Source organism: Athene cunicularia (assembly GCF_003259725.1).
Source record: "Athene cunicularia isolate RWA chromosome 1 unlocalized genomic scaffold, athCun1 chr1_part1, whole genome shotgun sequence".
NCBI lineage: Eukaryota > Metazoa > Chordata > Aves > Strigiformes > Strigidae > Athene > Athene cunicularia.
Window position 1 is genome coordinate 72,699,824 of NW_020799091.1, and position 72,089 is coordinate 72,771,912.

A 72,089-nucleotide genomic window follows, 5' to 3' on the forward strand; every position below is an offset into this window, starting at 1 on the left:
TACTTAGGTATCTGTTTATTTTAGAAAGAAAAAGCAAAGCACTAAAAACTTATTTAAATGTGCATTGGGTGTAGGTGGCCAGATGTGGTAATAGGTGTGGCCAGGACTGCAGGGGTAGGCCCTGTGAGAAGATACAAGGGGTGTCCTGTATCCTATTCCAGCCAGCTCCAACAGACCCACAGGAGAAAACAACTGAGACCAACAACCAAGGTGGTGCTATGTCTGAGAAAACATATTTAAGAAATGGGAAAAATGCTGGGTAAAAAGAGGAGGAGGGAGAAAAAAGAATGAGAAAAAGCAGAGGAAACACCAGGTTTGGAAGAGGAGGAGGAGCTGGAGATGCACCATCACCAGGTGTTATATTAGAGATGCTCATACACTAGGTTACTAGAAGATGTTCCAGTAGCTCCCCAAACTGAGGTGCCATAGAAACAAACAAGGTCTCCTTCAAGAACTTACTACCTGCACTGCACCCGTTTGTGTCCTGTTGAAATAGTATCCCATTGCTGACACTGCAAAGTGCATATTGGAGAGACTGAGGCAATCTCACGGGGTCAACAGTTCAGTGTGTGATGCTTTACAGCTGAAAACAGAGTTGCTGTAACAGAGACTACCCCATATGGGTGGAAAGGGTGCTAATAACTATTCAATAATTAATATGTACTATGTATGTACTATATATGTACTATGGAATTAATATGTACTGTAACTTTTTTAAAAATCTCAAAATCTCCAATTGAAAAATAGAGGGTAAATAATTCTTAAAAACTGCCAGTCAGAGAGGGACCTGGGGGTGCTGATTGACAGCCGGCTGAAGAGGAGTCAGCAGTGTGCCCAGGGGGCCAAGAAGGCCAATGGCATCCTGGCTTGTGTCAGCAATAGCGTGGCCAGCAGGGACAGGGAAGGGATCTGACCCCTGTACTCGGCACTGGTGAGGCCGCACCTCCATTTCTGGGTTCAGTTTTGGGCCCCTCACTCCAAACAGGACATTGAATGACTCGAGCGTGTCCAGAGAAGGGCAACGAAGCTGGTGCAGGGTCTGGAGCACAGGTTGTACGGGGAGCGGCTGAGGGAACTGGGGGTGTTCAGTCTGGAGAAGAGGAGGCTGAGGGGAGACCTCATCGCCCTCTACAGCTCCCTGAAAGGAGGTTGCAGAGAGCTGGGGATGAGTCTCTTTAACCAAGGAATAAGTGATATGACAAGAGGTAATGGCCTCAAGTTGCACCAGGGAAGGTTTAGACTGGATATTAGGAAGCATTTCTTTACAGAACGGGTTGTTAGGAGTTGGAATGGGCTGCCCAGGGAGGTGGTGGAGTCCCCATCCCTGGAGGTGTTTAAGAGTCGTGTTGACATAGCGCTGAGGGATATGGTGTAGTTGGGAACTGTCAGTGTGAGGTTAATGGTTGGACTGGATGATCTTCAAGGTCCTTTCCAACCTAGTTGATTCTGTGATTCTGTAAAAACAGTTGAAAGAAAAAAAGAAAAGTAGAACTATCTTGGATAGTATCTTACAAACTTGAACAATGGATCAATGAATGAGGTACTTCTTAGAATAAAATTGCTCTGAAGCAAAACCTTACTAGGAAGTAATGATTAGAACATGACAAGCCCATGTTTACTAAGAAATAAAGAAAGGCAGAGGAAGAACACCATTGATTTACTTCCTTAATATATTCTCACACAATACTCAGCGTAATCTAGACTGGAAATGACTGAAGAACCTGACCACAATTCTCTGTGAGTCAGAAAACAATAGTGAATGCATGGTAAAGAAATTAAAGTACTTATGCTACTGCTGTATAGTCACAATTTCAGACTGACCCGTATCACCTTTCTGGGAATGATCAGATGATTATCATTGCAACTTAAAAAACAAAGGATTTCTGAAATAAAGAAATATATTTTCAGTGGAGATATTTATATCTGCACAAATCAGGCTCAGCTACCGTTACTGTCAATGAAAGGAAATACACTCTGACAAAACAACATTACCCTATTCATTTTACCCAGAAAGTATCCATTTGTCTTCACAGAGTCTGAAGTGACCACAGAGCCATGTAACTATAGATGACTACAATACACAGTTTTAATCTATACTTCCAAAATTAATCCCATCCTTGAAGTCTTGTTTAACATTCAGTGTGCAGAGCTATAATGTATAAAGTGAATGTAAACAAAAGCATAATTTAGTCTGGTCAATTAACCTCCCTGCAAATTCAGCATTGACCTGCTACTTATCAGTACATAAGCTCTGTCAACAGAACTTATGTTTTGACAAAAAGGTTTAAGAGCTTTAATTCTGGCAAAAACTAAATAAAATAAAATAAAATAAAATAAAATAAAATAAAATAAAATAAAATAAAATAAAATAAAATAAAATAAAATAAAATAAAATAAAATAAAATAAAATAAAATAAAATAAAATAAAATAAAATAAAGCTATGACCAGGATTTAAAAATGTCTGTAGCTAAAAGCTAAATCTAAACTATCTCAATTTTTCTACTTTAAAAAAAAATGCTGTACATGGAGAAAAAAAGGTAAGGTGAAATGTTAACACCACAATAAACACTCTGGTTGGTTGGAGACTAGATTTAGATTTCAAATTGTCTTCATAGTAGATTAGGTAGTTAATTTTCTCCATAGTAGCTGATATAGTGCTGTGTTTTGGATTTAGGATGAGATAATGTTGATAGCACACTAATATTTTAATTATTGCTAAACAGTGTTTACACTAAGTCAAGGATGTTTCAGCTTTTCACATCACCCCCCGAGCAAGTAGACTGGGTGTCACAAGAATCTGGGAGGGATACAGTTGGGACAGCTGACCCAAACTGCCAAAAGGATATTCCATACTATATGACATTATTCTCAGTATATAAACTAGGGGGAAAGCTGGCCAGGGGTTGCTGTTTGGGGGCTGGACATCAGTTGGCAGGTGGTGAGCAATTGCATTGTACATCTCTTGGTTTCTATATTCTGATTTTGTTGATGTTGTTATTATTTATTAGTATTATCCCCCTCCCTTTTCTGTCCTATTAAACTATCTCAACCCACAGATTTTACTTTTAAGTCCCAATTCTTTCCTCCATTCCACTGGGGCAGGGGGAATGAGTGAGGGTCTGTGTGGTGTTTAGCTGCCTGCTGGGTTAAACTGTGACAAAGAGCCTGTATTTGGTACAAAGTTTCACTCCACAGTATAAATTTGTGTTTGACCTGGAGATAATCTGTTCCTACCCTGACAACTGCAGATCTATAGCATCAGATGTCTCCATATTTGTCTATTTTGGTTCACAGTCTGAAATAATAGCTCAGAATCATAAGCTTTGGAGAGCATTTTCTGCAATCATATTTTATAGTGTCACAGAATCACAAAATGGTTTGGGTTGTAAGGGACCTTTAAAGAGCATCTAGACCAACCCCCTGCCATGGGCAGGAACAACTTCCACTAGATCATGTTGCTTAAAGCCCCATCCAGCCTGGTCTTGAACATTTCCAGTGAAGGGGCATCCACAAATTCTGCTGGAAGGAACTGAGCAACCTGCTCCAGTGTCCCACCACCATCATAATAAAAATTTCTTCCTTAAATTCAATATAAATCTGCCTTCTTTCAGTTTAAAACCATTGCCCCTTGTCCTGTCATTACAAGCCCTGGTAAGAAGTCTCTCCCCACCTTTCTTATAAGCCCTCTTTATGTATTGAAAGGTCACAAGATCTCCTCAGAGTCTGACTCTCTCAGAGTCTCCTCTTCTCCAGGCTGAACAACCCCAACTCTCTCAGCCTTTCTTCAGAGGAGGGGTGTTCCAGGCCTCTGATAATTTTTGTGGCACTCCTCTGGACCTGCTCCAACAAGTCTATGTCTTGTATCAGGAGCCTCAGAGTTGAACACAGAACTCCAGGTGGGGTCTTATCAGAGCAGAGTAGAGGAGCAGAATCACGTACCCCAACCTGCTGGCCACACTTCTTTTCATGCAGACCAGGATACAGCTGGCTTTCTGGGCTACAAGTGCACATTGCTGGATCATGCCCAATTTTTCATCCACCAATATCCTTAAGTCCTTCTCCACAGGACTACTCTCTGTCCATTCATCCTCAAGTCTGTATTGATACTGGGGATTGCCCCAACCCAGGTGCAAGACCTTAAACTTGGTCTTGATGAACTTCATGAGGTTTACATAGGCCCACTCCTCAAGCCCGTCAAGGTCCTTCTGGATGGCATCCCCTCCCTCTAGTGAATCAGCTGCACCACACAGCTTGCTGTTATCTGCAAACTTGCTGAGGGTGCTCTCAGTCCCACTATCTATGCCATTGATGAAGATATTAAATAGTACTGGTCCCAGTACAGACACTTAAGGGCCACCACCCATTACTGATTTCCACTTGGACATTGAGCAATTGACTGTAATTCTTTGGATGTGCCCATCCAGACAGTTCCATAGCCATGTAACAGTCCATCTGTCAAACTGATATCTCTCCAGTCTAGGGGTAAGAATGTTGTGGGAGACCATATCAGAGGCCTTACAGAAGGGTTTTACATAGGGCTGAGTTTGGAATGCACGGGCAGAAATACCCAGCAGAGATAAACCTGTATCTTAGAGCTTAATGCATGCAGTAGCCCAATGAAGTTACTTTTACAGAAAAATGTGCACCTTTTCCTTCTGAAATTTGGGTATTGTCAGTATTTGGGGGAAGAGAAGAATTAGAAGATAACAGACACAAACTAAAGGACAAAGTGGCTAAGTAAGGGATGACTAAGTTCTGTCAAGAAGCAAAATTTAGCCCTCTGAAAATTAAACGTGCCTTTCATCTTGTTTGCAGGCTGTACCTTGCTGCTTTCCAGGCTGAGTAACCAGTTTTTCTGTTACTTGGGAAGATTCTCGAAATGGCCACATGATGGTAGCCTAGTATCAGAGACAAGCAAGCCAAATCACGAAAGTAAAGGAAATACGGTGAAAAATTACAACTTCTAAACTGAAATCAGAACAAACGTTGGGACCAGTCACTGACACACAGTGAGGAGCTGAGCTATATTTCAGCTTCCAAGTAGTGTAATATCCACGCTAGGGCTATCTCGTGTCACTACTGGATAGTACCACACCAAGATACACCAGGTGTCTGGAGCTTTCTACTGTTATGGACAAATTTATGCTTAGCAAACTTCTGCTTACACTTCTCTTACCATGTAAGGTCAGCATATCATTATCTGTTGTTGCCTGCAATTTTCCCTCTTCTTTTAAAATGCAAAACAGAAAGAGTAAAAGGTCTAAACAATTCCCCTTGCTCTCAGCTCAGCAATTCCTGATACTTGCTACAGTCTCAGAGTGTCTTATTCATTAGAAAAACAAATAGCTTTGACTGTATGTCACAAATAAAAAAAAAAAAAATAAAAAAAAAGATTTTGGACAAAACCAGCCGATTCTGTAGTTTGAGGAGACCTGGTGGAATTTGCAGATTTCAACAAAATTCGGCCAATAGATGCTTAGTCCTGTTTCTTGGGAGGGTATAAACTCTGCTTGTGAAATTTGAAGCATAGTTTGGTCATGCAGAACGGTGAAGACAGAGTTTGTGTTCTAGAGAAAATGTCACTGGCCCTGAAATCTTCTTGGGGCTCTAGCAATTCTACTATACAGATGTGTATATTTGTTGATGCAAATAAAATAATTATTAAAAAGTCAAAAGGCAAAACCAAGTTCTAAGCCATATCAAAGTTGCTAAAATAAATTGCTTTCTGCTTCTGATACCTCACATAAAAGGTGATAAATTTAAAATAGATTAAGCCACATAAACAAACAAACAAACAAAAAAGTGAAATATTATCTTTTGATTAACAACTTCTTGACTATAACAGCAATGTTCTTTCTTAGCAGTAGATATGAAGCAGACTAAATGCAAATGCTTGAATTTATATGTTTTGAATTAAAGGTTACAAAGCTAGTCATATAAAGCTTGTACAACTAGTCTGGTTTTAAGAAGAATTTAGATTGACCCAAAAAGTCTGTGGTAAAATGTGCTGGTCTAATAAATGTTGGTTTTAGACTACTCTAGCATGTAATTCTCTTCCCTTTTATTAATCAAACCAAATCATCTTTCAGACTGCACAGCATCTAAGGGGATCTTTATCTTCAAGTTGGCTGGTTTAGTGAAAACATCCATGTTTAGGTCAAACACTGATTATGAGACTCTGATTGACAAGTCTGGGATGCATACGTAGTACCCCAAATCTTCTTCAGAGGTCATCTTGGTAATTTTGTGAATTTTCATGAAGTGATACATTCCATACAGTTAAACTGCCTATACTGAAATTGATAATATATTGTTTACTCTATATAAATATTGAAGTTTTAGCTTTTCCAATCTGTATGAAAAATTTCATAATTAAGGAAATTCACCTGACAATAAATTAAGGTATTTATACCAGCCCACTTTTCTGTATCCTAATTCACTGTAAGTTACATCATGACCCATCTTCTCCTGTGCTGGGACTTAGGGTTGCAAGAATAATTCCGTTCTAAGAATCTGCGGGCTCCAGTTCCAAGAATTACAGAAGCTGATTAAATACAAAAGTCTAGACACTATCTTTATCCTTTAGCAGGACTCTTTCAATTCCTCTACAGAGCAGCAATCAGAACAACTCATATTTTCTTCTCTCCCATTTCCTGTTTCATGAAGACAATAATTGTACCAGATAAACGCATTGGCCTTTATTTTTTCAGCCCTTTTCAGCCTTTTTTTCCAACCTTTTTTTCCCTTTATTTGTGGCATACAAAGTTATTTGTTTTTCTAACGCACAAGGTCTCTCAACCTCCCAGACACTGCCCATAATGCAATTTGTCAAAGTAAACTTTTCATGTAATAGTGGACTTCTATTTACCCACTGTTTATGGGCATGCTTGATGCGAGTACTATTTTAAGAATATAAATAGCCACAATAGCTGTCCTCAGATCAGTGCCACTATTGTTCAACATACTCTGGTATGTGTGTGCTTCAGCACCTCACTTGCTTCTGGAAGGTGTTTCTCTTGCTGAAGGTACTTTGGCAAGAAGCAGCATCAGCTTTGAAAGACTAAGAAAATTCTGTGGCTTCTTACTGACACCTCTTGGCTTTTGCAGCAGTTTGCTCTACCAGACTCAGAGACGCTCTCTTGGTTTCAATTTGAAATCACAACATTAACTTTTACTGGCATGCTTATCCTGTGAAATGGTTTATGCAATCACCTTCAATTCTAACCTGAAGCCATCACTGAAGGAGAAATAAAACCTAAACCATAAAACTCTTGTGATATCCAACTCACCACTGGCAATAAAAAGCTTGTTTTTCAGGGGAAGCCTTTAACCAGAAGACAAACACAAATTTGAAAAGCCAGTTTTCTTTGGGGGTTCACGTGAAGTTTCACAGAAATGTTTTTTCTGAATGATTCTTCACACCTCTGAAAGTGAAGTGGAACATTTGTTTTCCTTTGTCTTTGGATTCTTTCCATTGTTATATTTTCCACAGTAATTCTTCATATATTTCTGCATCTGTTCTCACAAGACTTCAATGAAAAGTCCCCTGCAGAGTCTTATGCAAACTAGTTTGCTTTAGAAGGAAGGTAATGAACAAGGTTCAGTGCTTTCTCCTAGCTAAGAAGAAACTGATGTCTGCCTTCACTCATAGTGTATTAGTTCATCTGCTGTTAACCACAATACATGTATGAACGTCATCCATCTATCTGCATTTTCTGTTTGTTGTACAGGAATATAAACAGAAAAAACAGGGAAAATAATTACAACTTAAGTCATTTCATTCATCTGTGACTGCGTTAGAGTAGCTACTGATTATACAATTTGCTCTGTTTCTTTTATTTACCTCAGTTTCTATCCTAAACCTTTAGATATGTTTTGTCAATCAAACCGCTCCTATAAAGTGCAACTTTATAGTGAATTTCCACCTTTTTGCCATTCATTATTGTAGGCCAAGTATCCTAGCCAGGGCAACTTTACAATCAGTGGGCACATTTTAAAACTTTTTTTCTCCTTGAGAGCTTGCCAAGGAGAGATTTCCATTTCATTTGGAAATTAATTGCAAGCCTAAATAGAGCTTGCAAACTAGTTGTTCCCTGAACTAAGCAAATAGCCCAGACAGGCACAACCAAACCTGTGTGTTGGGCTCAAGGTGGAAATCATGAGTGGGTGTATCCTAAGCCTTTCCTCAGCTTGTGGGAGAAACACTAGTAACATGACACATACTTGTAGTAGCTGCATCCATCAAGAAAGAGTGTTGTTCTGTGGAGCCTTGCAGAGGTTTTGAGGGAAGTCATTCCAGGTACTTACTTGCCGAAGCATAGCCTTCCCACACACATGCTCAGGATGCAGAAATGCTGATACAAAAGAAAAAAGTAATAAAATTGGTGCTTTGTCTCGCAACAGTAGACTACCACTTGATGCTTGGGTATTTTTCATTATCTCGTCAATAAACAGAGCACGAGTAACTTGCATGATGGATTGTCATGAGAATATTTGTGTTACAAAGTGTAACAGCCCATCTGGTGTCAACTTGCTATCTTGTCACAAGTGCTAAAGAGGCAGAGTTGGTTTGATCGAATTTTCTCTAGTCATTGCAAGATGTCATAAGTAATGAGATTTGTCGAGATCACCAATTAGCTTTTGTTTTACCTGCACATAATAATATAAAAGCACACTTCGCAACTTGATGGTTACCTTTCTGTACAGCATAAACAGTGAAAGAGAAACAGTGCTGAAAATCTTGTTTTCTGTAAGACGACCTGTAAGACTCTCATCATGAAAGCCATTTTGTTTCTGTTTCAGCTATTTCACTTATTCCCTGAGGTTAGGTCACGATTTTGGGGTTTTTGTTGCGGACAATTCATACATTATTTCAGGGAAGACATAGTGAGTGCAACTTACTTGCAAGTTCACCATGTACCACATCTTGGAGCTAAATGAAATACTAAGGCCTGAACCAAATGCAAGAACAAGTTATTCTCTGTCACTGCTGATAAATAAAACATCCCTAGTTTTATTCTGCATGATTCCTTTCTACTTTTTTCATGGCTTCACCTGAAGGCTCACATGTTCAGTAATAGATAACCTAGTGATGCCTGTGCTTCAGGATCAAGTCCCATATTTTTCTCACTGGTTGGCACATAGAGACTATATACCGAGTGTCCAATTGTCTAGGAGTTTGTATGTACCACTGGTGGGATTTGGACTGTTTTCTGCCCTGACTTTTCTAAATTCTTATTTTTTTTCCTCTAGGAAATCTGCCCTTCACAGATTCAAGGACACGGTGGCAAAGTGCTTTGTCAATAGTTCATTAGAATTGAGTGTAGAATTAACCAACATTTTGGAAAGCAGAAATCCTGCTAATGGACTAAAGAACATAACCAAAAAGAATCCAAGAAAACACTGGACTATTTACAGCTGTTTTCCTGGAAAATTCTTCCCTCTAACACTGTTAAGTGTTCTGAGAAATTCTAATTTATTAAACCAGAAAATAATAGTAACAGGGTTGCAGTTTGTGTCCACTACACAACAACTAGTATTTCCTGTCATACTGAAAAGTTTTGGCCTCTGTGTGATTACAGACTTATATTCTTTTCATGGAAGACCCGTTTCATTCCATGCAACCTCTGGATGCATACAATAATTAGTTGTTTAGTTTCAAACCTACACAGCATTATTGTCATCTAGCTGGGCAGGTAGTATATACCTCATAGAGAGGTATAAATATAAATCTATTCCAAACCCATAATTCACTCCAATTTTACAGAAGTGTCTACCTCAGAAAGTGAGAAAGAGAACAAAAGGACTTACTTCTGCAGGTCCTGAAAGGAAATGTCTTAGAAGGGAACATGCTAGTGCCCTGTTGTCAACTCTATGAATAAAATTGAGGAATTGAGACCTGAAGAAGCAGAAACATCTCAAGAAACCCCCTGATACCTCCTCTGTCAGAAGAGCAACAAGAACAAAGGCTGATGGGAATGCATCTGTACAAGATACAGACAGACAGAAGCAGGACAAATTTGATATGATTTACCACTCCTCCAGTGAGATATAACAGATATGTATAGTAAGACTAATACACTCAGTAAACATTATAAGTAATTAGATTTAAATGCTGTTGTCTACTTTAATAACTTCATTTTCCTGTTCAAACTATTTAAAGGTGAGAAAGGCAGAGGGCTTTGTAACCAGACTGTGCGATGGGGTACATGAAAAAGCAGGTGCTATGTTTCTCAGTTCACAGAGAGTTGCTTTGCTGGACAAACATCTATCAGGACCCATGCACACTCTTCAGAGTCAAAAGCAGTCAAGATGGCAAAAAAAGCCTTAGGTTTACTCATTTTGGAGCCTGCTAACAAGGGCAATTGTGAAAGTCCATGCCTGGGCAGTGTAAAATCAACTGTGTTAGCACCACACTGTGTGTGTTCTCACAATGTTGAATGCAGCTGGAAAGAGGATGCAGACTCTGCAGCCAGAGGGCAAAGGGGGACTTCACACCTTCCCAAGACCAGGCCGTGAGCACAGACAACTGACATAGTGTTGATTTGGTACACTCAGGGTATTTGCATGAGTGAAGGAGCTTTTCCTGGTCTGTGGATTGGATTCACCCAGCCCGCATGCCACGTCACAGTGGAAAAGTTGTGGAGGCTGGTGGCATTGACTTGTTGCCCATCTAGTGCAAAGCTGGGAATGACTTTTACGAAGTCCAGACCACTAGGCTTATTCTCCTGTGCAGGGTGGTGACATAAAGCAATAAGCAGAAAACAGTGGCATGGCTTGAAATGATGGTACCTGACCTATACCTAGCCAGTAGGTAGGCTCATCTATTCACCTACCTTTGAGGTTGTGCCCTGTACAAACACCTGTATGAAAAATGTATTGACAGAAATGAGTTAAAATTATGTGAATGAAGTGATAAAGAGGGTGTCCTTCTATTATGAGACCTATTTGTCTTCCTGTAGAAAAACAATGGGTGTAACCACGCTTTTCCCTGTTACATTACAGAAGTACAGGGTAAGGGAAGTGAGTAAGACGTAGGCGGGATTATTACAGCCTGTTACATGAGCGGTTCAGAAGAACTTAATAATGAAGTCACATTGTCAAAGCACATGAAAATATGCCACCAAGGCAAATTCACATCTTCCGTCTTTCATGCCCCATTATTGTAACTGCCACAGTCACAGGGAAACAACAAAGAGGTAGGTTGACTTTTGTCTTTGTCTGTTTTTGTTTTCTATTTTCTTTTCTGTTTTTCTTTTTTTTTTTTTTTTTTTCTCCAAAGAAGCTAGGATAAGAAATACTGTCTTTTGTTATTTTTGCTAGTTCTAATGTTGAGATGTGGATAGACACTACCTGCAAATGCATGACTTTTTCTGAAGAATGTCTTAACCAAAATTTTGATGGTGTATTTTTATTAGAGTCTGAAAATAATTATATAAAAATATTTAAAAATCAGTAGTTTCCAGTATTACTGGTTTAATCCACATAGCAGTATTTTGCTTAAGTTAAAACCTGCATTACAGCATTGAAGCATGCCTATGTCACCTTTGAAAACACACTTGCACTGAAAATCTTCAGATTCCAGCTCTTTACATCCCTAGAGCAAAATCACTATGCAGAGTGAATCCCTTTGAGGACTGCTACTTTTAGGCACCAGTACAATAGAAGTATGTCAGTGTCTTTTCTCTTATTACAATTTTAATACTGAAGTAGAAGATTTCACACATACACAGTTGTCTAAAAATGTCACAGGAATGCAGGCATAATTTTATACTCGTAGCACATACAACATATAAACAGTAATTCCATTTCATATAATCCCTCAGACAAAAATAACTTTACAAGTATTTCAGAGGAAAAGCTGTGAAATAAAACTCAGAGGTCTTGTCTTAACTACTATACCCAGCACAGACAAGATATTTTCCTTAATAAAAAAAATAGCAATATAAAAAACCCCTTGGGTTTGTGTTTTTTTGTTGGTTGGTTTTTGTTTTTGTTTTTTAATTAAAATCCTTCCTTTTCATAAGTTATAAAAAGACAGCAGTATCGAGACCAGACAAGCTACATGGTTGTATGTTATTTATAATCAGCAGCTTATTGGGGAGCTTTTATTCTCCTCTAATCAACTCTCTAATGAATCTGAATAAGAATAGCCACTGCAGCAGGATTTCAGCCTCTCTGATATTTCTAAATCCTAACACAACAATTTCCTGTGGACATGTGTCAGGATTCAGCATGCTGTGAGAGGCAACTGAGAGTGGCTTTGCTGTAGCATGGAGTGTAGCTGTAGCTAATTTTCAGAGAAAGTTTATCAACTACAGTGCAGAAAGGAAACAACTTCACACAGAAATACTTTATGTTTCCTTAAGATTTTGATAAATAATCTGCACAGGAATTATCTGAGATGTGAAAGACAGTTTGGACAGCCTCTGGGGAAAACAGTACTATTCTTCTACTGCAACTATTTTTCTAAAGAGAAGCACATGATAATAACACAGGTATAAGAAAGAGGAAGAAAAGGAATTCTAAAAAGTAAATTTGCATTTTTCAGTGAAAAAAAAAAAAAAAAAAAAAAAAAAAAAGAATAGTGGTATCATTTCTGCTTAGTACTTACACATGAATTCCAGATGATGTGAAAGAGGTGAAAGAAATGAATCCTCCTGGATTCACTTGACCAAGGTGGATATCTTAGTCTTAGAGGGATCCCACTGGGCTGGTCACCCTGGGCTATTGTTTCAGTGGCAGGAAATAAACATAGTGAAGCCTTCATTCATCTTGTCCTAGACAGGTTGAATAAACTGTGTCTTGAGAAGCTGTTTCTTTCCAGACACTATTAAATCAACATAGAATTACTGGTTCCCCTGTGGGCATATCTGTACAGCACTTGGGTAAGTTTAGGTAAGACAAACTCCAGAGTTTAACAGCATCTTCTGAGTTAGATTAAAAGTTTAAAAAAAAATTAATTTCATTTTATTAATTTCCAATAGCAAGTACATTATTTAAAATTCTTTACAAATTATCTGATTCATTGTGTTCAAGAATCAAAAGCATTTTATGTATTTTCTATTCAGGAACTACTGAATAAACTGAAAGATTCTCTTGAGTTCAAAGCCCAGATGGGAGATCCTGTCCTTGTTAATAATCCTGATTACCATAAAGTGTTGCAGAGTCAGATTTTCTTTTCTCTGATACTTTTCTACAGCTACTCTGGTTTTTTAACTCCTACACAGTTTCTAACATCTGCTCAAGAGATGGAGGTAATCTAATCTGACTCAAGAAAAGTAAGTAGGTAAGTACGTAAATAAATAAATAAATAAATAAATAAATAAATAAATAAAGTGTTGTGTATGCAGTTGGGTGCAATCACAATCATCATATTTGTTTTGATGAAGTACCTTACCTCTTAGGAAAAGATATAAAGAATGTCAAGAAAGGTTTCAAATATAGCTAAAGATATTAAAATATGGGAAAATAGGTTATTCATATATGAAACAAAAGATGCTTGTGAGGATATTAGTATACTTGCATATGTATTTCGTTTTAATTATCAGTGAATGTAGGAGGCAGTTCAGAAGGAAGAATACAGTAGGCTCAAAAATAAAACTTAAAGGAAGGATAATCATACTTGGCTGCTCCTCTCAATTTTCTTTGGCATATCCATAGAAAGGTGAATAAATAAAAAATTAAAGATAAATCCACTCAAAACCTGGAAAAAAGCATTGGCAGCAAAGGGAATAGACTGACTCATACATATCTGAGTGATCACCATGTGCTTGCTGTTGGCATGAATGTGACACTGTGCAGTTGATCATGGCTGGATTGTAGACAGAGTAATGTTCTGGCTGTAGAACTCAGGCTAATTATCTTAAACATAAAAAAGGTAAGGCCACCACTGAAGAGGTCAAGGATGTCGTTTCATTTGCCTTTTCCTTGACCACAATGCCATTTTAGGAGTTCCTTTCACCCTATTTCCTGTGTCACCTGCCAACTCAACTGCTTGTTTCTTTGGCCACACATGAATCAGGTTGTGATCTGATTTGAAATCAGAATAACCCTTATTTTTGATTTGCAGCATTGTCAGAGACTTCACAAAACCCATCCCTCTAAGACCCTTGCACAGCACCTGTGGCCATAGTTCAGACTGCTGCATTAACCTCACAATTTCTTGAGGGAAAGAAAACTTCTCTATTTCTTTTGTAATTGAGGAAGTGAAGTACACAGACTTGATTGGCCCTGGGCCATAAAGTGAATCTGAGGCAGAGAGAGAACTGAGCAAATCTCTCCATCACCTCAGAACAGTACCATAATCACTGAGTGGTTTGTTATACATATCTATAAATTTACACATAAATTGGATATAAGCAACTCTATACTGAAAGCTTAGATCCCTCTAGTGACTAGACAGAGGTCAACATTTCTTGCAGCAACAGAAATAGTTTAGACAGCTCTCCTCTGGATCTTTGTTGCTAACCCACACTGTTCCATTGTTTCTGGTAAAAGAAGATAAGCCAGATGAAAAAAAAAAAAAAATGCTAGGGTGGGAAAATCATTAGTTTTAGTGATAATCACGTCAGAACTACTCACTATGAGGCTCCACAGGGAGTGGCACTAGCAGAGCCAGGGAGGCAGGTTGGAATCAAAAAGGAGCCATGGAGGATGGGGAAAGACAGGGCATGTTTAGGCCAACACTGCTGTCAAAAGACATAGTGCTGAACCAAGATCTTGAAACAGTTTCAATCTTCCTCTTGGAAGAGAGGAAGTTTTCCAGAAATGCAGGAGTACTCTGACAACTTTGTTGTCTCTTAAACGATTCTTCTTTATTTCAAAAGTTTTAAGAATGAGATGGTTACTACTCTTGGGACTCATTTGCCATGACATGGCATGACAATATTTTCCCTAGTGCATGCTGACTCCCAGTGCAGTGCTGTCATCTACATGATCAGATGCTTGTGGGAACATGAGAAACAAGAGCGAAGCTCAAACAGCAGGCAGTCACTTGTTTTCATAATATGGTGGCTTCTGAACCATGTTTGGGAACATGTGTTAGACATGTAGGAAGATTTAAGGTTAACCAGGGAGGTAAAGGTAAGCAGTAGTGGTGCTCAATGAAGCACTGCCATGGAAAACTGTGACCCAGTCCTTCACTTCATGATCATAGTAGTTAAGAGGTACTGCATGATTATTACTTCCTGTGGGAGATGTCACCTTTTGATAGGGAAGAACAACCAGGGGATTCTTTCCTCATGTGAATACACAACTTGAATAGTCTTCTAACTTAAGCAAGCTATTACAATCTACTTCAGTTTTGTCGTGGTTTTACCTTAATGACATGGATGTTCAGGGCAGCTTCTATAAAGTTCAGTGCAAACAAAATTCACCCTATCCTTGAATCCAATGTGCCAGAACAGATTAGCAACTGTTTGCAACTCGGGAACAAAAAATATGCCATTCTCTCTTCATAATTCTGACACTTCTGCAGGACTAGCTTCAAAAAGCAGTCTCGGGGTTATGTTGCAATCACCCAGCTGCTACGCAGAAGAAAGTGGTGAACAACTTATTTTAAATACTTAGTCCTTTGTAAGCCAACCAAGGGTCAGAGCACTTAAACACAGGTGAGAGAATTTGCCTTGCTCATGGTTGTAGACTTTATATTTCACTGTAAACTGGACCTTAGATACAGGGGATCTAAACAAAGTACACAACAGTGAATGTCTTTGTTATTAACTCCCACTACATCATTGTTCCTGAGTTGATTAAAGAGTTGATCAAATCCTAATCACATCTTCAGCATTTGTAACAATGATAAGTAATCCTCATGGCTCAACACAAAAAAAAATCACTGCTGTCTTAAAGCAAGTACGTAACTGCAAGACCCAATATGCAGTTGGATTTACTAATCGGGTGACTAAAAATTACTAAATGAGCTTGCAGAGATCTGCATGATTTGAGCTGTTATACAGTCTTTTCAGGGAATGGACATGGGATATTCCTTCTGTATTTGCAGGCATGAATGAGACAGCCATTGAGAATTTTGTCTGTGTCATTTTTAATGTTTCCTTCATGAACTGCACTTGGCATGTGGACAGGACTGCTACAGGAGATACCCAGTATTTTCTGTACTGGAAGACCTCAGGGTAAGAGGGTCTACGAGTTTTGATTTATAGTCTGACATGAGATGTAGTCAATATTTAAATGATGTAATATGTCATATAAAGGAAAGAAGATTTCACAGAATGCCAGAATTACATCAAAGATGATTTTGAAAGGCACAGAGGATGTAGATTCCAAAATGTGATGATAGAAAATAAGAGAGCTTATTTCCTGGTAAATGGGTCTAGAAGTGGACGAAACATTCAGTCATATGAGAAGAAGATTAAACTGTACACAATCGGTAAGGATTTTTTTTTTCCAATTTTATTTCCAGTTTTATGCTAATGGAATGAAATATAATTAATCCCTGGAAAAAAGCATACATTTTTAAAACACTGCTCTTCATAACAGATTTTGTTTTTTTTCCCTTTTCCCCAGCCTTGATTCCTGGAAAGCCAAAAGTACAAGAATGAACAAAACCAAATGAGTTCAGAGACAATCTGAAGTCATAGGTTAGAGAATAGTGAATATTTCAGTCAAATATTTATTCTCTGACAGAAAGGTTTCGTCTTTTGGGATTAACTAGCTAAGAATGCCTGAGCAGGACTATGAGAAAAACTTTTTTTTTTTTTTTTAATGGAAGAATGTGGTTAATTAAAAATTAAAAACAAAAACAAAAACAAAAACAAAAAACTTCTGTCTAATATGAACACAGTATTAAAAACAAAACAAAACAAAAAAACAAAACAAAAAAACAAAAACAACAACAAAAAAACCCCACAACCAACCCCCCTGCACAGATTGTATGCTGAATTCAGTAGAAACTAACAAATGGTTTATGGTTTTTTAATTTTACATACTGCTGGTGATGATACTCCGGGTTCCTCAACTGGAGTGTGAAATCAGGGAGTCCTGCTTCAGAATATGGGGTGAAGCTGCATTACATCTTTTTAGACCAGTTGTTTGAACATCTACCTGTGTTTTAAAAAGGCAGAGGGAAGAGTACTGATTATTAACCAACTGCATTTCTAATCATATTATTGTAGAAAAACTCACTCCTCCACTAAATGTCACTGTGAACTGTACAGAAGCTTCTCATCGTTGTGAAATTCAATGGCAACCACCTCGCACAAGTCATGTGAAAAGACATGCTTGTTTCAAATATGAAATTGTCATTGAAAACAAGGTAAGAATAATTATAACTCTTAACAGTATTTTGTATGCTTGCATTTACACATACACACACTACCATGCAACCAATACTCTGTTCTCTTTCTCTACTTAACTAATCTCTCCTTTCTGATTTGTAGTAACCCCCTTGCACAGGAGCTAAGGGCTGCTGCCACTCATAAATAGGGGCAGCAAATTGAGGGAATGCTTTCAGTCCACTGTACAGCTGGTCCTTAAAGACACTGGGCAAGGGATTCCCCACACTGAGGTTGAATAGCTATTCTAGCACCTGGATGGGGATGGGTCATATTACCTGATGACTTTATAGTGAAAAGCCATAGGATACAGCAAATGAACTCCAAATACACTACAAAAAAATCAAAGTTATTATTAAATTGGATACAACCAATTTTATGTGTCCCTGTAAGGCAGTTTGGGTCCCGGTGTAGTCTTTCAGTCTTGCTGCTGGTTTTTGATGAAGTTAGGTCAGGACCTTCTGTTCTACGGTTTTCCTCTGCAGTCTCCTATCCCATCAGTCTCTTATTATCATGTCTTTCATAAACTCACTTTGCATTTGTTCCTCCTTGTAGTCATCATTACTGCTCAGTCAGGTTCACGGTATTCTAAATTAGCTCCAAAGAAGCAATGTGCTTTATTACAAAGGTGCACTTGTAAGTTAGGATATACTGCAAGAGCTCTTAGGTATCTCCACCTGGACCACTGCACATTCCATCTTGCCATTTATGTATCCAACCTTGCCTTATTCTCCTATTGCCTCCATTTACTGACACCAGCATGGTGTTGCTGAAAGAGTTTAGGAGTTTAGGTTTATCTAATGTAGGTCTGCAGCATAAAATGGTCAAGATGGTTGCACCACATCTGTCACAGTCAGACGTAAGGGACAGTAATACAGCACCTGTTCATTGTGGAGTTTCATTAAATTCTGTGTCCTTTCTTTTTAAGTTAAAGTGGAAAGAGCCATCCATGTCTTTGAATAAAAAGAAATATTTTGTCAGGTTATTGAAACAAAATATCCAGGTTTTACCTGTATATGGTTATTACACATTTCAGTAATTACAATATTTTGAAGGCAGGGATGAATATAGGAAGTAGTATTAAATCCATCAAAAAGTTTGGAATGTTTGCATAAATATTTGTGAGTTCATTGTTCCAATAATAATAATAAAAATAATTTAAAAATGGAGACGTAAATTGAATGGTTAAGAACATAAAAAACTATGCTGAAAAAAGTTTTAACAGAAACATTGTTCAAGATTACCAGTATTTTTTTATGTACTTTGTTTTGTACAAGTAAAACATAAAATGTTAATTGGTGGACAACCTGAGTCTTTTGTTCTTTAGTTTTTTGACAATCAGTTCTAGAATCAAATTGAAAGGGTACAGTGTTTCAGAGGCACCAATGGTGAGAAAAACTTTTCAGTGGAAGAACAGCTTAACTTCACAATCTTTAAAAGAAAGCATTTAAAAAGTTAGATGTACTTTTCTTTTCCTGAAAATCAAACCACTCATGAGATAAGACCATTTATTATATAGTAACAAACAGAACAATCATATTTTTTTTTTCTCTTGTTACTAGGCTGATCTTGAGAAAAACATCAAAACCACATCTAAACCAGTAAGTCTTCATTACCATATTAATGTAACATTTATGCTGAACATGTGAAACTTTATATTACTTCTATGCAAGTCACAAAATCTTCCATTTTACAGTCTTTTGTATTTCCTACCAAATTCATATATATGTAGAAATATGGATCATAATTCCACATTACACTTAAACACACAAAATGTGGGTAATTTTTTCTTCATTAATTGTCTCTGGAAGGAGTTGAGATGGATGAAACAAGAAAATATCTTCTGAAAGATAAACCAGTATAAAGAAGAAAAAAAAAAAAGTTTTCAAGAAGGCTCAAGATTCCTCTGAGAAAGATTTCAATATATGTCAAAACTTTTCCTTTTGTATAATCTGGGTGTTAAACTCTACTTCAGTTTTGAAAACATCCACAGTAAGGGAATGCCAGATCTTTAAAGAATTACTTTCTAATAAAATAAATAATTTACAGACTGAAAATAATCTTTGTGATTTGGGCTGGGGCTTTTTTTTTTTTTTGACAAAGTCTTATTGTTTAGCAGAGGCTAAGGAGCCAGGGAAGCATACTGCAAATTTCATCTTCATATCACCAGTAATAAAAATGTTCAAACAAAAGGAATTAGGATGTAACAAGATAATTTACTGAAGGCTAATTTTCTGTTCGTTATTTCATTCTGTTCAGCCTGTTCACAGAAGTATATGCAAAACTTTCTTTTGTAATTGTTTGCATCATTAAACAGACCTGACACATTCTTCATATCTGTATGTCTAACGATTAAAAAGTTCTCAGTCTAGTTTTGTATTTAGGAAAGAAGCATCACAGGAAACTCCTACATATTTGAGAGCTTCCGAGCAGAAAAAAGGTATAGTGTCAAAGTCAGAGCAACTGACAATGGATGTTTAGTGAGCACAAGCTGGGGAGAGTGGAGTACACCCATTGAGTTTGGTAAGAATGAAAATCACTTCCTTGACCTAGTTTTTATTCAGTTATTACTTGTCTGCCTCACTTATTACTTCATACTTACAGATGGAAACACATCGATATTTGCATATCAATTTGCTAGGATTAAAAGGAGTGAAGAATTGTCATATCTCTTAATATGAGGGAGATCTCCGAGCATTCTGGTGTGACAGTGGATGCTTCTTGCAAGGAGAGATATAATAAAGAGAGATAGACTAAAGCAGATCTTTTAGAGGTCTGTTGTCAGCTCTTTTCCTTCTTCCATTTCTACTTCTGGCTTTACAGACTTCTCTGCCACCTTGGATTTTGAAGGACTATGTAGGCCTCAGTTCCTCACAAAACACTTTTTAAGGTCCCAAAATACCATACAGTCCACATACTGTCAGCCATCCTGTTCACATGTTACAGGGCAATGAGGTGCTAAGCTGAAGAAGAAGCCATTTCATGTTGGTGTTCCACACTATCATGCAAAGCAGATTGCATGTAGCTGTGCAATCATTCCTCTTCTGTGATACTAATCAACACTTTGATGATTGCTTGTCTTTCAGGAAAAGATCAACTTACATCTACTTCATCATATACGTTATATATGATACCAGTGCTGGCAGCAAGTCTTGTACTTTTTCTCTGCACAGTGTAAGCCTAATTTCTTGTACAAAATTTTTATTCTGTAGTTGAAAGAACACCTCTTTCCCCAACAGAAAATTTCTGGCCTCCTTTTAAAGGAGAGAAGCAAGGGGAAAATGGACATTGAACTATAGTATGAATCATGACCTGCTGAATGTTCCTCAGGTGGGGTCTATATTTCTAATTACAAACCTTCTCACCCACTTGATCAATGTAACAGAATGCTTTTTTCAATACTGGGACAAGGCCTTGTATCAGTGCTGCTTTCCTACCATCAGACCCTGCAATGTAGATGGGTGGTATATTAAATTGTTTACTTGTTTTGAGAATATTTCCTTTCCAGATACTTAAAAAAGCAACTTCCTATGATTCTTTAATAAGTCAAAAAAAAAATTATTATCCAAATTTTGAACAATTAAATATTATTTTATCCAGCCTATGTAATTACTCTTTCACTGGTTTTGTCTTAGAGGAATAAAATAATACCTCGGGAACATTATTACAAAGTACATGTTCATATGTTTGCATACTAAGTCTTTTCTTCGTCAACCCTTTTGTCACTGTAGAAGCACTTATTTGAAAAAAACATCTGCTATCATACCACAGCCAAGAGACCCATTCTATGAGATCTCTCCAATGGATTTCCAGGTATGTTTTCTTTCCATTTGCCTGAAAGTTATTGTAAATAAGGATCCACTGCAGTCAAAGTTATGACCTAAGTATCAGAAAGATGCTCAGATCCAAGGATAAATTTTCTTTATTTTTCTTGCTCTGGGGGTATTGAAAGAGAAGGCTCATATGCAAATAATGAGTCTATTTTCCCTTTTTTATTCTGAAGCAATTGTCATCCATCTAACTGGAACATTGGAGAAAATATACAATTTCACCCTGCTCTCCTTATAAGCCATATGTTATCACTAGAATAGTACTGAATCTAAGTTTCTCAGCACAATAATAATCAAAATAATCACAATAATAATCAGAATCAGACTTTTGGTCAGCAATGGGGAGAGAAAGGGGCAATCTACTGCTGGCCAAAAATAGTTGTGCCATAGCAGAAGTTGAGACCCATGTTAGTGTTTGGCAATAATGTTGAAGGAGAAAAAGTTTCCAGGGTATGGAAAGAAAAAAAATACAGTAGAAAGCTGAGAGGTTCTAGCTTATGGAGAAACTCATGAGAAGAACAAGGAACAGACAGATAGACATTGCAGAAACTGCCTATCTAGACAGCATGTTGCAAAGTTTGCTGCAGTATGCAATTTGAAAAATCTTTAAATTGGCTACAGCCAAGCCTGGAAGCAAGAATGTGTCTACAAGAACACACTGGATCCCTGGTGAGCCTTTATAAATCCTTTTACTTTCTGTTCCTTCATTATGTTAACTTTTCTGTGTTTAAAAAAGATTAGTTTTCTGGCTTTTGACGCGAAATGGTTTTTGTTCCTCATGGAGGAAAGACCTAGACATGACTACTTCAGTCCTCTCATTGACAGAGTTCCACTACAGCTTCTATATAGTAACTCTCTGAATGACAGGAGATTCATAAATTGTAAACTCACGGGTAATCTCATGGATGAAACACTAATGAAATGTTTTATTCTTCCCTTAATAGACAGAAAATAAGAATCAAATAATGCAACATGGAACTGAAGAAATAATTATTATTGAAGAGGTGACATAATGACATGCGGATGAAATGTTCAACTTGAATTTTTTCAAACATATATGTTTATGGGTTTTTAATATTATCTTCCTCTTGCAAGAAGAGAGAATAGTGTTGCCTGTCTTTAAAAGCCTCTTTATGTTTGATTGTATTTTGCATAGAGTTGTTTGGACTATTTTTGTTTCTACTTATGATGAGTATTCTTGCACTGTTTCAGCAAAAATATTTCAGTGGTGTTTTGGAAGCTAATATATTGCTTTTCAATACCATACAAAAGAATAAAATCTTCAATGATCCAGTGCCTTGGAAAAGATACAGCCATATTGCAATTATGATCAGGAATAAAAATTTGTCATCTCTATGAACACCCACTGAAAACTAGCCAAGATTAAGCCTCTTAAAAAATATCATTTATTCATACAAAATAGTCATTGTTAAAGAGTTCAGGAGACAATTTCCTCATAAGTTTATTTCTTTCCTTCAAACTGTGTTGCTACATCCTTCAGCACAGCACACCCTAGATGTGACTCACATCTATTTACAAAACCAAAAATTTCCTCCTACTTTTCATCAGTTCATATCTGTGGTAGATGAAAAAGTAGCTTCAAATATGATAGCTAGCAGGTAGTAGATAAATATGTGTATGTGTGGGGGGTGGGAAATGTTGGAAATTGAACTTCTGAACTCTCCAGAAGTCTACCACTTGCTAGCTGCAAATGGTACAGGTTGGTTGTGTGGTTTTATAAACAAAACTACAAACAAGTCAAGAAAAGTTCAAGCAGAGCAAACCTGACAAACTTCAGCCCTGAGACCTTGCAAACTAATTACAAACCTTATGTCCTGTTACTAGTAATGACAACACCATATGTCGTGGTTTAAACCTGGCCAGCAGCTAAACACCATGCAGCTGCTCACTCACCCTCCCCCACCTGTGGCATGAGGAAGACAGTTGAAGGGGTAAAGGTAAGGACACTTACAGGTTGAGATAAAAAACAATTTAATAATTGAAATAAAATAAAATAAAACTAATAATGATAGTAATAATTGAATATACAAACAAGTGATGCACAATGGGATTGCTCACCACCCGACGACTGATGCCCAGCCTGTTCCCAGCTAATGATCCCAAAGAAAAATTCCAAAACTGCAATTCTGGAAGAGGAGTGTGAGCTTCCCAGCCAACCCTCCTCTATATAATGAGCATGATGTTATATGATAAGGAATATTTTATTGGTCAGTTTGGGTCCATTGCTCTGGCTATGCTTCCTGCCAGCTTCTTGTGAACCTGCCCACTAGAAGGACATAGGAAGTTGAAAAGTCCTTGATTTCTTAGCACCTAAAAACATCAGCGTGCTATCAACATCTTCTCATATCAAATCCCATACTGAATCTAAAACAGCACTACTCTAGCTGCTAAGAAATATTAGCTCTATTCCAGCTGAAAACAGGGCACCATATTACAGAGCTGTATGATTACAACAGCTAGGTTCACTAATACTGACATTACAAAAGATTTGTTTTTTTCTCACATCAGCATTACTTGGAGAATGGTCTACAGAATAAACACTAAAGATTGCCCATGCCTACTAGGCAATTCTGTTCCTGACTAGCTTTTCCATAGCTTTACCTGAGGCTGCTAAAATGACTTCTTCTGAAGTTGGTTTGATCTTGATTTCTGCATTTCTGTCAGGACAAAAAACATAGGACAGACTCCTGCACAGGGCAATATCTTGAGTGATTTGCACATTCTGGTAAACTGAATCCCTGTGAAACAGAAAAGGTTAAGAAAAGATTGTACCAGGAAGAGAAGGAGAATAATAGAAAGAATAGAGAAAATTTCAGTTGGAAAAGACGTACAATGATAATCTAGTCCAAGTGCCTGACTAATTCAGGGCTGACCAAGTCAAAGGATATTATTAAGGTCATTGTCCAAATGTCTCTTAAACACTGACAGACTTGAGGCATCTACCACCTCTGTAGGAAACCTGTTCCAGTGTTTGACCACCCTCTCAGTAAATAAATGCTTCTTAATGTCGAGTCTAAACCTCCTCTGGTCCGGCTTTGAGCCATTCCCCCATGTCCTACCACCAGATCCCAGGGAAAAGAGATCAGCACCTCCCTCTACACTTTCCCTCAGGGAGAAGTAGAGAGATAAGAGGTCACCCCACAGACTCCGTTTCTCTGAACAGGACAAACCTAAAGTCCTTAGCCTCTCCTTATAGGTCATTCCTTCCAGCCTTTTCACCATCTTTATCTCCTCTGGATGCGTTCGAGTACCTCCAAATGCTTCTGAAATTGTAGGGTTCAGAACTGCACCCAGAACTCAGGGTGAGACCACACTAATGCTGAATACAGTGGGGTAATCACCACTTTTGCCTAGCTGGTTATCCAGGGTAGTTTGCCCTCTTGTCTGCCAGGGCACTGCTGGCTCACACTGAGCCTGCTGACAACCAGCACCCCCAGATGCTTCTCTGCAGGGCTGATCTCCAACCACTCCTCTACCACTTTATAGTATATATATACACTATATAGTATATTGCCTGACATTACCCATCCTAGGTGCAGAATCTGACATTTGGACTCATTAAATTTCATCCCATTAATCATTGCTCCATGCTCTAATCTATCTAGATCCCTCTGCAAGGCCTCTTGTCTGTCAGAAGAGTCAATAGCACCTCCCAGGTTGGTACCATCAGCAAATTTGCTAATGGTGCATTCAACTCCTGCACCTAGATTGTGAATACATTGGACAGAATCGTGCCTAGAATTGAACCCTGAGGACCACCACTGGTGACCAGTTGCCAGTCAGATGTAGCCCCATTCACTATAATCTTTTGAGCTCTGCCCTTCAGTCACTCCATAAGGTCAGTAGGAAGCAAATGGTGGCAGAGGGCACAGAGACCTGGGTCTGTGAGGTATACGAGGACACCTCTGGCATAGTAGATTGTGTGCCAGGGAAAAGGTGGAAGATGTCATTAGCTGTTTAGAGAGGTTACTTGGGACTGCAAGGGATGAGCCGTGATACATGTCATGGTATCCAAGACATAGGAAAGAACAGGAAGGATGTGCTGGAGGCTAAACCAAAGCTGCTGGCAGTAGTCCAGCACATCCATAGTGGAAATCTCTGAATTACTGCCAGTCTCTGAGCCAAGAGCTGAGAGATGGGTAGAGCACTAGGTCTCAGATTCTGTTCTGCCTTAGCAAGCTGAAGTCTGCTTTAATAATATCCAACTTATATAGCATACTATTTGCCTTCCTTCCTTCTGTAAGGATCTTAAAGTCCACCACATCATGATCCTTGCAGTCAAGACTGTCTATGACTGTCACATCTGTGATCAGTTCTTTGATGAGTTGCAGATCTGGCTGAGTACCTCCTACAGTCATCTTGTCTAGCATCTACATCAAAATATTGTTTCTGGTGATCTCTGTAATTCTCCTGGCTTGCTTATACTCTGCCATTTTGCCCTTTCAGCAGGTGTCAGGATGGTTAAAGACATCTCAGGCGGTTGAAATCCTCTCATGGTAGATAAAGTTCTCTCAGGGTCATAAAATTCTACTAGGCTGCATTACCTCCAAGAAGTCACCTTTGAAACCAATTTTTTCTATGATTCTCTCTTCCTGAATAAGCTGTCATTAATGATTTCTCTTGAATAACTTTGTAAAACAGAACTAGAACAGAAGCCTTCTGTTTAAGTTATAGCTGCCTAAAGATAAGAACACTTATATCACAAATGGCCAACTAAAGCCAAAGCTTTAATCTAAGGAGAATTAAACAGATAAAGTCTACTGGATGCACTCCATCCTGCTTCATTCACAGTTGATCATGGCCATTGGTGCACCCCTTACATCCCCGCTGCTTTCACTGCAAAAGCTGCTGAGATGGCAAAGCCATTCAGAAAACTTGTTAACAACCTGATGAGAACACCAGAAATCCCATCTGTGAAACAGGGCAGGTAGGAGTATTATCCCTTTCTCATCCCTGGGGAAAGACTTAATACTATACTCACTGGGAAACGATGGTCATGCTATATAACCTTCTAACCACATGGCTCAGATGTTCACACAGACAGAAGTCCATTATTCTGGTCTCCTATGACTATTGTGTTTTGTGGAGAAAGACATTTGCTAAAAACTAGAGAGTTCTTGCTACAAGGACCAAAGAGAGGATCTTGTCTCCCATTTGTATTTTTGCATTCCACACAAAAGCTGTAACACACCAGCATAGCAAAATTCCCAGGCACTTCTTGTGAGCACTCCTATACCTGTTGGGGCAATAAATTTTTCTTCAAACTTTTGGGACTTTTAAGAAAGGTTGGTTTTAATCCTGTTCCTACAGTGACTCTGCTCCCTGTAGAGAAAAAAGTCTGTAAACAGTCCTAGTGTCTCTGCCCAACTTTCTCTTCTCTCTTGCTTGTTCTTTCTCTTCTTCTTCTCATTTCTCTTCCAGCTCCTGGGTCATAGTGAGGACACTCAACACTAGTTTTCTGGCCTCTAAAAGATAACCGAGTTTGGTGGCACCATGAATAGCACCAGCTTTGCTTGGGGATTTTTAATGTTTTTTAATTAGTTTGCATTTATGAAAGCCTCAGGTGAGGACTAGCCCTAAATATAGGTAAGCAAAGAAATCCCCTGGGTAAGACAGTTCCTTTGTCTGTGGTAACATCACTGTCCTTGTGGGCTGCTTGAATTGTTCTGCTTCAGTATATTTCAGCTTAAGAACAAAAAGTACCAAAACCCCAAAACCTCAAAACCCAGACTTCCTCATAATGTTAAAGAGGTGTGTAATCTGAGAGAGCACCAAAAAGCACACTGCTCCTCTGTTACCTGCTCTACAGGCTTGGGATATTTTCCGAGTGGGAGCATGGGGCTTTGCCTGGGGTGCACAAGTAGCCACACAGCTGAGAGTTCAGCTGGAGAAAGAGAACCCAGCAGTGGACAGATGTGTTTGTCTTTGTCCACCCATTGCAAGATGTGTAATTGGGATGGCTCAAAAGCTGGAAGTTGACAGTACTTCCCTGGACCAGATTTAGGCACAGAAGAAACACAGTTTCCCATGGCAGTCAACATCCCATGGCATCAGTACAAAACAGTGTGATGAAAGGGTGTCTCAGATACAGATTCTGCCCAGCAACCCAACCACAGCCATCAGTGAGCACAGCCTTGTGTCCCAACTGCTTCTGCCAAGAAATCTCCCTAAAGAAGATGGAACTACAGCCCCCTCACAGCCACAGCTGCCCTTAAACACCATCCTTAAAGTGATGCAGGATCAGCAAATGTAATTCTGGTGCCTTTCTCCTCCCCAGCCCAATTTCTGGGCTGCATGGCTCACCTCAACTCCCTCACTTAATGCTCTGGGAACTAATCTACTGGAGCATGGAGACCAAGGGAGGTAAATGTGTGGGGGAAAGGAGAGAAATGCAGATGTACAGAAACTCAGTTTTTCTTAATTTTCTAGAATCCCCTTTGGTTCTTCATGACATTTCCCACAGCTCTGATTTTATTACCTCTGATTTTATTACCCTCCCCCTTTCCCCATCAAATGCAGTCTATTACCACTGCAAAATAGGATGTTTTTTCTCCAAAGATGATGACACAATGAAGTGTGAGTTTTTTCATTCTTTGTGAGCAGAAGTCCTTTCTTCCACCTTTACAGCACAGTTAAGTGTTCAGAAAATACCTCCATGGATAAGTATGGAATTTCTTTAATCTGGAAGTACAATGAAACTTCTGACAATGGACTACTTTTTCCTCTGAATGACTATCATGGGCCCAGATCTGAAGTCTAAACTTTCAGTTGCTTTGTCTGTTGACGTTCAGTGTGATAGAGGTAGTCATAGTGATTCTTATTAAAAATAACTTCTTCTATGACTGAACCTGCTTTTTGGTAGAATATCCACGTATTTTTTTTTGATCCTTATTCCCACTATTTGCTTCATAACTATGCTTCAGAAAAGTTTTGTCATATTTTTCTTCTCTCCTAGTGTATGAAGAAGGTGAACTCCCATGTATTTTGGTCCCTATAAAGCCACCATTGCCCTAGAACTCTACCTCTGAAACCACAAAAGACCAAGCCAAGCTCTGTTGATTCTCTCATGATTACTAGAGATGACTGGAGTTTTTAAAGTTCTGGATCCTCAAGTTGAGTTAGTTGTTCATCTCCTCAGTCAGTACTGAGCTACTGACAAACATGATCAAATGCATGAACACAACCATAAGACATCACTTAATACATTGCTTTTCCGTTCATGCCTTGCTCTATGCTTCTAGTACTGCATGTGAGCAGAAGAGGAGCTGGTTCAATGTTTATTTTTGTAGAAAATACATTTGCAGTCAAAAAGTCGCTAATATGATGAGTAGACTTGCTGTGCTACACCTGTTCCCTTTATACTGTGTGAGTTGCGGAGAAGAAAGCAGGTCAGATATCCTCTGTGGGCTGTTGTCTAGTCTCAGTGACAACTCAGTATCATTCATGTTTACAAGCAACTTAAGAGAATGAAAGTGGAAAAAGATGGTCCACTTATAGCTCATCAGTCATCAATCTCACACTCTAGCAGGAATCTAGGAAGCAGAAATATTCATGACCCCTGGCATTTCTGGGTCTCTAGAAAGTAAGCCTTCTTTGTCCTCAAAGACAGTCAGCACTGCACTCCCTAACTTTGGCTTTTTCTTTGGGAAGTAACTATCTTAGTTATGTATGAATAGCTGATATATGAGCTAGTGCTGATATGGTTATATCACTCCATATGTCAATAAAGAAGCGGTAGGATAGGAATTACCTTGGGATTTTGATAAAGGTGAGTTCTGGAGCACCCTGGAAGGGTGCTGGGCAGCAGGTGACTTTTTCGAAATATAATACACAAGAAATGGGAGTGATAGAGAAGCACGTGGACAGTTCTCTCTCCTACAAATTTATAAATCCAGCAGAACAGATCTGCTTTTTTTTTTTTTTTAAATGAAAAAGTTGACATATCTTTCTGTTTGAAAAATGTCATATTTTCTAATGATACTTCAATTTCTGATACTTCATAAATCTGTGAATTTCAACATGTGGAATGAAATTACTTTACATGGATTATAAATCTCCTTATTAAGTAAATTACATTGTCTTCTCCGAAGCAAAGCCTTTCAGGGCACAAGGTCTCCAGCTCCCCACAGCCCTGCCCTGCCCAGCCATGGGCCCCGCTGAGCCAGGCCCACCCATGGGCCCATGGCCTGGCCTGGCCTGGACTCCCCACAAAAAAAGTGCCCACATTGGGGCTGTGGCTTCCCGGTGCCCCCGGCTGCCCTGCTCCTGGCTGGGGGTGGGATGGGCCCTGGCTGCCAGGCCCTGCCCTGACCCATCATGGGGATCCCCCACTGCTCCCAGCCCCCCAGAGGTGGTTTGTACTGAGTTGCTTTGTACGACTCAGTATTATTTAGACCTGTGAAAGAAAGGATTCTTTGGCACTCACTGAATTCCCAAGCACCGGTGGGCTCTGTACAACAGAAAGAAAAAATTAACCAGCTAACTGCTTGTTCATGTTCTATGAAATCACGAGTTGTGAAATTACATAAATTTGGTAAGAATCAGGAGGGAAGTGATGAACACTGTATCTTGCAACACTTCCGATGGTATGATAGTTCCCCAAAATGCAAACAACAAGTGAGACAGCTCCATTTATAGCTATACAACCATTTAAAATATGAGTCTTCCCATCTTCTCTGAGCCTGAAGACTATGATAGAAAGATAAACAAGATAAAGAAGTTTTGAAATAGAAGGTAGGTCCATCTTTGTCTTTCTGCCTATTTTGTTTCCTGAGGTATTCATTGACATTCTAGGAAGTCCTGGGCAGGAGGAGTGATGTCCCAGGCAAAATCTAAAAAGCTGTCAGAGGAATACATGGAGCTAAGCTGAATGAACTTATTTTGCAAATAAAGTACCTACAACCACCTAAGAAAGGTCCTGGTCACAATTTTGATTTTCTCACTGGGTTTGGGACTGAATTTGTACAAGTTAGACATCACTCATAGATCCACTTTTAAGCATATACTCAAAAACTTCCTTGAAAATACGTGAGCTAACACACTCACCAAACACCATATTCATCACTGGGTAATGAGCTGATTGATATTGCTGTGACGTGTTTTGGTATTTTCTGTTTGCAGATGTTTACCCACCTGCTCGACTTCTATGCATCCTAACCTTTGTATATAGCAGACAAATAAACTTTAGACCTTAAGATAGCAGTCACCAAATGTATGTATGTAACTTACATAGTGCTCCTGAGATCACCAGTTTTAGGAATGGTCACACAATTTGTTTTGTTACAGAAGAGGACAACTTCTTTAACTTTGTTACTGTTTATTTGAACATTTCTCTGTCTGCTTGGGAAGTCTATGTAATCTTTCCTTCCATCAGAACTGAGAATGGTCAGATGGTATAGAAGCAGGCATATGAGCAGGTCAGACTACACAAATTTAGGGGAAAGCAGTTCACACTGGCATCTTTCACCTTGCTAAAGTTTCAATGTTTTCTCTCTCCAAGGAGGAAGAGATGGTTGCTGCCCTTGCACTCATCTTCATAACCCAGTGGATCTTTCTGATCACCCAGTTGTGTGTTGGCTGGAACTGCACAGACTGTGAGTAGAATACATCCATGGGGCAGTCCTCCAAAGAGTGCAACATGCTTCTCATTGCAGGTAGTTGTGTTAAAGTTGCCTTCTGTCTTAGATGTGCTAGGTAGTAACCTCTGCACCCTTGGAATCAGTCCTGCAGCTTACTGATCCTATTATGTGACAATTGCAGTGAAGATGCCAGACTTACTAGAAATTTTGTCCATATCCAAGAATGTTGTGGGGGACCATACCAAAGGTCTTACAGAAATCTAGGTAGATGACCTCTGCTGCTGATATTTATCAACTGTTGCAGGCACTCCACTGTGGAGATGCACTAGATTACTCAAACATGGTTTGCCTTTTGTGATGCCATGTTAGCTGTCGCTAATCACCTCCCTGTCTTCTATATGCTCCAACATAACTTCCAGGAGGATCTGTTGCATAACTTTACCAGGCATGGAGGTGAAGCTGACTTGTCGATAGTTCCCAGGATCTTCCTTGTGAACCTTTTTAAAAATGGGTGCAGTATTCACTTTTCTCCAGTTGCCAGTACTCCGCCTGACTTTTTAAATATGTTGGAGAGTAGTTTGACAACTACATCAACTGAATTCCTCAGAACCCTAGGATGCATCTCATTGGGTCCCATGGACTTATGTACACTCGGGTTCTTCAGGTGGTCTCAAATCTGATCCTCTCATAATGGGAGGGACATTCGCCCAGTCCCTGCCTTGAGATTCAGGGACTTGAGAGATGTGGGAAGAATGATTGACAGTGAACACTGAGGCAAAAATTAATTGACTACCTCAGCCTTCTCCATGCCAGCTGTCACCAGTTCTCCTGCCTTATTTGTGAGGGGAGGTACACTTTATTTTTCTTTTCTGACCAACATACCTGTATAAGCCCTTATTTTTTTTTCACATTCCTTGCCAAATTAATCTCCAGATCAGTTCCAAACTTCCACTCCAATTCAGATCCAAACTTTTGATAGCAGACACAAGGTCAAGAACTCAGACCTTGTGTAAATGGGTTACTTGAGAAGTGTCATGACTTTATGGAAAGGCAGTTTCTGCTTCTGATTTTGTCTACTTTCAGTGCTTATGCAGAGAAGACAGCAAGCTAAGCATTTCCTATTTTGCAACTACTATGTCTGTTAAGCAAAATAGTTTGCTTTTTCACTGGCCTCTACAAACAAGTCATGAAGTTGTCCTCTTGGGATTATTCTTTTCTTTTCCCCATACATGTATTACTTCTGCCTTGACTAAATTCTCTTTAGAGCTCAAAGTTGTCTTCATCCATTTGGCCAATATTTCTTGTGCATCTGATTGAGTACGTAATCTCCAGAATAAAGCTGTTTCAGGAACAGGAACTGTAAAAGGAAGATATTGGGTTTGACAGTCTGGTTTGCATGAATAGAGAGGGAGCAATTTACGCTATGCTACTGTGTCAGGCAAGTTGAATACCACAGCTATGGTAAGCATTCATGTTTCTACAGGCAGTTTCTAGAAAATTCAGACATTTTGGGCCACCTCTGATACTCCATGTGGTTATACTGAGTATATCAGTAATCACAGATTTTAATATATTCATCCTCATATGTCATCCTCATTTCAACTAATGTAAGCACAGAAATTATAGTCCTCTAAACTGTGACAGGAGCCACTGGAGAGGTACAGCCCCTGCCTGAAGGCAAGGTATCCCATGCACCTTATACACCACTGTCTGTGTCTTCCTTCACCACTGCATAGACAAGGCACCTACGACTTGCTCGAATTAGGTGCTAGTTTTTAGAAAGTTAATGTTGGTGGAGATGAACCTCAAGCCAGCTCCTTGCCCAAGCAGATATTTGTGGGGTATCTCCCTTTGTCTTTTAAAGGAGTGTAAATCACTTTATAGCCATCTGTTGATTCTTGTGAAAGCACATAAGACCTCTTTTGAGGCAGTTCAACTGATTTGGTGGACTATGGGAAGAAGGAGGGAGGAACTGCTATTCCTAGCACTGCCATCACATTTTCTGGAGGGAAGCACTGAACTCTTCACATTGAACTTATAAATGTTAATTACTCAAAACTTCTGGAAAGAGAGTTCTTGAGCCTGGGAAGACATCAGACCTACTTTGCTATTGTAGTGGTCTCACTGTTATAAATCAAGCACAAGCTTAAGACCTTTCTACAGGAAGTAGCACTATGTAAAGCAATAGATGAAGAAATAAAAAGTAAAACTCTGCATGACATTTTCTAGGCAGAGAATATAAAATGCATGTTTGGAAATATAACACCTCCTTTGCACAATGGGGCAAGCTTTTCTGTCACAGCATAAATGAACATAATGGCACATACATACAGGTATATGCAGATATATTCCTCAAGGTAATACACTAGATTTTGGGAAAGGATTTGCCTATTTTCAATGGTCTCAGGGTAAAAGAAAACAGAAACCTTTACTTCCTTGATTAATTTTTTCCTGTAGATTGAACAGGTTTTTGTCCACAGCCTTATAACAATGTTTCTGTGAAAAGTAGGATCCTACAACTAGCTCGGCAATTTTTCAGTCCCCAGTTGTCACCTTGTTTGGTACCATCTTTTTAACGGCCAATTATCTTTTAATTGTTTACTAATATTTTATTGATTGCATCTGAATGTCTTTAAAATGTTATTAAAATCCAAAGCAAAACAGGTTTGTGGCTGTATTTAAATTCTTCCTTGAGAAATCTGTGACACTTAATTTTGTCACACTATAACTCGCCTAATACCTTTCAGTAATAATGAAGGATCTGAGAGAGTATACTCCTCTTTGTATGAGAGAGGTTATACATATGAGACTGTTAAGAGAATGAGGTACAAGGTCTGCTCATTTAAGCAACATGGAGTTGGGATATACAAAATGGCACTATGTCCTGCCTCATCAAGCAGATGATTCCTGATGTTAATCCCAGGTGGAAGAAGGTATCTCTGCAGAGCACAAACACCTTGCAAGTTTACATCTACACCTCCCTGAAGCCTTTAAAAACTTCACAGCTCTGCACTTAGGTTTCTCTCTCTCCAGAGTCCACTGGGAAGCTCCTCATGCTCTCCACTCATTTGCGAGGGCACTGAAGTAAATCCTTCAAATAGAAATGCTACAGCAGGGTACTGTAGGATGACAGGCAAATGTTTCATTTTGTGGCATTTTGACACCAGTGTCTCCTTTTTAATAGAAACAATTCAAAGCACAGGGGTAGCAACTTTAGATATCAGCCTGTATTGGAGCAGTGTAGACTCACCTGAGACTTATTCTCTCAGATGCAGCTATAAACATACCTTTGGAGGATTTATCCAAGACAAATTCTTCATTGAATCTCTCAGTGCAAATATCTTCCAGTGTTACTACTGAAGCAAGTCATTCCTAACTGAAGCAATAATCAGCTGCAATTGCAGGTGTCTAACACATCTAAGCATGCACAAGGTCCTTCAGTTTGGAGCAGTCACACGATTTTTCCTCATCATGGATATTCCTGTGTTTGCAGGCATGAATGGGTCAGCCATTGAAAACTTCTCCTGTGTGATTTATAACATTTCCCTCATGAAGTGCACTTGGCAGGCAGGCAGGGATGCTCCAGGAGATACCCAATATTTTCTCTACTGGCAGAACTCGAGGTAAGTAGGAATGCTTGAGTCTAGGAAAGTCTGAATTCTCATTTGACACATCACACTGCCCACGTTTAACTAAAATGCCTTGCTATATACAGAGACAATGATGTGATGGAATGTGAGCTTTACATTAAAGATGAAAATGGCAGAAACACAGGATGTAGATTCCAAAATGTGATGATAAAGACTGAAGGAGCTTACTTCCTGGTGAATGGGTCTAGCAAAGACTCCTTGATCCAGTTCTTTGATGAGTACATTGAACTGTATAAAATTGGTGAGTAACTTCTTTCTGCTTTGTTTTCATTATTTCATAAGGGCAGTAGAGTACTTATCCCTGAGAAGGAAACAAGTACCCTGCCTCACCTAAATTTGACAATAAGAGACTGTTTTTTTCAAGAAAATCTATTCCCCAAGCAAAAAAATAATGAGGGAAATTAAGGAAGAAAGGTCCACAGCTGCAGCCCCAGATTCTTTAGCAATCTACCCTTATTGTTTTTAAGTTTTTCTCCATCAAGGTCCACAGGATTTATGAGATTGTACTCCCCCCTGCTGTCCTTTCGCTGATGGCCAAAGACCTTTCAATGGAGGAGACTTTCAGAAGCTTATCTGAGCACTGATTTCTGCTTCTCATTGCCAGTGGGGATGGCATATGCCGACACTATACCCTCAATTAATGAAATTAATATGTGTACAAAATACCCCAGGTTTTCATATGCTCTTTCGCATGTGGTGCTCTACCTGGAAGAATCCTGTGTAATTACTTTTACTGTGGCAAAGCCTTTTTGGCAAGGCTTCATTCCCTGAAGAAGGAATTAAACTGTAATACCACTCACGGCAGATGACACAAGACTTTTCTTTGACCAAATAGCTCATCACAAATAGGCCAGGTCTGTTCTAAGGATTAATGTAAAGGAGTAGTCTAGCTAAAAATAAGCTTTCCTTTTAATACGCTTTCTGTATGAGTGACTATCTTTTGCTGTTACAATAATCAAGTCCTTGGCGATGATCAAAATATAAAGGTCCTCATAGTTTTGCTCACATCTGTGAAATTAGGGATATGCATGATGAAGTTGGCTAGATTCTTAAAAGTGAAGTTGTCTTTTTTAAATTTATGTGGCTAATTTTTTGGAAAGGGGGAATAAACTACATAGTTCACAACACCAAGCAACACCTTCATATCATAGAAATATCATGTGAGGAGGCTTGAAGAAATAAATTACCTTTGGATTTCTTATATTAAGGTTAGAATCAGCTTATTATTCCACAGTGAAAAACATCCTTATAAAAGGAAGAGGGGACTCTACCTTACTCATCTAGAAAAGTAAATAGAGGGGGCTTGTATCTTTGTATGCTCATAAGTCGTTCCCTGGTTTAGTCCCTGTTTGTCTGATCCTGAGGAAAGAATGTAAAAATCTTTCATCTTAAAGAACTTTGGTCTTTCAGTTATTTCTAACAGGGTAGCTAACAAAACTACATAAAAATAAGTAGCTTTCTTCACAGAGGTGTTACTTGCAATTTCACTCTCTTTTATCAAAGCAAAAAGGGATGAAGTGACTGTAATTATTTGAATTCTTGGTTATATCATTTCAGAAAGGCTCATGCCTCCATCAAATATCACAGTCAACTGTGATGAAATGAAAAATGATTGCATAATTCAATGGCAACGACCCCAAATAAGTCATTCTAACAAAGACAAGTGTTTTAAATATGAAATCAACATAAAGTATAAGGTAAGAGGAATTTCTTCACATACATTTAACATCAATATATATGTTTGCATTTACCAATACACATGACTGAAAAGAAAATCAGTCTCCCTTGTATGGTGTAACCTTCCTCATACGTACCACCATATTCCTTTGTAGTTGGTGCCTTTCAGGCACCCTGTTACACCACACTGCCTCTTTTTTTTTTTTTTTTTTTTTTTTTTTTCCACGTTCCCCTGAGTGAGATATTGTTTGGAGATACACTGGATGACTGTGACTTTGTGGGACTAAGGGGAGAAACATGGTTAATCAAGACTTGAACATGTCACAGCTGTGACAAAACTCAGAAATGGCACTTCTTTCACCAAAACCTGTTGGAGCTGTCCTGGGTTGGAGTCTTTCCAGTGGTGACTGCATCTACATGAAAGGGCAGAGCTGGGCTGTAAATACTGAATAGAGAAATATGCATCCACTTAGCAAGTATGAGCTGATAGAGGTGAATGAAATTTCTCTATAAACAAAATATAAATAGCTTATCCAGACATCATATATAAGCAACCACCTGTTGGTCCTGAAGTTTAAGGTGTATAATGTTAAATAAAAGGAGATTATATGTGAGAGAAAGCAGAAAGGCAGTGTGAGTACGCACAGGCTACTGAGGGAGAGATTTAAGCTACTGAAAGGGAAATTGAGATCCTTGGCTTTACAAGTCTTTTTATAGCAATTAGGGAAGGAGTGAGTTTGCTGTGTTAGTAGACCTAGAGTGGAACTGTGGCAGAATTGAGTCAAATGACCACGGGGTGGCAGATAGTGACTACAAAGGAAAAACCTGTCTTGAATACAAATTTGGACATTTAGTGGCTGATTGAAGGCATTCCCTGGATTTCTGCTATTTGGACCTTCTTAGCCTGGATCAGACTTGCCATTTCATAGGTGAGTTTTCTTGCAAGCTCAACTAACTGCTACAAAACTGCATTAATTCTCTGAATCCCTTGGCCTTTGCAGCAAAGAAAGCTTATAGAAAACTCTGCGTGACACTGGAATAAAAATTCATTGAAGTAAAGCAAATATATACTTCTTCATGTCTTTTAATATGCCTAATATTCAGTTTATAAAAAATATTCAATTCACCTGTAGTCTGAATTGTCTAACTTTTTTTTTTTTAAATACTCATTAGGAGATTTCATGGGACCAATTATGTCAAAGTTCAGCAATTACTGTATTGCAAATTTATTGCTTTACTACTGCCAGATATAAACTTGCATTTTATTACTAAGACACTATGACCAACATATATTGCATTACAGTCAGGCTTTAAACTCTGTTTTCATAATCAGAAATTACTTGCATTGGGAGCAAACAGCCAAAGAATAACATCATGAGTAATATAATTGTAATCACATTTTTTTCATGTCTGACACCAATAACATGACTCAGTTTCTCTTTCAGTAATGTTTTAAGATAAGGTTTTACAGATCAGAATATCTGGGAAACCTGAAGTTAAGCCTTATCAGTGAAAACTGAGCTAAAAGCACACCAAACACCTCAGACTTTCCTATGTCCCCTGTCACTAGGCTACTTCAACTCAGTGAGCACGAGGCCTGCATTCTCCTTAATCTCCCTTTTGATGTCAATGCACTTTTAAAAACCGTTCCTGTGTTCACCTCCCTCACTAGTCTCAACTCCAGCTGAGCTTTGGCATTTCTGACTCCCTTCCTGCACGCACAGATGATGTCTCTGTATTCCTTCCAAATCCTTTATTCTACATTCTTCATATTTCTTTTCTGTCTCTGAGCTCAGACTCAAGGTTCATGTCATGCCATGCTCACCTGGCACACTTCCTTGATTTTCTGCACACTGGAACGCACCATTCTTGGACTCAGAGGAGGCTGTTCTTGTAGATCAACCAACAGCTTTCCCCTCCATGGAGTACCAAGGTCTGTGGCTGTGAGGCTTTCTCAGACTGCCTGAAGAGGATCTTAGCTGCTTCCTTTTCTTGATCAGGAGATCTGGAACAAACATCTACTACACTGTCACCTGTGATGGTCTGTCCTCTGATGCCTACTCACAAGTTCTCTTACTGGTTCATCGTTTGTCCCACGACAGAGCTATAGAACAATACATTCAAGGCACTCCACACAGAGTACAAGGACTAGGTTAGCAAGCTTGTTTACAAGGACATTCTCACCCTACTTGCTGAGAATCATCCCATGCCTGCTCAGGAGCCCCCATTTCTCAAAAAGGGTTCCAAGTTCATAAGAACCAAAGCCCTGCCTGTGACACCAGACACTCAGACAGGTGTTGACCTGCTGGATGACTGCAATTCTGCTCAAGCTTTTCCCTTTCACTGGAAGGACTGAGGAGACACCATCTGTCTTCAGTGCTCTGCAATCACCCTTGTAAACATCCAGGTTATGCTGGCCATATCATTGGTGCCCCCACAAAAGAGCAAGAAGAGGTAATAGTTCAATGGCCAGATGAGTCTGGCAGTCCTTCTGCAGTATCCTGGATCCCAGCCCCTGACAAGCAACAGATCTCCATCAGGTCAGGTCAGGTCACTATCCCCTGCAGGACGGAGTATCTTTTAATTATCATACAAATTTTCTCCTTCATCTTTTTAAACAGTGCCCTTTAATACACATCTCTTCTTCCAAAATTTGCAGAAGGCCAGCTGTCCTTCTGAAACTTCACTTTCTGAAGTGTTCCATGACCTCATTGTTTTAATTTATCATGTATTATTTTAGCATAAACACACAAAAAAAGGGAGACTATACTTTCTCCTAGCTTTATCCCTGTGCTTAAGCTAGTTTGGTTACAGATTCTAGAAGCTGTTCTGCACAGAAACATGCCTTTCAAACTCATGTTAAGGTGTCACATGAGCATGCATGCAGTTACTTGATAAAACAAGTTTGAATTAATTTAATTTTGTCTTAAAATATAGTAATACAGCATGTAAAATAATTTCAAAAATACATAACAGACAGGCTAATGGAAATAATACAGTCATGAGCTGTGTGTGGCCATTATATTACATGGTATGGCTATTCAGAAGAGATGAGTGAATTTTATTCTGTCTATCAAAAATGTGGTTAAAGGGCAGCCTAAAATATCTGTGAAACTGTGTCAGTCCTGAATATTTTAATCTGAGGGAAAATAAAATATTTAAATAACATTTATATTAAAATATAGTGAATTTATTGTAAAATATAAACACTAGATATAAACTAGAAAGTTTCTTTCAAAGATTTAGGGGTTTTTTTTATCCCTGGTGTATGTAAGAATAAAGTTACACTTTCATTCGAGTCTGATTTTCTTGTGTTTCAGTTTAATTACAAATCTGAAATAAAATTTATTTCTCAGGTCTGATGGTAAAGAAGACAAATACTTTTACATAGAAGAATTAGTTACCATATAAAGTTGTTATTGTAGATTAATTATATATTAGATACTAAATGGTAGAGAAATTAGTTCTTCTAACTGAAGTGACAAATAGATAAGTAATGCAGGAAAAAAAAAAAAAAAAGGATAGATAAAAATTACTTATTATATAAACACAAAACAAGCAATCATAAAAATAAAGGGTTTTTTCTCAATTTACAGGGTAATCCTGAGGGAAAAACCAAATATACTTCTATACAAGTAAGTCTGCTTTTTCTATTAATCAGCAATGCTTATTGGTTTCATAGTCATCTGTGAAAAGTAAATAGTATGCAAATGCCTTTAAATCAGTATGTATTCGATGTCCTCTGCTTTATAGGACCCTTATTTATAAATTTCTTGAATTGTCAAACTGTTAAATCATCATGACCTGTCATTTATTATACATACACGGGCAGAACTTTATCACTATTCTGTAAATATTTTGAAAAACCTTGTATTTTACATTATATTGTAAATGTAAGGTTTTGTAAATGTAACTCTCCCCTTCAAATATTTGGAAAAGATTTTGAAGTTATACATCAGTGACAGCAGAGAAAAGGGACACCGAGGAAACACCTCCTAGGAATTTAATTTTGTTTGTGACAAACAAAGACCACAAAAATCCTTTAGGATGAAGGCTGTCTTCCAGGGTTTGCTGCACCTCTTTCTGGTCAGTGCAGTTTGCACATCCCACCTCTATTCTGAAAGTGTCCAAGAGAAGATGTTTCAGTAAATTCTAGTAACACTAACTATATCAGTCTTCTACTTATTTTACCGGTTTGGCTGGAAAGTTAAGCTTTATCCTGAAAAGTCACAGTGCAAAGACTGAACAAGGTGAGGTGGATGCAGACACTTAACTCCTCAAATCACTCAATTCTAGCAGGAATTTCTGCCTCTGTCAATGTGCTGAGGGAAATTATCAATAAATCAGAATATATCAAAAGAAATTAGAGGATATAGCATAAAAGATTAAAAAATTCTAAACTTAAAAAGTTTACTGAGCGACAGGTTATTTTTGAGATACACGTATGCAAACATGTTATATACATAACAAACATGAATATATTTAATTTTTGCTCTGGAACAGCAGTCTGCTTTAACAAGCAACACTCTCATAGCGTCATGAAAGTTTCACTGGTAAATGACAATTACATATATTATCAACACCTAGATATGAAACAAAGAAAACCAACTCAGTTTTACCTTGGTTTTAGGAAGGGGGAAATAGTCACACATTTCAAAGATCCAATACAAGAAGGAAGTACCTCTTGAAAATGAGATCAGCTGGCAGTGCCTGCCTCGTGAGCTCATCTTGGGGGGAGTGGAGCGCAACCGTTGAGTTTGGTAAGAACAACTCCATGCCTTGAACTACTCTTTCCCCAGTGATGTCCTGTCTGCCTCACACTGCTGCGCACCTACAGACAAAACAGACATATAAAGAATTGACAAACATTTTGTTTCACTCCACACTACAGAGAAGTAATGGAGGAAGAGACTTAATAAATCTCTTAACACTCTAACATTGGAAATAAATCCATCTAACATTGCAAATAAATATAAAAAGTTATACATTTGCAGCTGAAGTGCATCACTGCTTACTGCAGGTGATGGACAAACAGACTCAATGCTAATCCCTCCCAGCAGACATTACTGCTGAATTAGTAGTAAATTAAAGAGATATTTTTAAACCAAGTGAAACTTTTCAGACCTAAATTCACCAGTTAGTCAACACAGTAGATGTCTGACACAGTTATGCCTATATTCCTCTTTATTAATGATAATACTTTATGACTGTTTCTCTTTCAGGAAAGGAAGATATTATTTCTTCTTCAGTATGGATTTTACTTGTGATAGCAGTTGCAACAGTCCTAGTGGCAATCAGCACAATTTTCTTCTGCCAAAGGTAAACTTAATTTATGCATTTATTCTATTTTGTGTGGGTGTGTGAAATATCTGCAGTTCTTAAACAAATAAGGTAGGGGTGTCCCTGTAGTATAGATTTTTTTTTTTTTTTTTTCACTCACACTGTAGTACACATCAATCCAAATGGGTGATCCTGAGGCAAGTACTATAATGGTGATGCCCGAAGTCCCTCCCCAGCTGATCCACACAACTTTTTCCAGGGCCTGTTCTGTCAACATGGCAAAGCAAGCAATTATTTGCAATTACTTATGTTAACAGCAGAGCTGCTCTGAATATTTGCAACGTAGACTGTCTACGCAAAAGGCTTCCTGATTTCTTGAACTGGTGACATTATTGAAAACCCACAGGCTGATTGTACTTACCAGTAAAGATTTTGCAATGTTCACTAGAATTATCCTAAGCAAACTGAAAGTATCTGAAAGATACATACGCTAAGCACCTTGCTTCTCTAAATAAACTGTGCAAATGAAACAGAAAGAAAAAAGTTATTCTGCCATATCATGCATTTTGTATAGAAATATACAACAATTCAGAGAAGATGCTGTTCTTCCAACTTGCTAAAATTTTTACACCCACTTTTCACTGGTTGTAGTGACTTAAAGAGCAGAACAAATTCCTTTTCCTTTCAAAGAAAATAATTACTAGTGAATCCTTAACCAAAAATGAAACTATTACTATCCCAATTCTTAGTGTTTTTCTAGTATGTTTTCATTCTGTGCTGAGATGATGTATATTTTTCTTTTCTCTTCTATGTTGGAAGAGCAAGATGAGAGCTTTGTTTCGAGACACAATGGTCTTGACACATGATGGTTACTTAATTTTTCTTTTCTATACCACCCCTTTTCATCTTCAGGGCTGGCTGTTGGAAAGCTGCATTTTCACAAATCCCAGAGCCAAAAAGCTCATTTTGTGGACTGTCTGATACCAATCCAGAGGTATGTTCTCTTTCTATTTTATATTAAATGTGTGAAATACATACAAGACTCTACTGCAGGTATTTTTTTTTAATGGTAAGGAACAACACAGAGAAAAACTCTGCCACATTTTGAGAAATTACAACAAAAAAATCATCAGGCAAGTTTATTAAGTGAAGTCAAATGCAGTGATCTTCCAGAATCAGGGATTTTTTTCCCATTCCAGTCTCACAGGTGCAGGGGCTGATGCTCCCATTGGTAGGTCCAATGTCAGCAGTAAGGGCTGTGCATTTTCCCAACACAAGGCACACACATGTAGCATGACACACACAAAGACCAGCACAGCTGTCTTTACGAGAACGATGTCAACACCAACAGCAGTCACATAAATAGGGTTGCAGACATCTCAGTCCTCCTGCTCGTCTCCAGCTGAGCAGGGCTGAAGTTTGCCAGTGAGACAGGCAGACACCCTCACTCCCTTCATTCACAACAAGCATAAATTCGCAAGTTCTTCACATCTGATTTTTGTGTCTGGACCCTGGGTCTACCCAGCAGGTCATCAGCTCTCATGTTGGGTCTCTCCAGGTACAGTTCCCTCCTACTCATCCCCTAGGCCAGCTTCAATATGAAGTTCACTAGCAAGTTACATGTACTTATCTGCTTTCACACCTTAGTGAAGTTAATTCTTCTGCATTTGTTTGAGATAATTTGTGGTAATCTGCATGGTGCATTAGAGAAAACTACACGTTCTCCCTGTCCACTTCCAGGCAGTCAAAAATTATGTGTCAACATTACAAAGTTGATGAAATTTCACTGTTATGTCCAGCTAAGGAAAGCTTATCAGCTAAGAAACAAAGAAGTAATATTTTTTTTCTATAAAATATGCAAAAAAAGTTGAAATACTCTCAGAATTGTGCATAAGTAGAGGCTAGCCTAACTAGTTTTATGTATAAAACTAATGGAAGTTTTTCTTTTCCTTTCAGCTGATGGAGAGCAAAATTCAGCCAATATCATCTGAAAATGAAGAGATAATATTAGTTACTGATATAGAGAAATAACCAAGAAAAAATTAGGAATTTGAAAGTGCATTTCTTAGCCCAAGCAACAGTGTATTGCTGTGGAAAGTTTGGAATAATATACAGCCTTTCTTCACTTTTGTCCTTTTCTTGGAAAAAACAGTAATTCAGCCAAAAGAGAATGATACTTCACATATATATATTTTTTTTAATGCCATTGTATTTGCTTTTAATTTTGTATTATGGTTTGAGCCCAAAGGGCAACTGAGTGTCATGAAGCCATTCATCCACTCTTTCCTCTCTGCGCTGGGAAGGAGAAAAAACAATCAAAAGACTCAGGAATTAAGTTAAGGACAAGGAGGGGTCTCTCACCCATTTAACTGTCACTGGCAAAAGATAGACTTCTTAGGGGAAGAAAAAAACAAGAACATTACTTTAATTCACACACTAGCAAAACCAACTCTTAAGAGACAGAATGGGACAGTGAGAGTTGCCATATCTTAAAATACCTCCCTCCATCCCTCCTTTCTTCCCCAGCTTTTGTTCTCAATATTTATAACTCTCTCCCCCAGTGGTACAAGGGCAGGGGATGGGGAGTGCAGTCAGTCCACCACTTCTTCCTCAAAGATGAGGGGAAAGCATTCCTCTGCATTCTCCCCTTGTTCCACGTGCCATTCCGCTCACAGGAGACAGTCCTCCACGACCTCTCTCCTCCATGAGTCCTCCCTATGGGATGCATTCTTCTCGAGATTCTCTGGCAAGGGTCACCTCCACGTGTTGCAGTCTTCCCAGCACTGCATTACAACATCAGGGGCTTCTTCCCAGAGTCCCAGCCTAGTGCAGTCACCTGCTCCGGTGTGGGGCCCTACACGGGCCACAGGTAAATCTCTGCTGCTCTGGTGACCTCCATGGGTGGCAGGGAGGGCAAGCCCTGCCATCTCACCACGGAATACAGGGGTCTCTACTTCAACACACCTCACCCCTTTCCTCCTCCTTCCTTCCACTGACCTCGGTGTTCACATAGGTGCCCTTCTCATAATTTGTCCTCAAAGTCTCCACCTCCTCTCAGGTTCTCCTTAAGTATGCTATCACAGAGGTGCAGCCACCATCACTAATTGTCTTGTCCTTGGTGCAAAAGAGAGTCCAACTTGGAGTCGGAAAGGCTTTCAAGAAGCTTCTCACAGGGGGGCTCCCCTGTAGCCCTCTCCCCCACTACAAAAACCCCACCACACAAACCCAGCACATTTTGGATAACTGTTTGGGTAACTTGTCCGTATTGGATATCTTCTATTTTGTGAACATGATTGAAATATTTTGGTCTATAAGTTTTAGTTACATTTGTATTTATTTAAGGAAAAGCAATGGTTCCGTCTCATATTAAAAAGAATAAGAATGAATTTGTTGAGATGAACAAAAATTGTTTTAAAAAATTTATGATTCCTGAATGCCATTGTTCTACTGTCAAGAATAGGCCTATTCATACTTGAAGTTTCCTCAAATCTTTTAATTTACATATGGGCACCTAGAAAATTGAGAATGGGATTGAATACAGGCTGATGCATTGAGTGGTGGCCTGTAATCAACAGGAATCTCAAATGACAGGAGTATGTCTAAAACCCTAACTAATCCTAATGCTTAAGTGTGTTGCAAGTTAAGAGATCAGCCACCATTAACTTGATAACAGCCCAAAATTCACTTCTGTAAGTATGTTCTTACTGTACTTATGTTCTTACTGCTCTTAAGTTTTTACTGCTCACTTGCCTTTTTACTACTTTAATTTAGCATTTTAAAATTTTGAGTGCATGACTCAGCTAATTCTTTGTTCTTGTGTTTAAACAGAGGGCTTCACTATCAAGCTGAACATTGATTTTTCAGACTCATAGGGTTAGGACAAGGTATTGTGTAAACAGCCCAGGCTGTTGTTGAATGCAGTGACTGGTCATGAGCAACGCTCCTCAAGGATCAGTGCTGAGACTCATAGTGTTTAGTACTAAAGTAACATCGTCAATAGGATGAAATGCAGCCTTAGCAAGACTGCAGATGACAGCAAACTGAGGACACCGCCTGATATACTGGAGGGCAGGCCTGCTCTTCAGAGGGGTCTTGACAGACTGAAATAATGGATTGATTGGAACCTCCTGAAGCAAATGCAAAGCCAAATACCTGGGAAAAACTAACTGCATGCATCTTAAAGAATGACTGACTGACAGGTCTGCAGAAAAAGCTCCGAGGTCCTTGTAGGAAACAAACTGATCACCAATCAGTAAGTGCTTCCTTATGTTAATGAAAATTATCTACATACTAAGCTATACTGGGAGAATTGGACCCAGCATGTCAAGGGCAGTGATTATTCCCTCTACTCAGCACTCATGAGTCTGCACGTGTAGCTCTGTGTCCAGATTTCAACCTCTTAGTACAAGAAATACATTGACAAACTGGGTAAGTTCAGCAGCGGGGCACCAAGATGATTATGGGGGTCTGTGAGAACTGGAATTCTTCAGCCAACAGAAGCTGAGGGGATCTACCTCTGTCTTCCACTGCTGTGACATGTGACCCAGACCTGTATGGGAGTTGCACAACGTGAAGAGGAGAGGGAACAGTGACAAGTTGCAGCAAGAGAAAGTCAGGTCTGATATAAGGAAAAAGAGTGATTTACATGCAAGAGTGATTAGATGGTCTCTGGAGCGAGTGTCTGGATAGTCTGTGAAATCTCCATCCTTGTATATATTCAAAACGCAATTGGACAATCAACTGGATCTGACACTGAAGTTAGCTTTCTTTAAGTGGGAGGTTGGACTCAATGACCTTCAGATGTACATTCCAACCTAAATATTTCTCTTAATATTTCTTTAAATGGTTCTTGTCAAGCCTGGTTAACCTTTCTAAGTCCTTGTTGTGAAACAATAGTACCCATTTGTACACTTAAAGCAACTGGGAGAGATGGAGTCATGTTATGTACTAGTACAGTTGCTGAGAGAACTACTGCATAATTCCCCCTGGGAATAGGGCTTGACTCAGAATGATCTTCTTGTTTCTTTTCAGTGTTGAGGTGTCGGTTTGAACCAGCAGTTATTTTTCTTTTCCATTTCTGATGCATTCTTCACCTAATATATAACATTAGGGTTACATCCTGGGGGAGTGTAGGAAAGCCCAGTATTGGACAAGTTGAGGACCTCAGGTAACTCATATCTTTTGGTGGTCCCTCTGAGGTAGGAAAAGGAATAACACCCTTTAAAGCCATTTCTTCATTTTCTGTTTCACTGACTGGAAGGGCCCTCTGTCTCTCATGAATCCCCAAAAGAATACTAATCTTTGCAGTCAGAAAGCATCATAAATTTTGATTCTTATTCAAATAAGAGAGAACTGAGGTGTAGTAGCAAAAGGGGAGTGCTTAGGTCTTCTTATTGTGAAGGAATATAGCCCATTTCAATAACATGTTCATTTTATATAGATGTAGGAAAGTGTTTCTCACCTTCTGATCCAATGATACTGCAGACTAAGGAATTTGTGAATTATGGAGATCATTAGAATCATAGAATTATCTAGGTTGGAAATGACCTTCAAGATCATTGAGTCCAACCTAACACTGACAAATCCACCACTAAAACATGTCCCTAAGCACCACATCTACAGGTCTTTTAAATATTTCCATGGATAGTGGACTCAACCACTTCCCTGGACAGCCTGTTCTAATGTTTGATAACCTTTTAGGTGAAGACATTTTTCCTGATATCCAATCCAAACCTCCTCTGGTGCAACTTGAGCTTATTTCTTCTCATCCTATCACTTGTTACTTGGGAGAAGAGATCAACACTCACCTCACTACAACCTCCTTTCAGGCAGTTGTAGAGAGTGATGAGGTCTCCCCTCAGCTTCCTTTACTTCAGGCTAAACAACCACAGTTCCCTCAGCTCCTACTCATGTTACTTGCCCTCTAGACCCTTCACCATCTTCATTGCCCTTCTCTGGACACACTACAGCACCTCAGTGTCTTTCTTGTAGTGAGGGACCCAAAACTGAACACAGTATTCAAGGTGCAACCTCATCAGTGCTGAGTACAGGGGGACAATCTTTCACTAATCCTACTGGCTTCACTATTTCTGATATAAGCTAGGATGCTATTGGCCTTCTTGGCTACCCAGGTACACTGTTGGCTCATGTCTAGCCAGCTGTTGACTAACACCCCCTGGTCCTTTTCTGTCAAGCAGATTTCCAGCTACTCTTCCCCAAGCCTGTAGCATTGCATAGGTTTGTTGTGAGCCAAGTGTAACCCAGTATTTAGCCCCATTGAACCTCGTACAATTGGCCTTGGCCCATTAATCCAGTATATCCAGATCCCTCTATAGAGCCTTCCTAACCTTCAGCCCAATATGATGTTGTCTGCACCTAAGGATGCACTCGATCCCCTTGTCCAGATCATTGACAAAGATATTAAACAGAATTGGGAATGGAAATTGACTAGTTTGATTAGAATTTTCATCCTTTTCAGTGTTCGGACATTTTGAATGGTATTTACAGTTCCCAGTATGAGGTGAGATACAGCTAGAGAAAGCAGCCTAAGGAGGCCTAGATTCTTCTGAACACTGGAAGCTTGTCAGACTTACGAAGAAGTATCATATCTACACAAGACAGCAACCACATGTAATCTCTGAAAAGTGCTAAACCTAATGTTGAGATTTTGAGACAAGTACAGACTTATATAGCAGTTTGAGAAAGAAGAGACCCTTGTGCCCAGAGCAATGGTTCATCTTGGAGGAAGGGTACATTAGATTTGGACCAACTGTTTTTTCCTTTTTAATTTTCTATGGGAAGTGTATACCCAACCTTAGTTCACTCCTGTAAAACATATAAGCTCCATCAAAGTTTTTCAGAAAAAATATTTCTGTTTCTGTTGTTGGTCACGGTGTCTGGCATGGCCTTACCTTGACATACATTCATTTGTATGGATGGACCACTTTTGAAAGGACTAGCAACAGCTTTTTCAAATAAGTGATAAACAGAGAGGAACCATTTCTAAAGAGATGTGAATAGGGATATCTTCTGGAGTATTGTTCTTGATGTAGGCTCTGTTAAGCCATGTTTCCAGAAGCCTGGGAGATTTACTTTGCCATATTTCAAATCTTAAATTATTCTGCAGGAAAGGCCCTGCTTTAGCGTTGTTTGGTACAATACTGTAAAAGTCCTATGCCCTGTTTTCACTGCTTAGAGCAGTAGTATCTAAATGTGTCAGGCTTGAGAGATTTCCCCACCAAATGTTAGATTTAGCTGGCCATTGCAGTCAATCTTTCTAAGTATTAGAAAACTTTACCATTTCAGCTCTTAATTTTCTCCTCTCTCCCTAGTAACACCATGCCAGGCTCTGCTAACACTTTTACTAACTCTCAAGGGGTTACTCTTTCCAATGCTAGATCACAGGGTTTCTTTACACTCTTATTTTGCTGGATTCCTACATGTGTATGCCATTTATGAGCATAAGTGGTTTCAGAAGAGATTCTGTCCTGCTGGCGGTGTCTTGCCTGTTGCAGAGGACAGGTGGAGTTCTGTCATGCTCAGATGATGCGAACAAATGTATTTGGAAAGTATTTTGAACCTCTCAAGTCAAGCATTTTTTGACCAGACAGAAAAGTGTTTGGGAATTTATCATATAGCAACAGCAATATACAGGGGCATAAAGGCTATACCATATCAAAGTAAAATGTCCAGCCAGCCAATCCAGCACTTCAGCATGTTAGAATTTCTCATCAACTACATTTTTGTACTCCGTACATGAAATTGGCATTTCATCTGCTAATTTATCATTCAGTCATTCACTGGTTATCAGATTACTGAACTTTCTCACAGTCATCTTTGGTTGATTTCTATTTTCCCAAATTATTTGTAACCATCCATGTGAGGATCCTCCTCTTAATCTCAGGGCAGCTTAGAATTTTATCCTGGTCTAATGATGCGATGTGATTTTTTTTCTCTAATCCCTTTGGCACTTCATTTTGAGTGTGATCTTCCTTCTCACTTCTATCAAAGAAAAGTCCCAGCATGACATCTTTGACAGCATTTGTAGTACCAAATATTTACTGATACTTTCTGCTGTCACCTTACCTCCTTTAACAAATCCTTTACTATACCTTAATCATCTATTCGCTTAGTGGTTTCTGATAAGATTCCTTCTCTGGGAAATTATTTCTTATTGGATTTATTTTATTCCTTTAACAGGTTTTTCCTTAAAAAGTGTTTTTGACCTGACTTACTTTGCTCTTGTATTTATCCTGTCAGAATTCACACACTTTCCTGTTTTCCTTCTGTGGTGAGGGCTCCAACTTTTTGCAAATGGCCTCTTAATTTGTACAGCCTCTCTCACCCTTTTACTTTGCTAAGCCAGGATCAGGGAGATTTTTCACTTCAAAGAGACAAAAAACCCTAATATTTGATCTATTTGTATTTAAATGGTACCCAAAGAATATATTTCAATGTTTGATTTAACTGTGTGGGTATATACCAGAGTGGGCATAGCCATGTCTTTATCACATACTGCCATAGTGTCTCCACATGTAAAAGAATAGCAAGCAAAGAACATTAAGTAACATTTCTACAGAATACAGTATTATCAGGACTTGGCAAAAAAACTAATATCTGCATCCCTTGTAAAGTGTAGCAATGGGCAGACAATGGAAGCCCTTGTAAGAGATAAGTAATCAGTAGAGACCATGTGGTCATCACAGAAGACAAGAGACAAATACCCTCACTTCCTGGGGTGTCTCCTGATACCCTTGACAGAAATCAGGAACACAGCAACAAACTATTTTTACTGGTACAATCTGATTAATGGGCTTCTTTCTTTGGGAAACAAGCATATTCCAGCAAGGAAGTCAGAATCTGAGCAGGTAATCACAGACAGAAATTCTATCTTTTCTTAGTGTAATTCCATGAAAGGCTCAGCCTTGATCTAGAGTTGCACCAAGAGTCTTCTCATCTGACTCCCCCAGTTTGGATGGTTAGTTGGTGAACCATCTACTTGTTCCTACCTTAGGATGTAATGCTAGAAGCTCACCATGATTTCTAAGATTGTCTTAAGACTCAAAGAGCAAATGCTCAGTGATTTCCTCCCTTAACAGAATTAGCCTTTGAGCACTTTAATTCACAAGAAAAACATCTTATTCCTCCAAGTAGCCCCAATAATTTTGATAACACATATATCTTGCTGCTGGTTTTGGTCTCTGAGATTCAGATTTTGGGGGTCTCACAATGTATTTCATAACTGGGTGGGGAATCACTGATACATCAGGTTTATGCTTTGGTGTAAAACTGCTTTTCACTGTTAGACTCAGAGGCTCAGATTTCAATACTAGATATTTGAATATAGTTATTTGATTATTAGACAAGATTTACAATCATACTAGACATTTGATTATTAGACTAAATATTCCCAGGACTACTCTCTTGCACTGAGGCCAATTGCCATGCAAAAGCCCAGATCCAATTTATTAAACCTTTAAATAAAGTGGACACGTGCAAATTGCCTTTAGAAATTAGCCCTGATCTGAGCTAACTTCTGGACTATGTCCAGGAGTTGCTCAGGACATTACTTGCAAATCCTGGCCAAATCAGTGCTGACAACAGTTGCTCCTGGACATGTTCCAGTGCTAGAGAGCCTTCCAGTTACCAGTGCAGCCAGGGGTGATCCCCCACGCTGTCCAACTTCTAGTGTAGCTGGATGCAAACAGCTCTTGGCACACCTAATTGGTTAATGATTGCCTTTTGGTCAAAGACTCACCTGGGAAGCTTTTTGCAGCAGATCAGAACAACAAGGCCAATTTCTTAATGAGGCGAGTTCATGCTGAACACACATGCAAACCATCTTTGTATTTCTCTCAGTATGCTGCAGTGGCCAGAGTTAAAATGCTCACAATCACTTGCTAAAAGAGTAATGGGGTTGTACTAGACTATACTAGTATATACAACCTTTCACGGTATCTTTCCTCTTGGCTAAAATTGCCAGAGTGAATCATAGTTTGGCTCTAAACCACCAAAACCTAGCCATGAGTTACGAACTATTCATTTGCTCTCTGCAGGGAAGGTAATAGGAAAGTATGACAAAGACAATATCGAGCCACTCAGGAGATGACATTATGGTCTTATTAAATAGATACTAAACAAACTTCTCCTTTGCTTCCTGTTTTTCCCTGGAAAGGGATAGCACACTTCAACTTATTCAGGAAAGGTGTTACACCCATGTTCAAAAAAAAGGCCCAAAGTTCAACACAGAGAACAACTGTCCTATCAACCTGGAAAACTCATAGTGTGAGTCCTCTTGGAGCACATTTCCAAGCAAGTTAAAGAGAAGAAGACACTGGAAATGGTCAGTATGATTTTACCAAAGGTGTGGCAAGTTGGGTACCACAGGGGTCTATGCTGGGACCTATCTGGTTTAATGTTTTTATCAATGACCTGGAGGAGGTGATGAAGTGCCTTGTCATCATGTTTTCAGATGACACCAAATTGGGATGACCAGCTGTGGGGGCTGCCATCCAGAGGGACCCAGACAGGCTGAAGTAATAGTCCAGAAGAAACCCTGAAATCACCCACTACTCAATTGAATTTACATTGCCTGGAAGAGGAAATGGTAAAAAAATAGAACGTAATTTTTAAATAGTTTTGAAAAATTGCGCTGTTCATTTCACAAATCTCTGCATTGCAGTAGCCCTTTTTAGTCTATTACAAAACAGCTTCATCTAACATTTGCCATCTTCTTGAAGGATATGAACACTATTGTTCTATCTACTGTTTCTTTATGAAGTGTTGGTAACATTTCTGAAGCTTTTGTTAGCCTCGTATTTTTCTCAGATCTCCTCCTAATGTTGAAAATGTTAATGTTAAACTGAGACATTATTAACAACAGATTTTTCTAGGCATGTAGAGTGAATTTTCTGTCTTTTATTTATGACAAGCTATTCATAAATTGACTAGCAACATCTGCATCAACAGTGTGGAACAGCATCTGCATGAGATCCCAGCAGACCACTCTGCACCCGTGAACCAAGAGCTCTGGTGCTGGAAGGGGCTGTCTTGGGAGAACTGGAGAGGTCTCCCCTGACTACTCTAGGATTGAGAGTCAGCCACTCACGTTGCCAATACTGAACTAGAATAAAACACAGAACAGCATGTGAAACAAAACCAAAATAATTGCTGGCTTACCATAAGCACCAGTCTGTAGAGTGTGGCAGTTCACAAGCTATTGAGATGAATGTTCCCAGGAGAAGGTGGGGCCTGTTGAAGGGAAACACAAAAGATTCCATATGTTCTGAAGGAAGCTGGTCCCCAGGAGACAGAGTCCCAGGTTTGTCCAGGACCTGAAGGCAGCCTTGGGGCCAGCAGGGCTGTGCCCTCCCCAAGCAGGGACCATCCACATCACCCAGCAAGGTAGCACAGGCAGTCAGACCTCGAGAAGAAGGGAAGGGTGGCTGCACCAGTTGGCGGACACAGAGCCCTGGTGAATTGGTCCAAACTAGAGTTCAAAATGGATCAGTTAAATCTAATTCAACCACTGTTTAGGCAGCCTGAATGTACTGGTCAGATGACACTGTAAGACAACCTTCAGTTTACCCAGAACCTGAGCAAACATGCCACCACAAGAGGATGTAAATCCCTTCAACAAAATTAATCAGACACAGACACACACTTTGCATCAGAAATATGTGTGGCACAGGAGGATGGTGCTATAGAAAAGTTACACAAAGAGGTAGTGGTCACTGAGGTTGCTGGTGGTAACCAAGTAGAGCATATTTGATGAACAGGCAATTTCAAACCACACTGACACATGTACTATGTTCTCCTTAAGCTGTATAAAATAAGCAAATAAAATCCTTTAGTGAGTAGAAGGTTTGAAACATGCCAGTCCTGTTCCCAAGTTACCAAGGACTGAGCCAATGCTAGGTATATGGTTCTGGAGACCGAATTCTGTAGCTGAGCCACTGCCTCACACACACTCTGCCTTCAGTATTACTCACTTAACTTGCCCTCTGGTGAGAATCCCTGAGTAAAGCTGGGCAAGACTCACCAGTGTGGACTGAAAAGCAAGACATTTACAGTTTGAAATGTCTGTGAGGTAAATTGGTGGATCTGACCACATACAGGGTAAAAAAAAATAAAAATAAAAAATTAAATTTTGGTACAAGGAAAACAGGGTTAAGAAAAGTTCTTCCTCTTACACACTAACTACTAAGAAGCCCGGGGGATCTTCACCTTCCTGCTATTGTGCCTGTGTTGGGAATGGAAGGTAGGGGGTGATTCAAATAACTCTTGCGATAAGCATTTGAGAACAAGAAATAAAAATTAGCTTTTACATGAAGATTACATATCTGCATGCTAGATATCATGTAAAACAAACTGGGAAGTGGCTAACGCCCATCATGACCCAGACCCATATCTAAAGATGCTGGAAGTTAAAGCAAACATTGTGCCTTAGACTCTCATATTTATATGACTGCAAAGTCTTTTGCAAACTTGACATTACTGAATTCAGTAAATGCTTTGGATATTTTCTTTTAATTTGAAAATTCTGACACTTTTGCACCTAGCCCATTGATATTGTAGCCTAAGATGAACTAAACAAAGCCAACCCAAAATCTTACAGTGAGAAAGTTCAGAAATTTGGAACTGATATTTTCCTTGCCACTTCTTTGCCTACAAATATTCAAGACAGAATTTTCTTGGCTGTTTGAAAAAGCATGCTAAGGATTCACCTTCCTCAAAAGAGAACCTGCACTGGTGCAAAGGCTATAAATGACATATATAGCCAGTCAGGTCCTGATAGAAATAAGTGGCCATTTGTAAGCAGTTTAAACATGGACTAGTTACACAACACTGCTGTTATTTCCAGAACATATTATTTATGAAAATGTGTTTCTTTGTAGGAGAGGTAATTCTATTAGCATATTAATGTATTAAGACCACTGAGTATTTATGTATTTTAATACAATAAGTTTGCATATTGTGACTATTATTGCTTAGTTCATACAACATAACAGGAAGGAAGAGATAGTTGCGTGATCAGTTCATGTGAAATCATTAACATCTGCAAAATAGGAAATTTAAGGAAGTTCAAAAGCAGTAAGGGAAATGATAAACTGAGTCACCTTCTGACTTGCAGCATTTGTTACTTAATACCAGCATGCAGTAAAAAAAGTTAACTGGCAGAGCAAAACACTGATGCCTGCATGTCCACAACTACAAGTTCAAGTGCCCTTGCTTCTGCGATCCAAACAAGATAAAGGAGGAGAATTTTTCCAAGAGGAGGTATGTTTCTCTATGCTGTTTAATGTTTTTACTTGTGCCACAGAATATTTTGTGCAGAAGACACACAGATTTGTGCAGAACCCATAGCAAGGATTAAATTAGGTATAGTTATACTAGCGCACATACAAAATCTGGATTAGCTTTGGGTTTAAGAAAGTCTAGGTAAAATATTGGTAATGTTTTAGCCTACTTGCTTAAAACTTCTAAAGCTTTCTGCAAGATTCAAGGAAAACTATGAAATGTCTATGATGTCTGTTGCGTTATCTGACATTTGTTATCTGACATTTATTTTGCAGTAATTTAAAAAAATTGCTATTTTCTGTACCTATTCTATAAATTAATTTAGAAATATGTAGATTTCTATTTCTTGAAAAAAAAAAATCACAGAATCTTGGGATATTTGAGGCTGGAAGGCACTTCTGAAGATTATCCTGTTGCACTCTTTGTTCAGAGCAGGGCTAGCTACAGCAGATTGCTTCAGGCTTTGTCTGGACAGGTTTGAACATCTCTAACGTTGGAAACTCCACAATATCTCTGGAAAAGCTGTTCCAGTGGTTGATCACCCTCACAGTAAAAGGTCTTTTCTTGTGTTTAAATGTATTTCCTGTATTTCAGGTTTTGTCCATTGACTCTTGTCACTGGGCACCACTGAGCAGAGTCTGGCTCCATCTTCCTTGCTCCCTACGGCTGAGTATTTATACACATGGATAAAATACCCCTGAGCCTTCCTCTCTCCAGGTTTAATAATCCCAGCTTTCTCAGCTTCTCTTCATATGTCAGACTCCTTAATTATCTTTGCAGCTCTTTGCTGGACTCTCTCCAGCAGCTCTGTATCTTTCTTGTACTGGAGATCCCAGAACTGGACCCACCACTCCAGGTCTGGCTTCATCAGTGTTGAGCAGAGGGGAAGGATCACCTCCCTCGACCTGCTGGCAACACTCTGATGCAGCCCTGAGTGCCTTTGACATTCTCTTCTGCAAGGACTCATTGCTGGCTCATGGTCAGCTTGTTGTCCACCAGGAGCCCCAGGGCCTTCTCTGCAAAGCAACTTTCCAGCAGGTTGTCCTCAGCCTGTGCTGGTGCCTGCACCTCCCCAGGTGCAGGACTCAGCACTTCCTTTTGCTGGATTTCATGAGATTCTTGTCAGCCCATTTCTCCAGTCTGTCCAGGTCACTCTGAAGTAAAATAGTGGTACATCAACCACTTGTTCCAGTTTTATATCATCTACAGAAATCAAAATACTGATCTAAAGACTGAACTGATTCTGAGAAAGTTGCATTTAGGTAGCAATTTCAGAGGAATATTTCATTGCTTGGTATCTGGTGTAAGGTTTCTACTCCTATTTCTATGCCTCCTGGTGTGTTTAGCCAGTGTATGGTACTGTCTATATGTCTGCAATATATAGGCATCAGTTTCTCTGCAGTGTATAAGCATCAGTTTATCTGCACATCACCCTATGAGTAAAATTCAAATTTTCTCAAAGTGAGCAGGAGTAACTTTCCCAGAGCCACTCAATAAAGTCACTGGTAAAGCTGGGAATTAGAACTAAGGAACCTTGGTCTCAGGTGACATTTTCTGGTAGCATCCTGCACTCACCGCCTAAGAGTGAAGACAATAGACTGTACAGACTAAGAGGGTAAGAATTCAAAGTGCTTAAGTCAGTATTTAAAGGATACTTTCCATAAAAACTACTATAGACATACCACAGCTTTTAAATGTGACTGTATTTTCCTTCTGACATGTGATACAGAGATCATTCTCCAGCAGACTGAGTTTGACTGTGCCTTGCTACAGAAGACAAAATGGGCTCATGCTTGCTAGCATCTAACTTACCGGGAATATAATCACTACTGCTGAGTAAAACACATCATACATCATGTAACATTAGATATAAGTTTAGCAATGTTTTCCTTGATAATATTTTGCTAGGGAAAAATTTATACATGCAGGCTCTGCACATACCTCTAAATGAAAGAACACTCTAAGGCCAAGTGTCACTGGCTGGTTCATATTTACATAGCTTAAGTGGATAAATTAGGTTTATAGCAAGCCTGTCTTGGAGAGACCTAGGGAGTGAGCTAAGAATTGAGGAGCGTGGAAAATAGGTGTTTGAGTCCCCTCTGGGGCCCTCCCCTACATAGCAGGGTAGACACACGCTGAGAGGTCAAGATACTTGTGAGGCTAGCCAGGAAGAAAAAGGAAAAAATCAAAGTAGAAACAAGCATAGAGTTAAGGATGGGGGGGTTTCATCCTCACAGATTCTATATTACCTCCTATATAAATGAAATATGAGGAAATACTACTTACATGAGAATATGTACGTTTCTTCCAATCTGATCCTCCAAAAAACACTCCCAAACATTTTGACATAAGTATGTGTTCCCTCTGATGCCTTCAGTCCTGAGGTTTGTTCAGAGCAGAGGGAGCTTTACCACATCTCTCTGCAAAAAAAAACAGCCTGAGAGAGGGGGGAGGTCCTGGAGGCAGCAAGTTCCTACAGATGTCGTGCTGGAGCCATTTGCCTGGCCACTGGGCAGAAGGTATGGATTGCTCAGGTAAATGGCTTAGGTCTCACCACAGCTCCTTCAGGTCAGAGAAAGCCAGGGAACCTGGCTATGTGTTAGTACATTTAGCTGAGGAGAACATAGGCACAATCCAACACTAAACCTGTCTTGTGCAATTTGTTTTAAAAGTCAGTCATCTGTGAAACCCAAATCCTTAGGGAAGCAAACTCTCTTAGTACTGTGGTCAATGGAAATGGCCATTTCTTCTGAGGAAAGTGAATGCTTACAGGCCCTGATATTCCCACTGACAATGACATGTCCAGAGCCTGGAGGCAATGGTGCCAGGAAGTACCCCTCTAAGCAGTCAAGGTGCAGATGACTCCTTCAGCAGTGCTCCAAACAAGCATTTCCATGAGACAACATAAAGAGTGCTATCAGTATGGGACTGTCATGTGTAGGAAACCTGAGGGAGACTTTGAAAGCAGAGGAGTCATGAAAGCAGAAGAGGGAGACAACAAGAATAAAGAAAAGACTATAAAGAGAAGGTGAGCAGACAGTTGTCAGAGAACAGGAAAACAAGTGCCTAAAAAGGAACATAGGATGCAGAAAGAAAGACAAAAGATTAAGAGTGACTGAACAGATGGAAATAAATGGAGAAAATTATGTTTATATGAAAAGGGACAGCCTAGAAGGACAGGAGGTCTCGAGGTTCCTATGTGCATTACTGTGGTAATTGCTGTTGAGACCAATATCTCACAAAGCATTTCACAGCCCGTCCTCCATACTGGTTGTACTTAAGATTCTTCAATATCACTTCTCAGCAGCTGTGGCCACATCCTTAATGTAGCATGATAATCTACAAAGAAAAGATTGATGCTGCAAAAGATAAGCAGAGAAGAATCAGGCTACAGTGAATCGTTTGTCTCTGTTGCAACCCTGACACTGTGTCCTGCTTGATTCCTGAAGTCCACAATGGACAGGTCACATCAAGACAATTTCCATGAAATGTGATATGCCTCCTGGAAATATTCAAGAATATTCCAGCTTGCTTGGATGTTCTGGCTGGCTTTTTGCTTTCACCACAGATGGAGTCAGTCTGGAATCAGCACTCTGAAATGACCATAAAAATGAGTATAGAATAACAGACAAGTAATAAAATATTACCATGTTTCTCTTTCTCATGAGTTTGTAAGAATTTGCCTCACAGTCTTAGAATTAAACCTAGACATAAAATCAAAAAAATTGCTACTAGGAAGTTACACTACTAAAATATACTCAAAAAACCCCATTAACGCTGCTGCTTCTTCTTGTAGGAAAAAAAAAAAAAAACAAACAACCAAAAACAAAAACCCAAAACAACAGAAAAACAAATGATGGGAATAGAAAATCTGTTACAAAGGGTTTTAACTTCCTCTGAGAAAAGGAAAATGGTACCTAAGACACAGATGTGTTTGATAAGAGCTCCACACCATGTAAATGAATGTGGATTTGCCCTTTGCAGGTACTCACACTTCCTTAGTAATTTAAATTTCCTACAGTGATCTATAAAATCTGACTCCTTGGTTTCTGACACTGCAACGAGAAAAAAAATATAGTAGACTTTTCTGGGGTGAGGGATGTAAACCTCTAAAAACAGAGGGAGTTAATCTAGTTTTAAGAGTGGAGAGTCATTTGTGATAGCAAACAGGAAAAAATTACTGTGGTGGTGTGACCTTGTCTGGTCACTGGGTGCCCACCAAGCCAGTCTCTCAATCCCCTTCTCTATTTTCTAATTCCCATCAGCAGGTGTATACTGTTTGTAATTATGTAAATATTCATTCTCTCAAAGACTTGAGAGTCACATTCTCTAAAATAGCTCTAAGCAGGTTCAGCATTTTTTCCTGTCCTCTCAAGTATATTTTATAGCCCAAGTTCAGTTGTATATCACAACATTGATTTTAGTTTAAAATTATTATGAATGTAGTTCTATGAGCTAGCATCTTATTTTAATTACAAAGCAGATATCTTCAAAGTTTATTAATGTCCATAGTAAGATTCAAAAGTTTCTGAACACAAAACGAATAATAACATGAATTGTGGAGTTCAAGATCCTTAGGGCTGCGAGAAGGGAGCACAAGCTCACTATCCTCGACTTCAGGAGAGTAGACTTTGGCCTCTTCAGGGATCTGCTTGGCAGAGTACCATGGGATAAAGCCCTGGAGAGAAGAAGGGCTCAAGAAAGCTGGTTAGTATTCAAGGGTCACCTTCTCCAAGCTCAGAAGCTATGCATTCCAACAAAGAGTAAAAAAGTCAGATAAAAATGCCAGGAGGCATGCATGGATGAACAAGTAGCTTCTTGACAAGCTTAAACATAAAAAGGAAGCCTACAGACAGTGGAAGCAAAGACAGAAAGCCTGGGAGGAATACAGAGAAACTGTCTGAGCAGCCAGGGATCAGGTTAAGAAGGCCAAAGCTCTGATGGAATTAAATCTGGCCAGGGACATCAAGAGCAACAAGAAAAGCTACTATAGGTATATCAGCTCTCTCTGGAAGGAAATGAGAAACCCAGTTATCCAGAAAATGGAAAAGGCTGGGGTACTCAACAACTTTTTGCCTCAGTCTTCACCACTAAGGGCTCCAGCCGCACTGGCCAAGTCACAGGAGACAAAGGCATGGACTGGGAGAATGAAGAACTTCCCACTGCAGAAGAAGATCAGGTTCGAGACCATCTAAGGAACTTGAAGGTGCAAAAGTCCATGGCACCTGATGAGATGCATTTGCAGGTCCTGAGGGAACTGGCAGATGAAGTAGCTATGCCACTCTCTATCATATTTGAGAAGTCGTAGTAGTGCAGTGAAGTTCCTGCTGACTGAAAAAAAGGGAAAGATAACCCCATTTTTAAAAAGGGACATACAAAAGACCCAGGGAACTATAGGACAGTCAGTCTCACCTCTGTGCCCAGCAAGGTCACAGAGCGAATTCTCCTGGAAACTATGCTAGGGCACATGGAAGATGTGATTCTCCCCTATACTCTGCTCTCATGAGACCCCACCTGGAGCACTGTGTTCCGCTTTGGGGTCCCTGACATAGGAAGGACATAGACCTGTTGGAGTGAGATCAGAAGACGGCCATGAAGATGATCGGGGGCTGGAGCACCTCCCTTATGAGGACAGGCTGAGAGAGTTGGGGTTGTTCAGTCTGAAGAAGAGAAGGCTCTGGGGAGACAGAAAAGATGGGGAGGGACTCTGTATCAGGGAATGTAGTGATAGGACAAGGGATAACCATTTTAAACTGAAAGAGGGTAGATTTAGATTACACATAAGGAAGAAATTCTTTACTGTGAGGAAGGTGAGGCACTGGAACAATTTTCCCCGAGCAGTTGTGGCTGCCCCCTCCCTGGCAGTGTTCAAGGCTGGGTTGGACGGGGCTTTGAGCAGCCTGGTCTAGTGGAAGGTGCCTCTGCCCACAGATAATCCTTAAGGTGCCCTCCAACTCAAACCGTTCTATGATGATAGCAAGGAAAGTGTAGAAAAAATTATCATCTTTAATAGTGAGATACAGCAAACTACACCTAACAATTGGGATCCTTTAGTATGTATTAGTATATACTAGTATTATGGAATATACTAATATTAGTATATTTCCATGAAAAGAGGTGAGATGTGAGGGACAACATATTAAAAAAAAATTGTTCAAGTTAGTCAGGAACTGACAGAAGTGTAATCAAGTTTATGGTAAATGCTGCTATTTGGGATATTCAGGACAATGGAAAAGCAGCTGAAACCAGGGCTATCCAGTGCCAAATAGCCTTTGGAAAGGCCCCATCAAAATTCCAGCTCCTAAGGTATCTTTCTGAATGGAAAGCTGTTCTTAGCTGATCTGTGGTCAGAAAATGAAAAGATGATAGAAAATAGCACTAAATTGGTAAATAACATGCAAAACCAATGATATGTCCACAGTCAGCTTTGATCTTGGCCTCCAGGAAAAGAATGAGAAATGATTCAGGGCATTGCTCTAAGTATTATTTTAAGGGCTATTAAGTTCTTACTACATGAAATCTTGAAATAAGTCCCAAAAGACTTTGAAAAAAGACTGTAGATTTGCCATAGTCAAAATAAAGGTAAGCAGGTCAGCATTTAATTCCTGCTAAAACTTGACAGAGATTGAGACCTTTCTCTTCCTGCTTTGCTTAGTTCAGATCTCACGGACATTTTCCATGCACTCCTAACACATGCTGGCAGGAGCAGGTATAGGCTCTGAACATGCCTGGTGCGGTGATGCTGGCTTTAACAGAGCATTCACAGAGAAGTGAGTCATTCACAGCCTGACACAACAAAAAGCCAGACCACCCACTTCCCAAAAGATGCCTTCAACAAATGGTTGAAAACCAGTCTAAATGCTCGCTTTGCAGCAGAAGCTGGAGCACTGAGTAGGAAAATCTGCAGTGATGTTCACAGGATCAGAAAGCAAGAAAACCTGACTTTCTGATCGAATGGTTAGGATAGATACGTGGGACAACAGTAATCCTAAATCGTGGTCTCTGCACCAAATACAGTGAATGTATCATTCGTTGAGCATGACTGTACATATCATAATGACAGTCCGTGGCCTCTCTATCTCAAACTGCTGTGTTGTAATAGACAGTAGTGAGCCTGTACAGTTCTTTCAAAGAAGATGGAGGTATGCAAAAAAATGCATACCCTCTGCTTGTTTTTTTTAAAGATTTTTTTTTCTAGGGATGAATTAGACAGCATCTTTGACTCCTTCAATGAAAATAAAGAAAAAGTTTGCAGAAACCAAAGTACACTTTGGCATAATTTTTCTTTTTTCTTGTTTTTTTCCTGAGGATTTCATTCTCACTTTCCAGAGAAGAAAATATGTTTGATATTCTTGGACTCATTTGTATGATTTGGTGGTGTATGCTGCTATTTCATCCCTTGCATGCTGACATCCAGTGTATGGGGTGTAAGTACATTTTTGCAGATATAATCTGAGAAACAGAGTTTAATTCATTTATCAGAGATATATGTAATTAATTTGGCAATTATCATGTTAGGCCTGACAGATACTATCCTCTGCATTCAACAAAAACAATAGTGTATTTTTACTGAACTGATTCTGTAACACTTGCAGCAGAGGCACAAGAATCACCTATTACAAATGTGAAAATGAACTGGAGAAAAATGAGATTGAACTGGGAGAGCAGCAAGAACTTCTCTGAGTACAAATGTACCATCATAAACAGGAACATGGAAAATATAGACATAAAGGTAAACTTGATATTCGTTGAGATAAATAATCGCACCTTTACCTTTTATCAATTACACTTACTTTGAAAAAAATGAATCAGTTGCAGGTAAAATCTGATCAGTGATTGTTTGCAGTCTATAGCTTGATCTGTCAGGGGCTGTGGGAAGCCATCACCAATGCCTGGGTGCATTTGCTGCAGGAGGAGCACCCTGTGCATACCACAGAACTGAAGTTCTGGTTCCAAAATGGAAAGGAGGTGATAGGCTGAACTTTACCTATGTTGAATCATGAATAGGGAAATCGCTGCTGAAAAAAGGGGGCTGTGAGACTGAGACTCCTAGAGAATTTAGAGACAGAGCAAGAGACCTTCTGAATTAAAAAAATTAATTCCCCAAACACTGCCATGGATTTTCATTATCTCAAGTTCTTTCCTTGTTTCCCAGTAAACTGGATCATGCCTGTAGCACAGGTTGTGTTATAAATGCACATTATCCAAAGAGAAAAGTAGAAAGCTTGACAGAGAGATACAGATAAGCTTATTTAGCCTAGCAAAGCCAATGCCTTAATTAGAAATACATATTACAAAAACACATCACACCTTTACTGAAGATTATGAGTGTAATGCTGTAGACACCTTTCTGACCCCTGGGGAGGTCAGACAAGGAATTCTATTTTGCCTAATCTTTTGACTAAATTCTATTGTGGTTCCTCTATTTATTAACCATCTTCTGTTATGCCACTGGGGTATTATTAGCCTTCTCTAATAGTTGCACACTAGTGTAGCATCCAACTTCTGAGCTGCAAACTTTTTTGTGTAGTTCTGGTTTTGATCACTCAGCTCCTACATCATCCTCAAGTGGTACAGGACAGAGTTTGCTCTTGAGCCTAAAACACGTACATATACAGGCAAGATTTTGGCCCTATGAATTGAATTTTTGAGTTGAAATTCCATAGCCACCATCATCTAACACCAGCAGAAGAAAAACAGAGAAATAAAACATGAACTTGTTTTTTTTTTTTTTTTTTTTCCAGGTAAATAGTCCACTATGCAGGTATCCAATGGAACAAGACATGTCTCTGCACAAAGGGGTATTCTTTATCATTGAAGTGCCAAACACAAACATCTCAAAGAATTGCACCTTTATCCCTGGAGGTAATGTCTATAGTCTGGGTAAGGTTTTCTCCATTTGCAATTTTTAAAGATAAACATTGCCTTAGAAAACAATTCCTTACACAGTAGTTAACTATTTAAAATGATCTTTTGCAGATCTGCTAAAATAATTTGCTTTATAATGAATAGTCCCACAATTCTGCAAGTCATGCATTACTACAAATGTATCAGTAATTGCATTATTCTCTTTCATACTAGGGCTCCAAAATGCCACTAAATTACAGTGGTTTGAGGGTGGATTTAAATAACTGTTCTGGCTTACAAATTAAGATGTTAGTGTCCATTTCTTTATTAAATGTTTTTCTGCTGGGCTGCTGGTGAGTTTGTCAGGAGCCAGACCATAGAGCTAGCTAAGGCACAGTCTCCAGAACAGTGAAACTCATAAAATGGGAGGAGAGGAACAAAAATGCCAGTGATAAGCAGCTAGAGGCAAACCGAACGTAGAAATCTCCTAATCTGGCCCTGGTGTGCACATTCACATGTGCGTGCGCGCGTGCGCACACACACACACACACACACACACATAGAATCACAGAATCATTCAGGTTGGAAAAGACCCTTGGGATGATCAAGTCCAACCATTAGCCCTACTCTACAAAGTTCTTCCTGACACCATATCTCCCAACATCTTTTATAAAACACATCCAGGGATGGTGACTCCACCACATCCCTGGCCAGCCTATTCCACTGTCTGACCACTCTTTCTGTGAATTTTTTTTTTTCCTAATGTCCAGTCTGAACCTCCCCTGATGCAGTTTAAAGCCGTTCCCTCTTGTTCTATTGCTAATCACCTGTGAGAAGAGACCAGCCCCAACCTCTCTACAATGTCCTTTCAGGTAGTTGTAGAGAGTGATGAGGTCTCCCCTCAGCCTTCTCCTCCTCAAACTGAACACTCACAGCTCCTTCAATCGCTCCTCATAGGATCTGTTCTCCAGGCCCTTCACCAGCTTTGTTGCCCTCCTCTGCACTCACTCCAGCTCCTTGATATCTCTCTCATATTGAGGTGCCCAAAACTGGACACAATACTCCAGGTGTGGCCTCACCAGTGCAGAGTACAGGGGACTATCACCTCCCTACTTCTGATGGTCACACACACACACAGACATGTGTGCTCCCTCAGCTGCTGTGCACACATGAAACTGTTTACAAAGACATTCTGACATATGGGAGTTATTCGAGTGGGATTTAGGCAGATCCTAAATTCATAATTCCAAATCTGAAGTTTTACAGTCCATTTTCCTCTTCCTTCTCAAGTCAGAGTTCTCCTCCACTAAAGCTGCCAAGTCACCAGTGCTCCTGCATCTGTGCAGAACTGGGCTATTTCAGACTTGACAGAGATGACAAGATTAGCAGCTTGCTTATATCTGAGCAGAGAAAGAGGGAAACTCATCTCTTCCTAGGGACTTGACAGAGGAAACACTCTCACGGTGACCCTCAAAATATAAGCCAGGACACATTGCCTCTTGAAAAAACCTCTTGCTTTTGGTGTTCCTCCCCAGGTGGCCTTAGCCTCCAAGCATGCAGGTTCTCCAGGGGATTCCCCCTTGCTTCCACAGGATGCCCTCAATATTGGGCGCTGGAGGCAGTGGTAGAAGAAGCCTCCACCCTTTCGCTGAAGTTGGGGCACACCACAAAAAGAAGCTAAAAATTGGCTGAAGGAGAAGAGAGACGGAGGCTGAGCATGCCTGCACAGCTGAGCCACAAGGGAGGTTCCAAAGAAATGAAGTTCCCACTTCAATGTCCTCCAGAAAAGGAAGAGGTCAAATCACTGTTGCCTGCATCAGGGTAGAAAGATAGAGCTGTTTGATTGGCAGGCAGAAAAAAGCCCAACCTTACTTTTAAAAGTTCAAGCTTTTTAAATGCTGTGTGTAAACAGGAGTGGATTCCTGGGCATTAATTGCAAAAGGAGAGATACTACTCTGTAGCACCAAGGATGGTGTTAAAAGACAATGTGCCTCCCTTTACCTGTTGAATGCTCTACTTGCTCCCAGGTTTCACATATCAGAGACAGTCAAAATAGGATGAGAGTTCAGCTTCCTCCCAGCTGTCATTCCTAACTGAAGCAATAATCAGCTGCAATTGCAGGTGTCTAACACATCTAAGCATGCACAAGATCCTTCAGTTTGGAGCAGTCACACGATTTTTCCTCATCATGGATATTCCTGTGTTTGCAGGCATGAATGGGTCAGCCATTGAAAACTTCTCCTGTGTGATTTATAACATTTCCCTCATGAAGTGCACTTGGCAGGCAGGCAGGGATGCTCCAGGAGATACCCAATATTTTCTCTACTGGCAGAACTCGAGGTAAGTAGGAATGCTTGAGTCTAGGAAAGTCTGAATTCTCATTTGACACATCACACTGCCCACGTTTAACTAAAATGCCTTGCTATATACAGAGACAATGATGTGATGGAATGTGAGCTTTACATTAAAGATGAAAATGGCAGAAACACAGGATGTAGATTCCAAAATGTGATGATAAAGACTGAAGGAGCTTACTTCCTGGTGAATGGGTCTAGCAAAGACTCCTTGATCCAGTTCTATGATGAGTACATTGAACTGTATAAAATTGGTAAGTGAATATTTTTATTTTATTACTGTTTTATGAAATAAGGAAGTGGGGAATGTTTCTCTGAAAATAAAAGAAGAATAAAATGTTTGTAGCCATTGCAGGATCCTGCACTGCAGGACAGACTTTGCTCCTGATAGCTGACAGAATATAGTTCCAAAAATTAACTAAAACAAGCAAAGGCAGAGGCACCCTGAAATAACTTCTTAGAGAAGTGATGTGAACATATCCACGGAATCCAAGTGATGAACTACAGTGGTTAATCTTTCAAGGCCACTTTTCTGATGGGCTCATTTTGCCAATCTTTAATTCCACACCTCTCTGTGAGCCACAAGAGCTACATGTCCTAAAACCAGAGGGAGGGTTCAACTTGCAAATTAAGACTGCATTATTTAAATATGTGAGTAGTTATGTGTAAACTATGTGTTTAAGCTCCAATAGAGATCTGGGACAGTATTCAGTTGCCTAAAAACATGCCTCTAGTGCCATTTGAGACACCCTCAGACACTTGAGGCATCCGCAAGGCTTGCAGATGTGGTCCAGTACCTGTGGTCCAGAGACCAGGGTCCTCCTGGGTGTCCTGTGTGGTCTGAAATGCCCAGTGTAAGACCAACTCCTGCCGAAGCTGATGCAGGCTGCAATGCCCAGAGCTATTCAGACAAGCACACTTGCCCAATGGTGTGTCAAACTGCTTTGCAGGCATCATGGGCACTACTGATGAGGTCTCTTCTGACTATAGTGGTTAGACACTTAGGTTACACGTAGTCAAGTATATTAAGATGATTTCAGATGACTTGATCTTCTACAGGAATAATACCACACACAGAGAAACTTCCATCTTTATACCTATAGAAATTGCCAACATGAAATTTAGACATAGAAGAAAATGGCACTCTCCTGATTGTACTACTGAATTACACAAAATCCTTCATACTTTTTCTATATGAACTTCAATTACTTCAGATGTCCAACAACTGAAGTGATATATTCCTGTTTTGCTAATATATTTTACTCATGTTTACTAGATAACATTCATTGACATCAGTTGTATATCAGTTGCCTCAACTTCACATGTATTTTGCTATGAACACGAGTTGTAGCTGATTACTGACCATGTCTACATTAATTATTTTCTTTCTTTCTTTCCAGAAATTCTCACTCCTCCATTAAATGTCACTGTCAATTGTACTAGAGATTCAGCAGGTTGCATAATAACATGGCAACCACCCCTTAGAAGTCATATGGAACATGCAAAGTGTTTTCAGTATGAAATTAGCATACAGAAAAAGGTAAAAACAATTTATTTATTTGGTTTTGGCACCATACATAAATACATGTATATCTATAATGTGGAAACTTCTGTTTCCTTTATTTATTAGCTTCTCTCATAAGCTGTGGTGTCCTCCTGCTCCAGCTCTGCTGGTCTTGGATCCCACAGCTTATTTCAAATTAATCAGAGGTGCAAAGCAGAAAAACAGAGGAGAGCAGGGAAATGTTATGAGGGGTCTCTGTCCAAAGACTGGGGGAGCACCTGGGGTGCTTTCCTGCATGAACACATCTCACAGGAGATGGCAGCCTTCAATCTGCAACAGGGGGCTGCCCTGGTGGCAGCCTCCAGCCCAGGCCAGGGCCCCCCATGCTCACTCTGCTTCCCAGGGCACCCCACCTTCAGCCACTCTGACAGCATTTTGCAGGTGCTGGAAATCTCACAGCTGCCCCTCAATTTCAACACATGAGACTGTTTTGAACCCCTCAGCCTCCATACTTCTCCAACACTCTGCCACTGTCTGTCGCCCTTTGGCAGCCTTCCTTCAGATGCTGTCCTTTCCCTGGAGCCTGGTTGAGCCAACCCAACCCCCTCTGTCTATGCAGTTTCCATCAAAACCTCCCTTCCAAAAACAGCACTGAAATAGAAGCCACTCTTCTGAAAAATTAGATACCAGCAACTCAAAGGAAAGTTCACATAGGTCCAGGGTAGACATCTGCAATGGATGTGTTTCCTTCTCAGTGAGATATCATCTACTCTCTCTGCAGTCAGGTTTGGTGTTACCCATCTCCTTCCAAGGTAGACGCCAGGCAGATTGTGTCCCTAAACTGCTTCTTTCGTTCTGATGGCCATAAGAGAGGAACCTAAAATGGCTATATCAGATATAAACATGCATGCACCAAAGTGAATTGAGATGTCTTCCACGTTATAGAAAGAGCACTGTCAACTTACCCTAGCGATCACAGGAAAAGTATAGAACAACACAGAGTGTGTGCTTTACTATAGCTGAGGTTTGTCTGGTTTTCATCAAGTATGATGGAGCAGAGAGGCCGAGGTGTCAAATCCTCCTCCACAGATCTCCGTGCCTAAAAGATCTGATTTCAACACCCCTAAGGACAAAGGGCAGGAAAATTCTTTAAGCCCAGAAGTTTGACAAGGAGGCAAGAAATATCACTCTTCCTCCCCATCCCTGGGATACCTTGGTATCTGTTTCAGGGAGCAATTGCAGTACACACAGCTTTCCAGCTGGCTGGTATAAATTGACAGTGAGATCTTGTGTGAAATAATTAGAATGTTTTACATAAAGATATAGTTACAACATATGACTTAAGCAATATTATCAAAACACATTATCAGATACATATTGCCTCTTCTTTTCCGTACCACAACAAGAATGGGTGGAGTTCAGTAGATTCCTACATTTGGCTGTGAAATTCATCTCAAAGACTGAGATGCCTTAATGTAGCTGTTTGCAAAGGAGCACAGATATCCTGTAACAGTCAATACACATCTAGGGCTTCATGTGCTGAGCAGTAGGTCCTCATTCCCCTTAGAGGTACTGAAGGTACTAGAGGTACCTACATGGAGATGGCAGATATAACTCACACCTTTCATGAGGGGCCATCAGAGGTAACACAGCTAAAATGGCACTGCACACCTAAAGCTTAAGTAACTCATTTGCACCTTCCCCATTCACAGCATGGTATGATGATTTCCATTGTGTCCTAAGTTGAAAGAGATCAGCTGACAATGAGTAATGGGGAAATATTAGTCTACTTTATAATGCAACATGCATGGCAGGTGTATTTTCTGAAATGAGACATTCCATCCAATAACATCTCTCCGACTTTTCCATAATGTCAGCTATCTTTCTGACATTACACGTGATAGATGTTTCCAAGAATTCAGCTTTTCATTGTTTTCTGCCATCCTTGCAAAAAATTATTGCTGTTGATTTTGTTCACTCATTTTTTAACTTACCTTTTTTCAAAATTTTCAGGTTCTTTGATCCAGGTCAGTGTTTGATTCTAGTTAATTAGATTTTGATTTTATGGGATGTGTAAGTAACTCTTCACAGTATTATGAGGAAGGCCCCTGAGTATGAATCCCTCAGATGCCTAACAAGAGACTTTGACTGTAAGGAGGATAAATTTGCTGTTCACATCAATTTTTTGCACCATGTTATCAAACTATTATTGTAAAATCACACTTCCAGATCTGCTGTGTTTGGAGGATAATTTGATTGCTTGCATAATTTGGATATACTTCTGCTGGATGAGAACGCATAGAACAAATATGCCCTTCAAGGCAAATACTTCTCACAACCACTGATAAATAATCCATGTTTCTTTCCATTTCTAAAATGGAAAACCCTGAATAAAGTGCTATATTTTTACTAGAGCAAAATATCCAATTGATTTTTCAGTTTAAAATTACTTATGATGTTTATAAGCAAGAAAATGAGAACAAAGGAGGAAGAAATTTGATTATTTGACAAGAGAACAGTAAAAATTAAGATTTGTCTTTGGTTTGCAGGATGAGCCCAAAGAAGAGAAAAAGGATCCTCCTGTTAGAGTAAGTATTCTTGTCATATACAAATTTGTGCTTTTGCCCACTTAAGCATATAAATGCCATTATATAAAATATACTGACTTCTAGATCTATAGTTTTTGTATTAACACAACAATGAAAACTCAAAAAAAATATGTTCCTGTGATATCTTTATGTGTAAGCTTAGTATGTCCCTTTTGGATGGGACGGCTTACACTAGGCAGAATTTTCCATACATTTCACAAAACTTCATACTTTCCATTTATTGCACAAATATATTTTGCTTAAGACAGATGTGACATTTTGCTTAATAAAAATTGGAAACATTCCCTTTTTGTATCTGTTGGTGGAAAAATACCACTGTAGTTCAGGACAGCTAGACAGAGGGAATGCTGAGATCTTCAAAACCTGTGGACATTAATACACTGTCAGTCTTCCCCTGACATGAGTGTTCCTCAAACCTGGAATCACCGTAGGCTTGGCAGATTCCAGACTTCATATAATTTATCATGAGCCCAGATAATACATATCTGTTATTGGACTGTCTTAAAACATTAAATCTGTTTAGCAAAGACAGACACCATCCAAGGCATATTTGCATGATTAATCCCTGTAAAGGTTGCAAGGTGAGTATACAGGGTACTTCTCCAGTTTCAGCTTTCTGTCCTGTTTTTTTTTTAGGATCCATAAACAAGGACAGGAGAAAAACAAGCGTCCTTAAAGCATAATAAAATAAATTAAAAATCCAATAAACTTCAAAATCCAATTTTAAACTTAAAAAACCCCCAGATTTAGTGGCAGGATGAACTGATTTATCATGGGTTTAAATTTGGGGAGAAGAATGTTTAACTAGTGCACACCTACAAAATCATATGAATTTGTTATATATAGAAACTGTATCAGGAAATCAAACCCCAAATTTTATTAGTATTTGCCTATGGGGTGAAATGAACAGTCTGACTGCTTTGCTTTGATTTTAGGTAAGGAACTACAGATATGAATTCCAAAATTACAATGAGAAAAAAAAATACATTCTGAAAATCAGAGCAAAGGGAAAAAACTGTCCTGTAAGCTCAAACTGGGGGGAATGGAGTGAGCCCATTGAGTTTGGTAAGATTGTGATTTTCTGGGTTTGTGTTTTGTTTTTTATTTTTTTTATTACCTTGTTTGACTACCTTTCTCCCTAACATTCACAGATATGAATAAAATCTTAATGCTTACCCAGTAACATGGAAGGAACCAGATGGAAATTATTAATGTGGAGGAAAAGCTCCAGTACTGTGGGAAACTGGCAATGAAGGCTGATACCAGTCTTTGATTAGTTGGAATTGTGAAGGCAGCAGTTACTCAGATACCAGGGCTACAGAAACAGGCTGAGAGAGACCCAGTCTTGTCTTCATTCTGAAGTTCTGAGGCTGCCTTTTAGTTGCTTAAGTTTTTGCCATGGATATTATCCCCTTCCTTCCACATCTTCCTTTTTACCCTTTCCTCAACAATCTTTTTACAGTTCCACCACTTTTGCTCTGTTATTCATTTCCTTCTGTTTCTTCTTCTCTCTCTCTTTTTTTTTTTTTTTTTTTTTTTTTTTTTTAAATTCTCCACATTTTAAACGTTTGAAATGGTTTAAAATGCATCAAGGGTACCTGAACTTTTTTACAAGGTCCTATAAAAAGTCAAGTTGAAGTCCTTCAGATTATTCAAAAAAAAACAAGTGAAATTTGCATTCGTAACTGACAGGCACACAGGCAGCATTTTGGCATGCTAAGAGATTTCTCTCTCTTGGATGTTTCAGGTCAAGGGAAAGATTACTTTATTTTTGTGATTTTATTTCTGATATCACTTGGAACAATCTCAGTGACACTGCTCCAATACTGTCTTTTCAAAAGGTAAATGAACCTTATTGATGCAGAAATTATAGAGTATTATTTCTATGGAACACATTCCTCCTTTCTCCTACCTTCCTACCTACAAACTTAAATAATCTGATTATCAGTGTCATGAAGTATTATTACCAGTAGTGTTGTGGATGGCACTTTGGCAGGCAAAATCAGTACACGTGAAAAAGGAGGAAATGATATTAAAGTTAGTAAGTGATTGATTCCATCAGATCCTCCAAAAGCACTTCTGTTCTTACTTTTAAGCTTTGAAGCCATTGGCTTCACACAGTACCAGACAAGAGGGAATCGGGAC

General features: G+C 39.3%; 3 protein-coding genes across 4 annotated transcripts in view; all 3 read left to right on the forward strand.

The window, feature by feature from the left end:
• The first annotated feature begins 11,097 nt into the window (after positions 1-11,097).
• On the forward strand, positions 11,098-22,236 carry LOC113480652 (granulocyte-macrophage colony-stimulating factor receptor subunit alpha-like). Its single transcript, XM_026849649.1, has 10 exons — positions 11,098-11,199; positions 13,203-13,289; positions 16,005-16,134; positions 16,216-16,391; positions 17,137-17,276; positions 18,858-18,896; positions 19,680-19,818; positions 20,382-20,469; positions 21,027-21,108; positions 22,070-22,236. The coding sequence occupies exons 3-10, from the start codon at positions 16,007-16,009 to the stop codon at positions 22,136-22,138; spliced, it is 861 nt and encodes a 286-aa protein (XP_026705450.1). The 5' UTR covers positions 11,098-11,199; positions 13,203-13,289; positions 16,005-16,006; the 3' UTR covers positions 22,139-22,236.
• Positions 22,237-29,765: 7,529 nt separating this feature from the next.
• On the forward strand, positions 29,766-44,089 carry LOC113480646 (granulocyte-macrophage colony-stimulating factor receptor subunit alpha-like). 2 transcript variants are annotated; one of them, XM_026849625.1, is made up of 10 exons: positions 29,766-29,879; positions 30,646-30,739; positions 34,218-34,347; positions 34,440-34,615; positions 35,932-36,071; positions 39,648-39,686; positions 40,682-40,811; positions 41,274-41,370; positions 42,244-42,325; positions 43,288-44,089. In XM_026849625.1, exons 2-10 carry the CDS (start codon positions 30,655-30,657, stop codon positions 43,360-43,362), a joined length of 954 nt encoding a protein of 317 aa, XP_026705426.1. In that variant the 5' UTR covers positions 29,766-29,879; positions 30,646-30,654; the 3' UTR covers positions 43,363-44,089. The 2 variants fall into 2 exon arrangements, with proteins under 2 accessions (XP_026705426.1, XP_026705436.1); XM_026849635.1 differs by having other exon boundaries at positions 29,780-29,879; positions 30,649-30,739.
• Positions 44,090-54,524: 10,435 nt separating this feature from the next.
• Positions 54,525-72,089, forward strand: part of LOC113476856 (granulocyte-macrophage colony-stimulating factor receptor subunit alpha-like) — a 23,145-nt gene continuing 5,580 nt past the window's right edge. The window contains exons 1-10 of the mRNA XM_026842828.1: positions 54,525-54,609; positions 61,939-62,057; positions 62,226-62,362; positions 63,375-63,495; positions 65,688-65,817; positions 65,910-66,085; positions 67,232-67,371; positions 69,885-69,923; positions 70,880-71,009; positions 71,692-71,785. Of these exons, the coding sequence (XP_026698629.1) occupies positions 61,970-62,057; positions 62,226-62,362; positions 63,375-63,495; positions 65,688-65,817; positions 65,910-66,085; positions 67,232-67,371; positions 69,885-69,923; positions 70,880-71,009; positions 71,692-71,785 (1,055 nt within the window). The 5' untranslated portion in view covers positions 54,525-54,609; positions 61,939-61,969. The remainder of the gene's footprint in view (positions 54,610-61,938; positions 62,058-62,225; positions 62,363-63,374; positions 63,496-65,687; positions 65,818-65,909; positions 66,086-67,231; positions 67,372-69,884; positions 69,924-70,879; positions 71,010-71,691; positions 71,786-72,089) is intronic.

Bases quoted from the DNA above. Each gene is read 5' to 3' on its own strand.
- LOC113480652 (XM_026849649.1), top strand. From the start codon at position 16,007: ATGAATGAGACAGCCATTGAGAATTTTGTCTGTGTCATTTTTAATGTT. The intron at 17,277-18,857 runs GTAAGAATAATT...TCTTGTTACTAG, and splicing joins AAATTGTCATTGAAAACAAG to GCTGATCTTGAGAAAAACAT. The intron at 18,897-19,679 runs GTAAGTCTTCAT...TTTTGTATTTAG, and splicing joins TCAAAACCACATCTAAACCA to GAAAGAAGCATCACAGGAAA.
- LOC113480646 (XM_026849625.1), top strand. From the start codon at position 30,655: ATGGTTGCTGCCCTTGCACTCATCTTCATAACCCAGTGGATCTTTCTG. The intron at 30,740-34,217 runs GTGAGTAGAATA...CTGTGTTTGCAG, and splicing joins TGGCTGGAACTGCACAGACT to GCATGAATGGGTCAGCCATT. The intron at 41,371-42,243 runs GTAAACTTAATT...TTTCATCTTCAG, and splicing joins ACAATTTTCTTCTGCCAAAG to GGCTGGCTGTTGGAAAGCTG.